General features: G+C 41.2%; 4 protein-coding genes across 7 annotated transcripts in view; 1 reads left to right on the plus strand and 3 right to left on the minus strand.

Annotated features, from left to right (window-relative positions):
• Positions 1–6,287, minus strand: part of LOC308310229 (uncharacterized protein) — a 20,569-nt gene extending 14,282 nt beyond the window's left edge. For 2 of the 4 annotated variants that reach the window (XM_080756450.1, XM_080756447.1), the window contains exon 1: positions 5,785–6,287. In XM_080756450.1, coding sequence (XP_080612576.1) covers positions 5,785–6,131 — 347 coding nt within the window. In that variant the 5' untranslated portion in view covers positions 6,132–6,287. Of the gene's footprint in view, positions 1–5,780 lie in introns of all 4 variants that reach the window. The other 2 variants (XM_080756448.1, XM_080756449.1) reach the window with 2 other exon arrangements.
• Positions 6,288–23,804: 17,517 nt separating this feature from the next.
• On the minus strand, positions 23,805–33,784 carry LOC308309747 (glycerol-3-phosphate acyltransferase 4-like; the record flags this gene model as incomplete). The annotated part of the gene is made up of 12 exons (XM_080755664.1): positions 23,805–23,955; positions 24,849–24,928; positions 25,255–25,383; positions 25,605–25,690; positions 25,842–25,897; positions 26,037–26,152; positions 27,149–27,242; positions 31,643–31,732; positions 31,966–32,040; positions 32,547–32,838; positions 32,970–33,039; positions 33,617–33,784. 12 exons carry the CDS (start codon positions 33,782–33,784, stop codon positions 23,805–23,807), a joined length of 1,407 nt encoding a protein of 468 aa, XP_080611790.1.
• Positions 27,738–30,869, plus strand: LOC308310419 (sarcoplasmic/endoplasmic reticulum calcium ATPase 2-like; the record flags this gene model as incomplete). The annotated part of the gene is made up of 1 exon (XM_080756762.1): positions 27,738–30,869. The coding sequence occupies one exon, from the start codon at positions 27,738–27,740 to the stop codon at positions 30,867–30,869; it is 3,132 nt and encodes a 1,043-aa protein (XP_080612888.1).
• Positions 33,785–37,414: 3,630 nt separating the features above from the next.
• LOC308309471 (uncharacterized protein) lies at positions 37,415–58,177 on the minus strand (the record flags this gene model as incomplete). Its single annotated transcript, XM_080755338.1, has 8 exons — positions 37,415–37,440; positions 38,454–38,526; positions 38,654–38,728; positions 40,040–40,149; positions 40,437–40,580; positions 41,674–41,704; positions 44,603–44,764; positions 57,488–58,177. The coding sequence occupies 8 exons, from the start codon at positions 58,175–58,177 to the stop codon at positions 37,415–37,417; spliced, it is 1,311 nt and encodes a 436-aa protein (XP_080611464.1).
• Positions 58,178–60,948: the final 2,771 nt, after the last annotated feature.

Raw genomic sequence — 60,948 nt, forward strand, 5'->3', positions numbered from 1 at the left:
GGTGTCTGTCTTATGTTTCAAGAGCTCTTGTGTTATTTGTTCTCTTATATGTGAATAATGTGGCGCCTGAAATGTTTTCATGTATTTGGAATAAGTCTAGTAAAACCATATATAATTGTGTAAATCAACTCATGGGCCGTAGTTTGCCTTATTTGAGTTAAGTGGTTACCAATTAGGTCTGTGTCTTGGTATGGTCTCACCCAGTATAAAAGGGAGGCTGCAGGTTCAGGTTCAGGTTCAGTAGTGGCTTGGGCAACAAGCAGGTAACACCCAGGGAGTGCTGCTAGGGGTCCCTTTTTGGAAGGGTTTATAGTCTAATACAGTTTCTTACGTTCTGGGTTTTTGTTTCCTAATTTGCTTTCAAGCTAAGTTTCATCTGTCTTTTTGTGAGTTTAGTCTTCAGTGTTTTTTTGTTTGTTAGGCCTTCCACTGTAAATACTGCTGCAGCGGGGGAAAATAAAACTCTAAATGGTATTGCTGGATTCTGTCACTTTTTGGAGCTTGGAGCCACTCCACACCAACTTTACGATCTACCTTTTGGGCACCCCTGCCTTGGTTTTTGCCAAGAGGTAAGTAATGAAAGAAAGGGATGTAAGTCACGTGACTGGATGCCAGGGATGCGCCATATACAGTACCAGTGCACTTCCGCTCTCAGTGCAATAATATTTCTATTTTGTTAACCATGGTTAAAATGCATTTCTGTTATAGTATTTTTTATTATAATATATACATATATATTATAATGCTTGATTATTTTATGTATGAAGTATTTGATTTGGAATATTCTGTTATTTCTATTTTCAGATATATCTTGTCTGCTTTGTTTTTGCTTTGCATCATTTGATTATGTTGGGTGGGTTCACTGGGTTGTGCTAGGAGATTGCACACTAACACACGTGTATATATATCAACACGAACCTTATGCAACATATTTCATTTTCCAGACATAATTTTACAAAATATTTCTAGGTATTCAGACTAAAGCCTACTGTTATTACCTCGGCTACTTTGAAAATGAGGGCTTGCCCTCAACTGTATTCCGAGTATAAATAAAGGTGAGAAAGAAAAAGAAAGTTCATAAAAACGTCACTATTTCATCCAGTTCCAGACTCTCCATAATCCATTTTCACACAGAGCTGCTTTGTGCTTTGGTTCAATGGAAGAATGTGGGGGTATTACATAACCGGATTTATTCATTTAATATGATATGGTATTTTTCATGTGAGTCAGTGTGCGTGGACACGTGTATGTATTCTTCAAGCCAATCATTTAATTTCTCAAAATACAGACTCGGCTGATATTAGCAAAATAACCGATCTACAGGCTCACAATGTGTCTCGTTGCGAGGTGAGCTTGTAGATCTGCTTTTTCCCCCCTCTGTGACGCAGGCATCCCATTGTGTAGTTCCACTCTAGCCTGGCTAATAAGCCAGACTAATATCACACTGTCGCGTGGGCAATTTTCTTTTAGCGTCTGGCTTATTAGCCAGGCTAGTTCCACTTCACCCCAATAAGGACATACAGTACTGTACATTCGTTGCAAACCTCCTGCAGTTCACAGAGAAGTGATTTAACTTAATAAAATCACAAATAAAACTAGAAATATAATTATTTCTGACATTACTAATTTCTACTGGTCTGTCTGCGATCTGCTTAATCTCCCTGTGTACAATGTTTTAAATGGGCAATCAAGCATTTTTGCACCAAATGCATTAGTAGCCAAACTGAGAGAGCAATAAGGAACATAGAATTTGAGTGCTTGCAAAAACAAAGAACAGTGGCAAAGAGAGAAGTAATCCAGTTCTGTTCCAATAAAAAGGAAGTTAACCATTAGGCGTTAGCGAGATGGAGCCGGAGGTACAGTTTCAACTAGCATTTGCAAGATGACGATTGCATTGAACTCAACACAGTATTATATCCGTGTGTGCAGAGTACACCATGTGCGTTCTGCTGATGTACACACAACATTAAACTGGGGGAAGAGAGAAGGAACACTGCATGACTCACATTTTGCACCATATACCGGGCCTTTCAGCAAATTATTTCCTGTTAAGAGCGTGAATGACTGATAAAACACAGCCCTGACGCAAGGTCGTCTTATCACAAAACACAGCTGAGAGAGGGAGAGCATAGTAAGCATACTATACAAACACTGTGTACACAGTATTGTGCTGCGTTCGCTTCCCGTGTTTGCGTGTCTTACTTGTGTGTTACTCTAAGCATGCCAAGGCCATGCCTGGGCATCCATAACCATCTTTTTTTTCATACATGAATGCTCTATTTTATACTTAGTTGGTATTATGTGCATGATGTGTTTATGTGTATGTTATGAACAATTTACAATTTAGGCATTTAATCCAGAGCGGTTTACAGTAAGCAAGAACAACACATGGTAATACATCAAGTACATAAAATCACAAGGAAGCTAAGAGTAGAATATCTGTCTACAATTAAACTATGAGTATGGATGGAGTGCTATGTCTACATAAAATGCTATCTAACATGACGCATACAAGCTGAACTCATCAACATTAACACTTATATCATATGCCGCTACAATGAATGAGTTGTTGTTGTCCTTCTACTACGACAATGCAGTACGCACATCCCAGAGGAGGAATGTAGACAACCCCCTTCAAGGAGAATGCACGTGAAACTGAAAGCTCGATACATTTTGTCGCTGTAGGACCGAAACCTTGTTCGTCCAAAAGTGTTACCGTTCAGGAAATGGACAAAGAAAAATAACCTGTATTCCAATGGATCTAACATCATTATTTAGTCACACATGCTCTTGTTAATATATTTTATTTAAATATTTATAATAAAACCCTTTCACCTTGCTTTGTATGCAGCTTTGAAATGTTAATAGCCCTGAAAAGTGACATTTCATTCACATTCAGCCTCTTCAATATTAATGAAGCGTGTATTATTATAAGTGTATGATATTATCTGCTTTTCCCCACTTAACTTTTCATGTTCATGTCCTAATGTCAGCCATAGATGTTTCGTGGGGTCGATCGTTCTTGACATAGTGGTATTGGATTTGACAGTGTGTGGCTGAGTACATAGTGACATGGAGTTATCTAGCATAACACTCATTCCGTCTGAGAGCTGGTAGAGCAGCAGTGGTCAGTTCTTGCTCAGGCATACTGAGCATGCCAGGATATCGACCACTGTTTGCTTTTCACAGATAAACAGCCAGGCAGGAATGTGAGGCCACAGCCAGATTTAAACCTTAGAAATGAGGTGCATTTCCACGCTCAATAGGGATGATGGAATAACACTGCTGGTGTTGTTGCACATTATGGTCCAGCCTATAATCTCCTGGCTGCAACAACATATTGGTGTGTGTGTGTGTGTGTGTGTGTGTGTGTGTGTGTGTGTGTGTGTGTGTGTGTGTGTGTGTGTGTGTGTGTGTGTGTGTGTGTGTGTGTGTGTGTGTGTGTGTGTGTGTGTGTGTGTGTGTGTGTGTGTGTGTGTGTGTGTGTGTGTGTGTGTGTGTGTGTGTGTGTGTGTGTGTGTGTGTGTGTGTGTGTGTGTGTGACTCAGAGACTCAGGCTTGTATGTTGAGTGGGCTGTGCTGTGCTATTTATGAATGTAAGTAATGTACCCTACTCTAAAGCAACTTAACCCATTTAGGCCTAAGGCCGATTCTAAAAACGCCTCTAAATCCTGACCTAAGGTTTCTGAAAAACTTCAAATATTTATATTTTTGAATACTGTACATACTGTACAGAACCCAAATATGGGTGCCCCGCCTGAGGGGGTAAGATACCAATAGGGGTTCCCGCCCAGAATGGGTTAATGTGCCTCGCCTCTACAGTATTTGGCAACAATACTAAAATACACACGCTGTATTATAATGTGTGTATGTGTATGAGATTACTTTTTACCTTAGTTTGATTGCCTCTGGTTGAATGCTAGATCTACGATAGCAATTTACATGCACAATCTGCCCCGGGGGACCTTGGAGGGATAGGACTTGAAATTGGCTCAGGGGTCCTCAGCTAAATTATTGACAGTTGCTTAGATCTACGATAGTCTGTAATTTGTATGCACAGTCATTTTTTACTTCTAGAGAGGTCTGGCAAAAACTGCGTCAACATATCTTTTTTCATGATTATTAGTGAGGACCTATTATATGAAGATAGGTTGAAAAGTGGTGAAGTGGATCTTAAGGCCCAGCTGCTTTCAGTTTCACCTGACCTTCCTATTTTTTTGGCAAAGCAAAATGATTCAACATAAAAAATGGTACAAACGTTGAGGAAGGGAGCGCTGCCGTGGTCCTTTGTTTGTTGAACTGAATACAGGTGCTCGTTGGCGAGGTTAAATCATAACCATAAAAGAAGCGGATCCAAGGCACTCTGTTCCAGTGAGGTTTATTTAAGAGGCATGGCAAAGAAAGACCAACGCGTTTCGGCATTCGTCGGGGTCCCATGGAAACGTGTTGGTCCTTTATGTAATGTTCTTTTCCAATTTCCATGCCACTTAAATAAAAAAGGCTTTTTTCACCTCACTGTTGGTCCTTTATGTAATGTTCTTTTCCATGCCACTTAAATAAAAAAGGCTTTTTTTCACCTCACTGGAACAGAGTGCTTTGGATCCTCTTCTTTTATTGTTATAAAAAGGTGTAGGTAAATAGCTAATCTACAAGATCAGCAGCGCGAACCGTTTTTCGGGGTGGTCTTTTTGTGGGGGTCCCTCGTGCCATTTCACACCAGAAATGTAGTATAGGCTACATTGGATGTCTTATGCTAATGGAGAAAGATGTTCCACAATAACTTGGCCCATATGTCATTGGACAGTAAAATTAATAAATAATCAATAAGTTATCATTACCATGTGAAAAAGGAAAGGGCCACACGGATATTGAGCAGGAAAAGGGCTCTTTGAGGCAAAAGGCCTGAAGGCCCTCCCCTCTGCACGTGCCTGGGCAGTATTACTGATTACTGCTACCGCACTCCCTGGTTTTACAGACTACAGTTCACATGACATGACACTAAACAATTTCACAGTTCCACCATGGAATCCATGCAGCCATGCCATGGATATATGACTTGCCACTACACTGGTTGGTTTATTCATTCATGTCAGATTCCAAATAGGAACATTCACCCTGACCCCGGGGTCATTGGAGGGTCTAAGAAGGCATGGACATTGAAATGGGATCATGGGTCCTCACTCCTCAGTCCTCAGCTAAATTATTGACTGTTACTTAGTTTGGAACCAAATTGACCTTCATGTCATGGGTCTGTCTTTATTTTCAATATCACCAAATGGGTAAATAAATAAAGAGTATCTGCGGTGGAGGAGGTCCGTGGTGTGGCTTATTTATTGTATATCAAAGTGGGGTCCTTGACTTTAGTCACAGATTAATAGCCGCTATGCCGTTGATAGAACGGTGAAGGTGCCCACATGGGCCCCGCAGGCCGCACCCGGCCGTTCCCGTAAACCCGTATCCGTCCAATTAATAGAACATGATCAATATGGTTCGGATTCGGGAGGAACAGGTTATACTACAGGTATGTCTGTATCAAGTTCAGTAATTATTTGGAAGAGAGAGGGATATGGATATGTAATATAATATGTTGCCTTTGATTTAAGCGTGTGCGTGCGTACCAGAGCCTTAGAACGCGCGCGCGCGCGCACACACACACACACACACACACACACACACACACACACACACACGGTAATTTACTTGTAATATAGGGGGAAATGCGTGTAAAGAAGGCGCGCTACTACAGGTCATCTATGATTCATTTATGAACGATGAAACACCTACTCGGTCTTGTTGCGGGAATTATCTTCATTGAGCTCCAGCAGGTTAATCACAGCTTGTCCCAGCAGCTTGTCTGGTCCGACCAGAGCGCGGTGCATGATGTGTACCTGCAGCGTGCCGCGCTCCGCGCTGCCGTGGTGGGACGGCGGCAGGTCGAAGCTGGCCTCCTCCTTCCACACCGGGGCCACGCTCTTCTCCGCCACCGAGGTGGAGTACTTCTCCTTCGCCACCTGCATGATGGCGTAGGCGTCGTTCGTGCCATTTTTCCCCTTCGTCCTGAGGCCTCTTGCCTGGAGCACCGTTACCTGAACGCTCGTAGGATACCACTGTTGGCTTTGATCAGCCAACATGGTGATTTAGCAGCAGCCTACTTAAGTACTAATACTAACTTAGTATTGGAGATAAGAAAGAAAAAATAAATCTCAATAACTTCTATTGTGTTTATTTCTAATCATGGAAACTGCGTCTAGTGTCAAAGAGGAAAAAGTTAAAGTCCTCTCTTTCACGGACACTTGAGGAAACAGCTGATCGGGCGCCGTGAAGGCATTTGCTGAGTTTAGGTCACTCCCCCAGAGTCCCAGACAGATTACCAGGTTACATGCGAGACAGACTGGGGTCAATTCACTCTGTAGTTTGCTGACCCGGTCTGCGTCTACAGCGGATACGGAAACAGTGCTTTCGTGCATGCTTATGGGGAGATTACCGGATACAGTAGGCGGCTTCTAGACCAGATCAGCTGAGCAATATAGATTAAAAACCGTGCTTTCCACAAATAAAGCGGACGTGAGGTTAGGTTACAGTTACACGACAAGGCGACATTCCACAGGTTTAGTTGGCAGTCTGCTGTGCAATTCACCCGTAGACAAATTCACCTGTGGGTGTGACAGAAAAACTACATAAAAGGGGGGGGGGGTAGATTCAAGATGACCTTTGCATCAATCACAAAACTGAAACCTATAGCTGCCAAGCCATGATTGTTTTAGTAGGATATTCTTGATTATTGACTACATGAATGACAAGTAAATTGTTGTTTCTTAGTGATGACCTGGACAATCAATTTGGTTCCCTCCTGGCTGGATTCTTAAATTTGTTGTTTTTAATTTGAGTGTCACTCGTAGTAATTTCCAAACCAAGTAGCCAAACAAAACAAAAACATTAAACCTGTGTATAGGGGGCCCCTCAAAAAATGTCATAGCAAGAGTATAGTAGAATAGAGTCTAACACAAGTTGTGTTATTTGATAGCCTATACAAGCATATAACTTATAAAGCATAAAATGATTGGCCTATTTTATTTTGAGTCGTTAGAGTGGCACAAAAGCAGTCCGAATGAGCACACAAAGCTGTTCTCCAGAGAGGTTCCCTGATACCTGACGACCGTGTGACAGTTGATATCTTGTGTCCTCGATCTGCATGGTTAACTGGCCAGATTCTGTTTCAGCAGCAGGTAATGGACAGAATCTTTTGGAAGCTGCAGTCTGACTCTGGCTAGGCTGCCCTGAGGTGGACTGTTTTTTCCAAAAATCCAATGTTATTTAGGCTAGTATTTACCTAGGTCTGGTTCATTAAGAAGTCCTTAACGCTATATGGACCAGTGCTAGTATTTACCCCAACTCTTTATGAATTGCTACACAAGGACTTTTCTGACGGAAGTAGGCCTAAGCAAAACATAAATATTCAAATAAGCTCTAATGCAAATATTGGGCATTCTGATAGGACCTGAGGATATCATTACCCCATTCATCTCGGATATGAAATATGAATCATTATCCCTTTAGCTTTAACCACTTTCATTCAACTTGGTGTCCCTATTTTGGACATCTCTTAATAGACCAAAAAACAAACCCTTCAGAAATGTAAACAAAAAACTGAAAATGTCTGAAGATGACAAAAACATAATAATAATTCAAAATATCACCACCCTTTTCTCCATTAGCCTATACCTCATGTGCACATAAACAAACAAGTGCAATAATCTATATTTATTTACTCATAATTACTCTTATATGTAAATATTTTATAGTCAAATTCTTTGTATGGGCAAACATACCAAGATAATAAAGATTCTGATAATGTTTGACCAATAATATTCTTTATGTAGATTCATTCATATGATACATGTACGTTTGATGTTACATTTCATGAGAAGAATTACAGAGTATTAATTTTCATAAACATCACATCCACGGATATTTTCACCAATAATGGAGATCATATTTATGCCTCTATTTATAGTTTTTCCTTTGTCATATAGCCTAATTGTCTTTGTGAACAAACAAACTATAAATTCTGATAAACCTCTGGTAACTAAGATTTCAAATGTGAACAATGTTGGCAGACTGACACCTACTGGTTAAACATGAGAATAACATTCCCACACACTGATGTTCAGAGAAAACTAAGACTAATAATGAGACATCAACAAAATACAAATACCGTAACCATAAAGAAAGCACACATCATCACTCATTGTTCTGCCTCTTTGGCTCTGTATCACACTATAGGTTGAATAAACCATAGACTTGTGTGAACATATTTTTGAGGTTTTTTTGAGAGTTTGTTTTTAGTTCAATGTTTGTTTCAAAAACGCCATTGACAATGAAGGGAAAATCACCTAATCAACATGACTTAGACTTTAATATATTAGCGCCCCTCACTTCACACGGGTGTGATTTTTTAAATTGAGATTACAATGATTTATAACACACAAAAACAACTGCCAGTGTATGAATTTTCAATATTTGTCTCATCTTGTCTTTTGATATCTCTGTTGCGCATGTTTACAACAGAAGAGTTCCTCTCCCACGCAAAAGTGTCCTCTCCTCAGCAGACTCAGACCACAGTCGTTACAGCAGTAGCACTCCTGGTGGCGTACGCGTCCCTCTCTGATCCTGACAGCTTGAGTGCTGCACACATAATAATAATAATAAATATAAAGACTCAATTACTATTGTACTTTTAGAGGTAGAATCATTGTTTTTCTCGACTATTGACAGGGTTGTACGCTACATTACACCCTCATTATTCAGAATATAAGTTATAACTATACCATAACTGCAAAAGGTAGGCAAAAGTCACAGTTTACTGCATGTCAAAGTATACACAAGTGCATATCAACAAGACTAAGGTAGAAACAAGAGTGCATATGGCTCCATGTCTGCTTGCATTATTTTACCATCACTGTAATTTCTCTTATGACAAAATCATATCATAAGCCCATTGTCATGTATGAAAGTCAATTATGTGATGTGAATATTGCCATACATCACAAAATGACCACAGGAATGCTTACACAATGTGTAGCCCCCTCCGGTAGATAGATACGTCACAAGGCGTTCTTTGTATGTACAGACATTTATTTAGCGTATGCTAAATGCCGTGAGAACTGAATAAAAACATAAAAGACAATATACATTCAGTACAATATTCTCATAGAGAACAATAATGAAGAACAACACAGGTTACAAATAAACAAACACAAATGTAACAAATATACCTCATTGGCCGCATCCACTTTGGGGGGAATAAACGGGGGAAATCTTTCAGTATCAGTACATTGGCTTTGACTGATATCAAGGGCTGGAAAACAGCAAATCTACATGTGGCAGCAGCAATGCATTTTAGCTGTTGCACGCTGAAGCTCTCTCTCAGAATGAACTGTCTCTGCCCTGCTCTGCTAATTATGAGGATCCAAAACACCCTTGCTCAATCAGCAGATCAGGCTTCCACTGCTCAGAGGTTTAAGTGACCTTAGTCAATCAATCAAACATAAATTACCTCAAAACACATTGAAAACAAAGTAGAAACACATAGAAACATGAAATTGACATGAAACAAAAAACATTATGAACTTTAACTTATGTACTTTTATAAATGAACTTTTAATTCTGTAGGCAGCTTTTAATCTTGATGACAGCTACACTCCCACCGAAATCACCTGGATTTCTTTAACAAACTTTCACATTTTATAATCATCCTTTTAATGTAGAGTGTCATGTAGTGTGCTATGAACACTAGTGTATGGAGTGCATGAGAGGTAGAGGTTGCTTAGTCTGCTTCGTCGGCTTCAAGCAGGGTAACCGTCTTATGGATAGGCCTCTCCAAGTAGATTGGCTTGTTGAGTCTCTTTCCTTGGCCATCCAGTGCTGAACTTCCAATCAGCAATTGCAGCTTCCTCACACATCCATCTTCACCAGGGTGCACATCCGTGACCTTGGCTAGTTTCCACTCATTTCGTGGTGCAGTGTCGTCTTTCACAATCACTATATCGTTGATCCTTGCATTTCTGCGGGTCTTATCCATGCTTATCTCCTTCTTGGGTTGAAGACTCTGGATTTCATCAGAGGTTGCTCTCTGGACAATACCTATGATGGTAAGTTCAGCATCCTTTCTCTCTTCGAGACTTGTGGCTTCATTGGTTCTTGACGTCAAACCTTTAAGCTCCTTGACACAACGCACGAGTCTTGCAATGGATTTGACTAAACTTGTCCAGCTGGAGAACTTCAGGAAACGATCAGGCAGTGAAACGTCTGTTGCCAAGGTCTTATGTACGATGGTCTTACGAACTTCTGGGTCTTCAACTGCTATGTCTCCCACCTTAACATCTCTGCTGGGAAGCTCGTCACACCAGAGGAAATCTGGACCAGTAAACCAGTTGGAGGCAATGAGGTCCTTCATTTCTTCAGCTGGAACCTTTTCAGCATCTCCACGAGTGATTGTTCCACTCATGAAGGCAATGTAGTCTTTATGGTACTGCTTGTCTTTCTCGAATCTCCTTTTCAGACACTTGAGGCGGTGATTTGCACACACTCTATTGTCTGGTAGACTCGGTCTGTCTTCCTTACACGGCAACGGCATTTCACAGTGACCGTTTGCCTTGATCTTGATTCCATCTTCCATCGTTGCGATGAAGCGCAGATCCTCTTGGGAGAAATGAGCATCCTCTGCCGTTCTCTCATTGAAGTCTGATTCAAGCACCCGTATCACGTCTGGTGGAGTGACAACTTCTCTGACTTGTGTTCGGCAGATGTATCGGACTTCACTTGTTTGATTAGCATGCGAGTGAAGATTTGGTGTCACTTCTTTGACAACAATCCTGTGGCTGCTTCCAATTACATCGCCATAGTCGACACAGGGATTGACACAGCCGACTATACTCCAGCCGAGGTCTGTTCTTTGGGCAAAAGGCTCATTGTCTTTGCCTGACACCACTTCTCTGGGTAGCAGGGCATGGGAACAATTATAGCCAATAAGCAGACCAATGTCGCAATCGATTAATGGTGCGATCTCTTCAGCAAGGTACTCCAGGTGAGACCATGCTCTGGCAGTCTTGGGTGTAGGAATATGACCGAGATTGGCAGGAATGAACTCTCTTGTATAAGTGACTGGGAGAGGGATTTTCTTAGATGAGTAAAACCCCCTGACTTGTAGCCCAGTTAACTTCTGACTTGGAATGATCGTGTTCTTGGATGACAATGTAGACAGCTTTAGCTGCACCGGAACCTTCTGTGTGTCCAGAGTGTCAGCTTTCTCTTGCAAGATGAAGGTGGTATCACTTTGGTTGTCCAGAAGTGCATATACAAGAACTTCATTCTCTGGTCTACTTGTGGTGGATAACCATACTGGAACAACTGTGGAAGTGCAAGCATTGCTCCTATCCTGCACTACACGGTGTGATGTTGCTTCACTTGCCGTTTCATCTGTATTGTCCTTTGACCTTTCTTTGTCCCTTGAGTGCTTCTCACTCTCCTTTTGTTCATCATCCTTCTGATATTTCCTTCCGTCGTCTTTGGTACGGTCTTCGTGTAAACAGGTAGGGTGCTTCCTTTTACATGTGTCACAGACACTCTTGTTGTCACAATTTTTAGACTGGTGACCTGATTTCATGCATCCAAAGCATAATCTGTTGGTCAGCACAAACTTGACTCGTTCTGCGACTGAATTGGCCATGAACTTTCGACATGTGTGAATGCCATGGTTTGACTTCTCACAAAAGACACACTCTTTAGCATCTGGTTTATCTTCAGATGTGCTTGTAGTTGCTAGTACCTTTGCACCAATACTTCGTGTCTTGGTGTCTTTGTCCTTTGGTGGTGTCCTTGACTTCTCGACATCACTCAACTTCAGAGCGTAAAGAGAGGTCACTGGATTACAGGCTATCTTGGCTTCCTTTGTGACAAATTTTACAAATTTCCCGAAGCTAGGGAATTCCTGCCACTCTTCCAGATTCTCAACGACCTTTCTGTTCCAACTGGCTGTCAGCCAATCAGGAAGCTTGGTAAGTATTCGTTGGTTTTCAGCGCAGTCATTTAAGACTTCTAGGCCTTTAATCTGTGACATCGCTGATTGACAGCCTTGCAGGAAGTCTGCGAACTCTCTCAGTTCCATGCTGTCTCTGGGTCCTATCTTCGGCCATGCGGTAAGTTTATCTCTGAAGGCTTTGGCTATCACAAATGAGCTTCCATATCTCTCTTCAAGTATGTCCCATGCTGAATGATAGGCTGCTTCTGTGCCTAACAGAAAATAACCTTCTATGGCTTTCTTTGCCGGTCCGCCGACGTACTTGCGAAGATAGTATACTTTTTCATTTACTGGAATGTTCTTTCTGCCTATCAACGTTTGAAATGACATCTTCCAGTCTTTGTACCTTAGTGGGTCTCCACTGAAAACTGACGGCTCTGGTACAGGGAGTCGGCTTGCATTGATGGACTCGGCAATTGCTCTGGCGATTGCTGTAGCGCTATCCTCTTGCTGAGCACTAGCAGCAGGTTGGCTTGTGACTGCTTGTGTCATCTGCTGGGCATTAGTAGCAGGCTGGCCCCTTGTGGTTGCTTGGGTTATCATAGCCGATTGTGCTTGTGAGACATGTTGTGGTGATGCCACATATTGCACAGGCAGACGCTTTGACTTAAGTGTGGGTTTCAGTTTCATAGATTTGCTGTCTTCAAGCAACTCCGATATGTCGTCATCTGAGCCCACTTCTTGTTCATACACTTGTAGTCGTGCCTTTGCAGCATTCATCTTTTTGACTGCATCTAAGCGCTCTAATTGCCTGCGCTTCTCTTCTAAAGCACTTTGCCTTGCAGCATTTTCCACTTCTTGCTGTGCAAGCCTTTGCCTGTTCTCAGCTTCAAGGGTTTCAAGCTGTTGCTTCTCATAGTCCATTACATTTAGGACATCTAAAGTGGCTTGATTTGCAGCTAGATCCGCTGCAGCTTCTTGTTTCTTTGCAGCGGACAGGTTTGAGTGCCTTGATCTTGTGGTTGGTCTACTTGTAGACACTGAAAGTTGGCTGGCACTGAATGTGAACTTCGAGCTAGACTCACTCAAAGCATCTTGATTTCTGTTCTTAAAAGCACGCGTCAGGATCTCTGACACCGCTACACAAGTGTCGACACGACGGCGGGTCTGGCTTTCAGGGGTAATGTGTCGGCGTAAGTCAACATAAGCTTGTGTTACATCTTTCTCAGCACAGCTGACCTTGGTCACAACGCTTTCCAATATGTCATTGGATAGAGCTCCATTGAATGCTTTCTTAGCCTCCTTGGCAAGAGCTTTCCAATTTTCATAGGAAGTTGTGAAGTGATGCTGCATATTTCTTATTCTGTCATCTTCGAGGTTTTGACCCTTTTCAGTAAGCTTTCGGGTTCTCCGGCTTCTTCGCGGTTTATCTGCATCATCTTCACTCTCTTCTGACACATTGTCGGCCCCTTTTAGTACCTCAATTCCCGATTGTGTGTTAGTGTCTAAAGGTGCATTATCAGTACTGCTAGACTGGTGCACTAACGCATCAACTGTAATGGTAACGTTTAAATCTGTTTTACTGGCTTCGTGCTCAGACATCTTTAGAATTGTTTAAAAATTGACTGTAAGCTATCCTAAATTAGTAGCCTGTAGCCTTTAAAGCTTAAACAAAACAAAAAACAACAGTTAAATTAACTGGCTTAACCTAAAATAATACTACGATTTTGGAATGTAACACTTGCAAATTAACTTGGATTTTAGTTTGACATAATTGTTTTAGAAAAACCTTAAATGTATCAAACACCCTTAATGAAATTGTTTCACTTGCAAATAATTACCATAAGTATTTTTAACCAAGTATATATTTTTAGACTGACTTAAGTATCATAAATTATGTATAATATACACATGAACTTTAAATTAAATTACCCAATGAAATGGATAACACTTGTTTTAACACTAGTAAACTTATATCACTCTTGGTTGCAATATAGTCACTTCAATTCTTTAGGAGTAAACCACTTAAGATTAAATCAGAAAATGTATAACACCAAAATATTTTCACCCTTAGACTTTAAGTGTCGTTTACACTTGAAACTTGCTTAAAATTAAATGACTGTAGTGAAATCAACAACAACTTGAACATAGAAAGACATGTGCAAAATACTAGAAATGTCCCTTTAAGCAATTTTATAGAGTCCCTTTAAAGCAGTGAGTAGGTTACTCCACTCAACATTTAACTTATTTTAAATGTGTTACTTCTTGTTGGCTTAACCACCCAAAGCTCTCGAACTCCACTTGCTGGGAACCCAAAGTAGTCACAGTCTTATCTGTTGCTGGAAGTCACTGCAGGTGAACCATGGAAACTTGCTTGCAGCACGGTCGACGGTAGGCACAGACAGGCCCCTTCACCTCGTGTCGAGCAGGCTGAGTTCTCACTGTAGCCCCCTCCGGTAGATAGATACGTCACAAGGCGTTCTTTGTATGTACAGACATTTATTTAGCGTATGCTAAATGCCGTGAGAACTGAATAAAAACATAAAAGACAATATACATTCAGTACAATATTCTCATAGAGAACAATAATGAAGAACAACACAGGTTACAAATAAACAAACACAAATGTAACAAATATACCTCATTGGCCGCATCCACTTTGGGGGGAATAAACGGGGGAAATCTTTCAGTATCAGTACATTGGCTTTGACTGATATCAAGGGCTGGAAAACAGCAAATCTACATGTGGCAGCAGCAATGCATTTTAGCTGTTGCACGCTGAAGCTCTCTCTCAGAATGAACTGTCTCTGCCCTGCTCTGCTAATTATGAGGATCCAAAACACCCTTGCTCAATCAGCAGATCAGGCTTCCACTGCTCAGAGGTTTAAGTGACCTTAGTCAATCAATCAAACATAAATTACCTCAAAACACATTGAAAACAAAGTAGAAACACATAGAAACATGAAATTGACATGAAACAAAAAACATTATGAACTTTAACTTATGTACTTTTATAAATGAACTTTTAATTCTGTAGGCAGCTTTTAATCTTGATGACAGCTACACAATGGGAGTACCGCAGGTTTCACAGGTACGGAATCTCTGCCCTCTAAACAAGGTGTTGAATTGTCTTTTAGGATTAAGCTGTAGTCTCCCACGAGCACCCAAGGCTGACTCTGCCATTGAAGGAGAAAATTGGGTCACCAAATAAAAAAACGCAGAAATAAAAGACAAGTGGAATGTCTTAAGAAGAAAATGGATCCGTAAAGTGGACCGGCTCCTGTTTGTTTTCCCATGCAGGAGAGCTACAGTATAGAAATATTGAAACCAACCAGGTGATTACTCAGAGGGTCTTTTTATGCTCAAGATAAGATGTAGTGCTAGCCCTGAGGTATAGCCTCAGTCCCAGGCTTACTCATCTGTGAAGAGAAATCAAGCCCTGAGGGGGGATCCAAGTCTCACTTGTGTAACCAGCTTCCAATGCCTCCTGTAACACATGGAATGTGTTGGACTGCCGTGGGGCTGTTGTCATGTCTCTGCTCCACGGAATTGTTTGGCAAACATCAAATGTAGGGAGTGGATACTTCTTCTTAGGGACATCATAACTGACCATTGGAAAATGACAGATCATGAAATATTCTGTGGTATTTTTTGCACAGTAGTTGAGTTTTCTATTATTAGTGACACTAAATTCAATTTATATGACAATGACAAGTTACCTGTTGCTCTTGACAAAGAAGGGCTCATTAGTTTTCCCAACTGGGGAGAAACTGGAAGAAGGCAGAAGCTTTTTTGTTGCCTTGTTAGGATAGTGGTATTCTTTAGAAGTCCCAGTTTCCATAGATCTAGTTTCTAAGAATTTTGTCAATGTTTTCAATGCAACCTGAAGAAAAAAATATTTGTTATTATTTATTTGTTTGTAACTTTCAACCTGGTGTCCCTATTTCGGTAGATGAACATTCAAAAACCAAGCAGCTATACAAAATGTGTTCTGAATCTGCGATGCAACACATGAGTTTGTAGATTGACTCTTTTTAACTATGGCTTAACTGGTAAATAAATAATTGAAACATTAACTGACATATATTGAAAATATTGTATTTTATTATTATTATTATAAATACCTGTTTTTGCTCTTGATAGGACTGGTTTTCACTCTTTACAGGACTGGCTCTTGACAGAATTGATCTTGGTCTAGAAAAATGCAAACTGCCAGTTATCCAACTCTAAGGAAAACTGATGTAGTATAGTATACAGTAAGTTCCATTCATTCCTTTGCCCCTACCTGTATATAAGAAGTGTAGGTTTATGGCTGCAGTATTTGATGGAGTCATGGGCTTCGATATGTAGCATCCCTGTAGCCTTTTCTCCATTGATCTCCAATATGACATCACCGGGTCGTAAATTAGCTTGCTCAGCACTACTGGACACATTCACCTACAAAATGAGAACGTTAGCATTCAAGAGGTTGAGTGTTTTTATACACTGCATATAGGTTGTTTTTTACCTTGGAAATAGTCAGAGGCCTCCTGAATTCCTTGCCACCAGACAGACGAAAGCCCCATGGTGGATGTCCATCAAGTGTCACCAGTGATGTCATCTGAATAAATGACATCACCTCCAGAAACAATGGTGCACTGTGCAGGACTGATCTTATAATTTCTACCTGTATGTTAGGCTTCCTTTTTTCCTCGATTATCCACTGCAAGTAGTAACAGCAACTGCACTGAATGAATGTAGTCGGGTCTTCATGCACTTGTAAGATATGGAACCTCCACCCAAAACGTCTGTACATCATGTTCTCTATGCTGTAGATTTTATCTGGAGATCTAAATTAGGTAGAGTAAGTGAATATGGGGTCACAGCAACTAAAATGTATACCCATTACAGTAAAAGGCAAGACTGTCTGTCTATTCCCAGAATCACATTTTAATTTTGCCCACTAAGTTCACAAGAAATGGGATCAACAGCAGGAACAATCATTTTATTAAAATAATCTCTATTCATATTTACACATTTGCACAGCAGATTTGACCAGAAACATGCAATTATTTAGATTTTTATTATTATTCTTACAAAGATATTAGGTGAGACTAAAATGTTATATTGTGGTAAAATATGGTACAAATTGTACAATAATAATACAGTCAATGGCCATTATTAACAAGTACAATATAATAATGATAGTTAAGTACTCTAATTTACATTTACATTTATGAACTTTGGATCATACGACAGTAGCTGCTATCTGCAGGCACTGTGCTCTTCACTGCATCTTAAACGTCAGCTTGCATATGTAATCGGACAGCGGCAAAGTGGGCAGTTTCCAAACTGGGCTGTGACGTGGCTGACACAATGAGAACAGAGACACCGATGGCCGCATGGAAGAGTCTCACACGCAGTTGCAGAGCGACATACCACACACTCCTCATGGGATTGTGTGCCTGGAGGAAGTGAAATCAGTACACTGTCAAATCTGAATGACACTAGCACAGATGTTCACATATTCTTTCCCATTGTTCTGTTGATATAGTAAGGTTGCCCTCTGTTTCCCATATTTCTTTAATATTCAGAGTATTATCTCCTTTCATGTTTTGCAGAACTTCATATGAATTTTAAACTATCTTTAGATAAGTAGAGTCTGCATATGCATTTTGGAAAATCTTAATGATCTCTACTCCTGTTGTATCTTCTCTTCTTAATAGTTTTCTATTTATAAAGTCTCTGATTTGTAGGTACCTAAAAAGGTCCCAATTCTGCAAATTAAATTTGTATTTCAGGTCCTGGAAGCTCACATTACCCTGTTTTAAAAGAGTACAGTATGCAGAGAGGCCATTCCCAATCCAACCTCTAAACCTCATGTCATGTGTACTAGGTCTGAAGTCTGGATCATATGCAAACCATTTGAGAATTCCAGTTTTGTCCTTCAGCTTATATCTCCTAATTATTTCACTCCACACCTTCAATGAACCCGTTATCATCACATTCTGAGGGTTGGTACCTTACAGTCTATGGTTGGTACACACATTCATTGGTATTCCTCAGTTCATGTTGTATACAACATACAATAGTATATACAATGTATACTAACCAGTGCAAGGAATGTGAGTTGAAGGGTCCTTGAAGTCTTGAGGGCTACAGCAGACATCACCTCTGTCCACACACATGCAACTGTCTCCATCGGATGCAGGTGGGGGTGGGGGAACTGGACAAGATCTTTGCTTCTTTTTCTTCAAAATCCCTTTCTTTTCTGTCCCTGTGGAACACAGAACAAACAATTAATTTAAGTGATATAGTCATATTTCTGTCACAATCTTTTTATTTGATACACCACTTAAACCTTATCCCTATTCATTGACCGTGGTCTCCCCAGTGGTCTAGACTTGGCCGTCTCCTTTTTGAGCGGTGCACACCACTCCAATACCGCTCCAATGACTAACTTTGTGTGTATGTATGAATACGAGGCCTTCACACATGAGCACCATAACTACTGCATAACAACAAACGTATATAGTCTTGAGTTTTCAGTATACAGTATCGGGTACAGATACTGTACAGGGTCGTTGTGATGTAGTTGTAGGACGTGAAGGCAGCTACACACGCACGCACCTCTGCACACGAAAGTTAACAAATAGCTCTACAAATGCAATGTAGAGCTGCTATTTAATGTTCACCCCAGAGTAGGGGTGCTTGCACTTAACAGAAAAAGTTCTCTTGATATTATTTACTTACTTAAAAGCAGTACTGCTCGTGTCTGTCCATAGACATCTATCATGGCCCAGAGAGGCTTCTTCACATCCACCCCCTGTAGAAGCCGATATTTTAGACCATCTGGACCTTTGTACATCATCACCCCTTGAGAAGTCACCCAGAAACACAGCTCTGCCCCTGGCCTTGTGTGGCTACTTGGCAGTGCACAAGCCCAGTAGCCTTGAGTCCCGATAAATGTAGGAATGCCTAGGACATAGGGAAGGTTAGGGAACGATGGGGGAGGTATTGAAGTAAAGCCCAACCGCAGGGCTCCATTCCAGTGCTGGTCACAGCGCTCCACACGCAAATGGACCCGCTCCTCAAGGATGACCGGACGGGTACTAAAGGCCAAGCCATTTCGGAAAGTCTCACGATTTCTCTCCACATATCGGTTATTAATTCTCAGAGCCAACTGATCTCCAAGGGCTTCTCTGTGGAAGCTCATTGGACCCAGGCAGTGCTGATGTCCACAGTTGAAGCTTGCATTGGACTCTTGTGGAAAAAAGGGAGAAGCTAATATTGGTTACATTTTCCAGCATAAATCAATACATTTTTATTGGTAAATGTAATGTGCAGTATACATTACTGTATAGTGTATACAAAGTAAGAATCCAAAATAAAGTCATATACTCACATCACATATAGGATGTCTAGCTGCAGTGACGTTTATAACCAAAATGATAATAATCGATTTACCGTATAATAATAGTTAAATCAATTTCTTTTACAGTACTTTTATGATTCTGTGTAGTGAAAACTATTCTGACATTTCTGTCTTCTTTAGTGCCATCTATTCATTGTTGTTTATTTAATTTTAATTATGGGCCTTACAGCATGTAGGCTGTTGTATTCGCCTCTGCCTTCGTGATATTTTTATTTTTTATTTTTTCTCTATTCTCTCATAACTTGAGCTCTCAAGTTAATAATTCAATTTTATTTTTTTCACTCTCAATGGCCACTCTCGGGGGCTCCTTAGAGAAGAAATGTAGTAGAAATAATTTCACCTCCTCTATTACAATCGTTAATCGTGTCTTGTAAGTTGATTCTGATTCATTGTTCAAGGTGGGGTTTTTTTATTTCCAGTTTCATCATGACATCCTCTGTCCGTCCTTCAGTTATATGGCTTAGAAGACAGTGAGTCTGATAGAAAAGTTGCGGGAAAGTTGCGGGCTATATTGCAAGTTTGCACTAATTACAGTATCGGCTTCAAATACATTTCAAGATTTCCAGTAAATGCACAATTAATATTTAGATTATTAATAATAATAATATTTATTGAATCTATTACACCCTCATAACACTCCTAGCAAATCCTCACCACTTAACAATGCCTCTATTTAGTTTAACCCTCTAGCACCCAGAGTTGCTTTTTAGCAACACATTTAATTTAATTAATTACTAAATTATTATATTTTTTTTCTGTTCTTTTTTCACCTAAACGTCATCAGTGATGTTCATTGCAATGCCATTTCAATGCCATTGGTCATGATATTTGCATATAAACACCCCCCACAGAGGCTGAAATTCACACAAATAAAAAATGTCTGGACTCTGTGCGATTTTGAACAAGACTTTTGACCTTTACCCTAATAAGAGTAGGTAAAATAATTGCAATATATGTTTTTTTGTGATCATTAGAATGTCTAGAACATGTTTTATTCATTATTGTGAAAGATATCCCCCAAATGTAAATTATTAATTTATTATATTATTATATAATTATTATAAAATTTTCATCAAACTTTTTTTATTTATTTATTTTAACATATTTTTTAGTGTCAGTCCTAGTAGTAGAAAGTAGTAGTAAGGTTGAAATCTATTTTTTGCAAGTAGAAATTAATGCGGGTGTAAGGCTATATTATTGACCTTTATTTACGTAATCAGGGAACACCATTGAGAGCATGCTCTCTTTTGCAAGGATGCCCCGAGTACAACATGATCACAACATTAAAAAAATAAAATAAACAAACAAATACAAACAGCAAAAAAACGTCAAGTAATTTTCAAACCACCTTTGTTAACTCTTCAGCTAAATGTGAAAAATGCGTACCTTTTCCGATTGCCGTCCCCATACTTTGCTTAGTCTCTTCTTCAGTTAGGCTATGCTCAAGGAATGTAAGCTGATGCTACTGTATTGTGCAGATAATGATAGCAATGATGTGCAACCACATGCAGTTTAGCCCAACCCCTTGCAGTCTGAAATTATTATCTCCTTGTGTATAGCCTAGTTTTGATTTAAAACAAGCAAATATAGAAATAGCCAAATAAATAGTATCTAGTTAAATAAGCTGTGAAATAATTCTCAAATTCAAACTTAAACTTGAAATGCACACCATACTTTAAGTACTTCCTAAAGCACCGTTATACGTGCATTTATCATTTATACGTGCATTTATCAACACACAGGTTTTAGGTCAAAACTGTACAAATGTCTTAAATTAGTGCTATTTTACATTAGGAGGGTTGGTAATTAATGACTACTTGACTATAGGATAAATTATTGTCTGACCCTTTTGGAATTAATTAAAAATGATCACTAAATACAAAATAATTAAGAGGTGGACCCTATATGTTTGTCACAATTTGTTTAAACTGAGATATTTTTACTCTCACAATTTGCTTTAATGTGTCACATTTCTCACCTTCTTTTTTTAAGTCATAAAAAGCACGCTGCATCAGCAAAGTTAATCTGTGCTGTTAATATGTAACTCGCATTACAAACACATAGGCAACAGCCGATTTGTACACGGGAATAGATTCTGAGTCGTTTCACAAGCTGTAATTCACCCAACTACTTATGTTACCACCATGAATATCATACCATATTGTCAGTCTGAACATAATGCTTAAAGGTGCTATAGTGATATTACTTTGTTAAAATGAGTGTTAGCTTTATAGTAAACATAGTTATAGCCTTCAGTAATAGATATATCCCTGCCTCTCCAGCTCAGATTGTATTTCTTTTAGGTAAGGATACATCCAGTAAGGAGAGATTGATTGAAGATACATACAGGATAAAAGTGAAATTAGAAGTGATGAAACAAATACACAAGCAGACAAAATTGGAACTTGAACACAAGCTGTTAAATGTTCTTGGGGTTCTCTCTCCTGATAGGATGCCAACTTGAAGATTTATCTAACTAGAAATGCACCAATCTCTATTCTCTGTGTGTACGTGTGTACGTACTGTACGTCTGAAATCCACTCGAGAACCGTTCGCCAGGCCCACCGACTTCAAATTCCCCACAGGGAGTGCAGTGCCCGTTGTCGTGTCAGTCTGACCCATGCACGGTTGTCCAGAACCTCCACAAAAGGCTGCCCGGGCTCTGGACAGGGCCCCTGCCCAGTGTCCATATATGGAGCTGGCCTGTTCTGACATCATTCTGACGTCTGCATAGACTCCATATTTGGACATGCCTGACAAAGAAGTCCATATGGGCATAAAAGGGACACAGACATAATATCTGGGTGGGGCGAACTAGAGACGTGGAGACCCTACAAACACTCTGTAGCAATGATGATCAGAATAGATCAAGCTTCAACCCTTTAACTATAATAATTTCATTTTAACCAAAGAATATCACTTACAGCTTTACGTTATCAACACTGCAGAGATAATCCTAATGCAATCATTTCTAATAACAAAGGAACCATAAGGTTCAATGTTTTTCTTTTTTCTACCTCAAACCCTAACCGCAAGCACAGGAGCAGCGCATGTTCGACCGTTGTTTGTTCATGTCAGCCCGTTGGTGTGTCTAATCTGCATGTGCATCCCTATTTTACTTCTACATTCCTTGAACTGGATTCATTAATGTGTTATTGTCCAACTATATTACAAGAATTATTGGGCCAAGAAAAACAGTAACAATAATGTTGACTGTTAATTATTAATTTTAATCACAAAAACACACATTAAACAGGTGGGATTCAGCAGTTTTGTTTATCAGTTCTCAAGTCCAGTAAAGGAAGGAAAAAAAAGTGCTACCAACAATTTCAGTTGATGACACTAACACAAAATGTTTTGCTCCTGTGAAGAAGTAATGACATGTCCATAATTATACATATTATTACCTAAAATGAAAATGTTGTGTTTAACCTATAGGGCTAGTCAGACCAGAAAGGATGGCAATGCTTGTCCGCTCATCAGTCTGTACATCTAACACTACTAAATGTAATATTTCAGTCATGGAAGGGGCGAGGGAGAGGCCTCAATATCAGTGCACAGGAATGACAAATTCAATTTTGATTCATGCCAAAGACACTGGAGTTTATCCAGGTGTGCAGGAACCAATACAAAGAGCCGAAAACACAAGCTTTGACAGTTCACAGGCTTGCTGTGTATGCAAGCAACACACCTCCACATCTTTGGGAAAAGCCCCATCATTCACCAGGGGAGTTCCATGTTAAGTTAATATTAACTTAAAGTGTTATAAATAAGGTTATGGGTATGGGATAAACAGATTATTAACCAGCATTATGTGCCCTCACATCCAACCCTTGGCAGGATTGCATCAAGTGCGTTGATGCACTTTGGCAACGATGAAGTATTCTATATACAGTATAAAGTAATCTATATTTATTCACACAAAATGCGTACAACTTTCACTTCACTTGCAGACTTGAGTCTGTGAACAAACAGAAATGTGCATAAACAATAAAAACATTTTAGTTTCATGTTTCCTGTTTCTCACAGTCACAGCATCAATGACCCTCCAGTGATTGTAACCAATGGCCCATGTTTACAATAACCACAAACAATGTTTGTATGAATGAATGTATAATTAGAAGTAATATTAATTTGATGTATCAAAACTGATGACATTCATTGTATGTGTGTGCATGGTGCTGCATGGCCTAAACAGCATTTTGGTCAGACCCTGTAAAACATTACATTATTTCATTCATAGTGCTTAGTAAAAACATGTAAGCATAATTCCTGAAGTCTGTAATATCTATTTGAATGACCAAAAATGACAGAACAAGAATATGTTGAGTAGTCACCATATTTTGTATTTGTCCATAGTTCTCTTTCCCTTCATTGAATCTGAGCTGCTTTCACATCCTCATCTTCTTCAAGCTTGTCTTCAATTTGGTCCTCCTGTTCACCTACTAGAACTTTGCTGTACAGCTTCTGCTGATCTTCCTTGAATGTTTCTTTCACCTTAGCCCGTTTCAACCCTCCATCCCTGAAATCACATGGGTGAAAAAGAACATGGCTATCATCATGACATGGAGAACAACAAGACAGCAGATGCAATGTGTCATGAGTTAGAGTTGTTATGAGAGAGAGAAAGCGATCCTTGTTCACCAGTTCATCATATCAAGGATGTAAAGAACTTGTCCACCAAATATGGTTATTGGTTACTGCGAATATTATATATTTTTCACTTATTTTTTATTGAGAAAAAAGACAATGACAGGAAAGAAAAATGGACAAGAAAAAAACAGTACAAAAAGAACAAACAAAAGCAAGAGACGAGAAAACAAAACAAAAAAGGCTGCATTTTTCATATATTACAGGTTACATTCATTGAATTCCTCCCATGAATGTTAGTTTTCCCATGACATACAATTTCTCAGTAATGTCCATCCAATGTTATTGTCTTGGTGGGTACCAGTGTTGTGTGATCGCTTTCTTACTTGTTGCTAAGAGGATCTTGATTAAATAGTGGACAACAGTGATGGTTCACAGAATGGCTGTGTGATGTGCAGCCAGACTGTTTTCAGCCAACTCCCTGTACCATTTGGTTTGCAGTGGCAGTTACTTGTTGACAGTATAGTTAATCTGGGTTTTTTAAGATATATTTTGGGGCTATTTGCCTTTATTGATAGATATATATAGGTTGACAAGAAACAGGGAGAGAGATGGGGGGGGGGGGAGACACGCAGCAAAGATCGTCGGGGGATTGGGAATCGAACCGGCAGTAATGTAGATTAAAACACATCTCATAGTGCACACATAATCCTTAACCCTAACCCAGCAGATCTATATATTAATTGTTAATGTGGGAAATATACTCCTTTTTTACATTTTACATTTACATTTACTCGATCTCTGTTATGACAGAGATCGACTCACCAAAGGAGGTCAACTAATCCTCCCTGTTCAGCAATGGCTGCCTTCACTCTGTTGGCAAACTGCACTGCATCCTCTCCTTCCTGTACAGGGAACAAAAAGAAAGAAATCCCACTTGTGTGAAGTGAGGCCGGGGCACTCTTATCATCATACTAACATACATCACATACATCCATCATCATACATCACATTACGTGCTCAGCCAATCAAATCATCACATTCCGTGCTACAAACACATTCCGTGCTCAAACAGACATACAGACAAAGCTGTGCATAGGAGGGGTTACTGCCCGGGTTAAGACACAAAGCTCTATCCTATCTGTGAGCAGTCTCATTGTCAACAACAGTCTATGCTTAACTTTACCCACACACAAATTCTGTGTATCTGAAGGGAGGGAGGGGGGTTCACCTTTCTGTTCATAGGTGGTAGGTACCAGACACTGCAGACAATGGCCCAGCTACTCATCATCCTCAACAGGTAGTTCACCATGCCAAACTTACTGCTGTTCCAGAATGCATCCCCAAACCGTGGGTCATACTGCAAGATGGAAACAACCTCAAACCAAAGAACAGAGGGTATAGAGGTTCCACAGAACCATAAATAGGAAACGTTTGCACACCATCATGTATGCCTGACAAAGGTTGAAACGGTAGGGCATTAAAGCTTTGAAAGTTTGCAAGCAACAACAGTGTGTGGTTATTCTAGCAGTTCGGTTTCCTCACGGGCCAAAATGCCAAAATGATAATTCCACGTCCTACCTTTATTGCCACTGGGTAGACAGTGCAGCCAATTTCAAAGCTCCCTTTTTTAAACATCATTACGGATGTATTATTGACGCAAGTACCTATTGACAATACAGAAAGTGTTACCCAATTAACAACAAACAAACAACCAGAGCGTTCAAACAAACATGCATCTCTATTGGCTGATTATATGGCTTTCAACCCTATTATGAATCACATGACATGGAAGGTACAATGCGTGTCATTACTAACCCTCAGGGAAAATGAGGATAGGCTTTTTGGTTTTGTCAGCTACATGATCACCAAGTCTAAAATGAGAAAGAAAGTCCAATATTAAATAAAGAATGGCTACTGTATGCTTTCACATTTGACGATCTGGCATAAAAGTCTAAATAAAGTGAGTATATGTAAAAGAAGGCAGCGGAAATGACAAAGACGCCATGTTACCTTTTCACCACAAGGTGTCTATCTTTGACTTCCGATCTTTCAAACCAGATGTGGGGAGAGGATTTGACCATGGCTCTCTGTAGAATGCCCATCAGCCCTCCATGAATTTGTCCAACCTGTTGGAAAGCAAAATTCACCTCAATAACAGGTTGAAGAAACATGTCTCAATTTATAATTCCAATCTAGGTGTATGGAGCTTAGATTGCTCTTATCAGAACATATGTTTCGAATAGGTTCCATAAGCATCAGCCAACCGTCAATGGGGAGTTAGGGAAGTGTGAAGAAGTACAGTACAGTATGTGCTACAGTGTAAGTCTAACAATAACAACAAACCTGGAATCTATTCAAATACCCTACATAATATCTAAATAACATAACTATGTACCTAAATAGTGAACCAGAAGGAAGACCCAAAGATTAAAAAACAATCACACTCGTGTAGGCATGTAACGATTCACTCAACTCACGATACGATTCGTATCACGATATGAGGTTCACGATACGATTTTTCACGATATAAAAAAATATATATATTATTATAAAGAAATATTACCGTTTTTTAAATTTTATATAATTTATCTTCCCCCCTGAGATTTCTTATTTAACTACATTGCAAAAGTTACTTTTGACAGTGCAGAAACATAATTGCCTTCCTTGTTGAGCATAAACGACCATCATCACCTGGGCACAGTCACAGACACACACAGCTCCCCTCTACAGTGCTCTACTACTGAAAGTGACTATAATTTCTCTCCAAAAGCGATATAGGATATATCGTTACATGCCTATACACTCGTGTGAAGTGAAGGACACCCACTGTATTTATATCGGCCACATGATGTCTGCATTAATTGCCCCTCCAAAAGACTGCTATAAAGGGTAAAGGGAGGGTAGAATGATACCCTAGCTACGGTGGAGGAGGATTCCAAACTGAGCTGCTCATATCATTAATCTTTCCAATCAAAGTGAAACAGCCCATCACTTAGCCTACTAACCCTCATAGCCACATAAATCACACCAGATGATTGGACAGAAATACAAACACACCCAATGTTACACATGCTGTACACCTAGGCATGCATATGCACATAAAGACCCTATACTGTACATACCATAGCGTAGCAGGAGTCATTGGCCAATATGATAATATCAATGGGAGTAGTATGATTGGCCACACAGATGCCTCCATTCTTTGGTTTGTTTTCTCTGGGAACAGAACAACAGGCTCATTAAAGACACATACTGTACACATTACAGTAGGTGGAGGTTGGTCCATAGCCATGTAGAACCATGGCTGACCCCTTTTGTGCCACATCATAAAAGAATGAAGGGTACCATGTTAGGATTTCATGTCATATATTGGTGACATCAGTCTTGCCCTAATATGGAGGGATGGGCCGCAGCCTGTAACTTAAAACACATGTTGTCTAAACTAAGATTCATTGTGACACTGCATTACTGATACGGTATTCTGCAGAATGGTACGATTTTTGTACGTGTGGTGATATCGGTTATTTGTCTCAGGTTTGCGGTGAAGCACAAGCCATATCAACACTGGTGAATGTCAGGGGAATAGCCGACGGCCGTAACCAAAATAGCTTGGTAGCTATTAGCCTTCAAACCACAACATCACCCACACTGCATCTTTGTCTCATAAAAAATAACCAACAGAGTGAGCGTGCTGTCATGTGGCCATTCACCATGTTCAACGCACACACAAAGACGGTAGCAGAAGTTTATGGCTTTTTTAACACGAATGAAACCGCTGGACTGAGGTTTGATCAAGTAATAAAACAACGAGAGAAATACGGACCTAACGAATTACCAGCTGAGGAGGGAAAATCTCTTTGGGAACTGATGATTGAACAGTTTGAAGATTTACTTGTGAGGATCCTTCTTCTTGCTGCTTGTATATCCTTTGTACTGGCCTGGTTTGAAGAAGGAGAGAAGACCATCACAGCATTCGTAGAACCTTTTGTCATCCTGCTGATTCTCATAGCGAATGCCATTGTGGGGGTTTGGCAGGAGAGAAATGCAGAAGACGCTATTGAAGCACTCAAGGAGTATGAGCCAGAGATTGCGAAGGTGTACCGCGAGGGCAGAAAGAGTGTCCAGAAGATCAAAGCAAGGGACATTGTGCCTGGGGACATCGTTGAGGTAGCTGTTGGTGATAAAGTGCCAGCAGACATCCGGCTTACATCTATCAAGTCTACTACACTGAGAGTTGACCAATCAATTCTTACAGGAGAGTCAGTGTCTGTGATCAAACACACAGACCCCGTACCAGACCCTCGAGCCGTCAACCAGGACAAGAAGAACATGCTCTTCTCTGGCACCAACATTGCGGCAGGCAAAGCTGTAGGCGTTGTGGTGGCCACAGGGGTCAACACAGAGATAGGAAAGATCCGTGAAGAGATTGCATCTACAGAACAAGAGCGCACACCCCTGCAGAAGAAACTGGATGAGTTTGGTAAGCAGCTTTCTACAGTTATTTCAATGATCTGCATTGCCGTATGGATCATCAACATCGGCCATTTCAACGATCCTGTCCATGGTGGCTCTTGGACACGTGGGGCCATCTACTACTTCAAGATTGCTGTGGCTCTGGCTGTGGCTGCCATCCCAGAGGGTCTGCCTGCTGTCATCACCACCTGCCTTGCTTTGGGAACACGCCGCATGGCAAAGAAGAATGCCGTCGTCCGCAGCTTGCCCTCTGTGGAGACCCTAGGCTGCACCTCTGTCATCTGCTCTGACAAGACTGGCACACTGACCACCAATCAGATGTCTGTCTCTAGGATGTTCATAATCCACCAGGTTACTGGTGATAGCTGCACTCTAAAGGGATTCACTGTAACTGGCTCTACATATGCCCCTGATGGACAAGTGTTCCATGAAGGTTACCCAGTGAAGTGTTCTCAATACGATGCCTTAGTGGAGCTGGCCTCTATCTGTGCTCTCTGCAATGACTCCTCACTGGACTACAATGAGACCAAAGGTGTGTATGAGAAAGTTGGTGAGGCCACAGAGACGGCACTCACCTGTCTGGTGGAGAAAATGAACGTCTTCGATACTGATGTTAAATACCTGTCCAGGATTGAGAGGGCCAATGCCTGTAATTCTGTAATCAAGCAGCAGATGAAAAAGGATTTTACTCTGGAATTTTCCAGAGAGAGGAAATCCATGTCTGTGTACTGTACACTAAACAACGATCACTACTCCATTGGCAAGATGTTTGTCAAGGGTGCCCCAGAGGGAGTTATTGACAGGTGCACTCACATCCGTGTGGGTGGGAACAAGGTACCAATGACCCCTGGCATTAGGGGAAAGGTGATGTCAATGATCAGGGAGTATGGAACAGGCACGGACAACCTACGCTGCCTGGCCCTGGCCACACAGGACAAACCCATGAGAAAAGAAGAAATGGTGTTGGAGGACTCGGCCCGCTTCATTGAATACGAGACTGATCTGACCTTTGTTGGCTGCGTGGGCATGCTGGATCCTCCTAGGGCAGAAGTGGCATCTTCTATCAAACTGTGTCAGCTAGCAGGCATCAGAGTGATCATGATCACTGGAGACAACAAGGGTATGGCTGTGGGGATATGCAGACGAACTGGCATCTTTGGAGAACACGATGATGTCTCAAGCATGGCCTTCACTGGCCGTGAGTTTGATGACCTGTCTCCCACTGCACAAAGAGAAGCTGTGCTTAAAGCCCGCTGCTTTGCCCGTGTTGAGCCCTCTCATAAGTCAAAGATTGTGGAGATCCTACAGTCCTATGGCGAGATAACTGCTATGACTGGTGACGGAGTTAACGATGCTCCTGCGTTGAAGAAAGCGGAGATAGGCATTGCTATGGGTTCAGGCACTGCTGTTGCCAAGTCTGCCTCTGAAATGGTGCTGGCAGATGATAATTTTGCCACCATTGTAGCTGCCGTGGAGGAAGGACGAGCCATCTACAACAACATGAAACAGTTCATCCGATACCTCATCTCCTCAAATATAGGAGAGGTTGTCTGTATCTTTCTGACTGCAGCACTGGGTTTCCCTGAGGCCTTGATCCCAGTTCAGCTGCTGTGGGTAAACCTGGTGACTGATGGTCTACCCGCCACAGCCCTGGGCTTCAACCCCCCTGATCTGGACATCATGAATAAGCCACCACGCAACGCCCGCGAGCCTCTCATCTCTGGATGGCTCTTTTTCAGATATCTGGTAATTGGATGCTATGTGGGTGCTGCTACTGTTGGTGCGGCTGCCTGGTGGTTTGTTGCTGCTAAGGATGGTCCCAGAGTCACCTTTTACCAACTGAGCCATTTCCTGCAGTGTGGCCCAGAGAATCCAGACTTTGAGGGTCTGGATTGTGCTGTGTTTCAGTCTCCATATCCAATGACCATAGCCCTGTCTGTCTTGGTTACTATTGAGATGTGTAATGCACTCAACAGTGTGTCAGAGAACCAGTCGCTGCTGCGAATGCCTCCGTGGAAGAACGTGTGGCTGCTAGGAGCCATCTGTCTCTCCATGTCCCTTCACTTCCTCATCCTCTACGTGGAGCCTCTGTCTGTCGTCTTCCAGATCACACCTCTGAACCTGACCCAGTGGCTGGTGGTGCTGAAGATCTCGCTGCCTGTCATTCTTCTGGATGAGATGCTGAAGTTTGCCGCCAGGAACTTCCTGGAGCGTGTAAAAGAGCCGGAGAAGAGTGCCAGAAACAAAAGCTGGTCCTTGTCTGCATGCACGGAGGGAGTCTCCTGGCCCTTTGTGGCCATTTCCGTCTCCCTGTTTCTCTGGCTCTACAGCATAGACACTAACATGGTCGACATGTTCTGGTCTTCTTGACTGACTGAAGTGCTGACTAATCCCCCGCCCCCTTTCTACTCAGGCTGCCTTCCTACGTGTACATACTGTAGCTATCGTGTGTGTGTATTAGTGTGCCTGCCAAGTGTGCACAAGTTTAACACATGAAATATAAAAATATAATTAACAATATATTTTTTTTTGTGACTTGAGGCTTTTTAGTGGTAGTTTAGCAGTGCATTGAACAGAGGTAACACTGTTTTGCAACTTTTTTTTTAAAGCCGAAGGTGTAGTTGCGATTTTATTTTTGTCCATACTGTATTATGTTTGTGTATGTGGCAAATCTTGCATATTGGGCTGAACTCGATCAACATGTTGAAGTGTGTTGATGCCTGACCCTGACCCTAACCGAAAAAAAGAAAAAAAAGAAAAACACTACGGTTATTGCAACATTTGCCAGATAAAGCTGCATGTGGGCGACCACTTAAATCATAGCACAACAGGGTGAGACTGCACAAAAGAGTCATAATGCTTATGGTTTGGTTGCATGTTGCACTCAATCAACTTCTTCATGCCAGATACTGCACTGGTGAGTTTATTTGTGACAGCAACTACAGTATATTACTGACACAAACATAGACTCAGACTCACTCAGAAAACAGACTCACTGTACGTCCAGGGACGTACAGTGCCTCTGTTCAGCATAATGAGATCTACTAGCGAGAGAGTGTGTGTAATCCGACACCACGGTTTTACAACACTAGCCTCTTTTTTGTAATGGGTGATAATGCATTTGTGCTCCAACTGTATCGTACCTGTTGTGATAGGTAATGATGGCTGAGAGTGCTCTAACAAAGATGCGGTAACACATGAGATGAACCTTCTCACTTAGGTGTGTCCTCAACCTGTTGATATAGAAGGCATCATCGATTAGCTATTTGTGCTGTTATAATGGTCACACAGCTAAATATTCTAAAGCCATTCAACAGCAACCTTATCACATCAGCAAAAATAAAATGAGTGTGCTTTGGCATTTGATCTAATTTCTACCCTGAGAAGCTAAATGTACTGTACAATATGTGTCAAATCGGGTTAAATCATAATTGTAATCCTAACTGTTATTTTGAGGGAAACTTACTCTCCACTTGGTAGAAATCCCACCACTGTAGTCAGGATTAGAAGCAGACCAATCCCAGTGACAGCAAGTGTTACTCTGCAGAAGATATAATGTGTCTCAGCTTGAAATTGTCCAAGCACAGTTCAAAAGTGCATCTCTATTCCACAAAGTAATACCAAACTGTCTGGAAATTCAGGCAGCGATTGCCGCAGCATCTAAAACTGGGTTTAACCGGATGAACCCTGCCGTCCCTATTCTGGGGGTGTGAACATTAGGGAAAGAATTCTAAAGGAGTTTGTGTGGAGGGGAATAAAATGCTGTGTGTGTGTGTGTGTCTGTGTGTGTGTGTGTGTGTGTGTGTGTGTGTGTGTGTGTGTGTGTGTGTGTGTGCGCGCCCCCCTGATACACTGTATTTTCTTTACATCTGGACGTTGAATAGGGTCGAGTTGTTACAGTATAACTCTGAAAAGTGTACAGTTTAATTAATTGGTTTATTGTGTATTTACTGTGCAGTGTGCACTACACGCGCCCTGTGATGATAATGTCTCCCCCTCCTCCATTCTGCTGACAGTCTGAGTCCCTGTGCTCAGCAGTGCTCTGACCTCAGAGGCAGCAGGAAGCCGTAGCGGATAAGGACGCCGAGGCCCCAAAGGACACTGAGCCTCAAGCTGATGTGGCGAAAGTTGTAGTTGCTGCGTGTCAGCAGGTTCCAGCTTTCCAGTTCCTGGGCAGAAAAGCGCTTTGTAACCTCGTCGTCCACGATGCTCTCCACGCCTCTCGTGCAGAAGTAGAGGCTGTCCGCCACCTCGAACTCTGGCTCTGAGCCCACGGTGCTGCCGGGGCCCCGTAGCTCCTGGATCTCTTGTTCCAAAGATGATGGCAGTTCTTTGATACCTTGCAGAGGATAAGGGGGAAGTATACTGTAGTAGATTAAATCACATAAAAAACAGACGTACTGTACACGCGAGAAAGAGGATAGAGAGACTTAATTTGATTACATACAACTTATACAAGTGTTAATTTACCATAACTATAAGGTTTATAGAGCTGTCGATTCTGCTCCTTTGCGCCCCTCTCCATTCTTACTGTTGCCCACTAAATAATAAATGAAAAAATTAATCAAGTATAAATTATAAGTATATGCCTTTGTATCCGTGTTTCAGCATGGGAGCTGTGCTAACTGATCATTGAAATAAGGTTGCATATGGTCCTATCAGCTGTAGAGTCTAGTGATATTAGCTGAATACCCCTGCAGTTAGTTACTAAGCTCAAACGTACAAAGAGGATACAGAGTAAAATCCTCAGTGTTCATTTACATTGTACCATTTGGTTCTGTAAGGGTCCAACAGTCCATTTGTAAATGGTTACAAATTAATACTGTACATTAACAACACCAAGGATATTATTTTATACCAACGTGCTGTACAGTGTGCACTGTATACCTGTAGCATCATCTCTGTAAAGGGGAATGGTTCGGAGAGTGTTTCCTCTATAAAAATAGAAGAATGGAACACACTACCTTGCCTTACAGAGTACAGAGTACAGACATACACAGATTTACTGGATCAGAGAGTACCTTGGATCTAAAATATCCTGATTTATTACCGCCAATTTCACTATTTCATTTGTGTTTTTGTACCGTCCTAGTGATGCGATGCATTAAAGAGCTCACCTCAAAGACCTTGAGAAGTGTCTTCATGTAGAGACTGCGGAAACCAAAAGACACCCCAAGAATGGCTGGTACGATGATGAATACCAGCAGAACAGTGAACCACACAGTGATGGAGATGCCAAGATATATGCATAGTTGGTTGTCAACAGGAAACATAAACCAAGGCATACTGACAGCAGTTGAACCACAGAAGAGTGGAGAAGACTGGGTATCTTAAACAAGCCAAGTCCAATTCCAGCACTTCAGAGCAGCTCCTCCTTCCTCCGCCCTTAAGGGGTTCTGTCTGTGCTGCATGAAACATTTACTCAGGTCTGTGTCCTCTTGAAACATTTACTTCACTGGAGAATCAAGTTTAACTCAGGTCTGTGTGTCTGCAGGGGACAAAGAAAAACGTGAAAAAGGCACAGCCACAACAAAGAAAACAGAGGCTTCATCTGTTAACCAGTAATTCTGGTTGATTTGGACATTTGTGACAGCCACTGATCAAAATTAGTTTACACACTACTGGTAAAAGAAGAGCTGTTAAAATGCTCTTTTTTCCTTTCTATTTATTTGTATACACACATCTCTATACAACAAAAAAATTAACATGATCAATATTTCCCACAACTAGTATAGGTAGTTTAGGTAGTCAGCTGACTACTAGTTACATAGGTATAGTCAGACAGAAATGCAGATTTTACCACATGAACTGCATGTAGGCCTAATGTTAATTGCAGCTATAATGGTGAACTTGCACTCATATGCTGTGTTAACGTTAGCCTATACTCTAACAGATAGAAACAGTCACTGAAATTAAATGTAGTGTACTGTTATAATCATGAGTTGCCCATGTACTAAGTCTATATACTTGAACTTGAGATACAGTGTACTTGATATGTATTGTGTGCTGCCTGTACTGTAGCCTACTTTATGGATAGGCTACGAGAGACATCTCAGAGCCAGCAAGGTCAGCCCTGTTGCATTATCATGTCACGTTTCTATGTCTCATATCTTATTGTCACGTCATTATGATCCAGCACTATATGTTCCCTGTGCCGAGAACGGTTCTTATAGTTGAACCAACCTTACAATGTTGAGGTCTGAGAGGGAATGCACCAATGCACAGTACGTTCATCATGTTAAAAATGTATATCCACATTTGTTGAATGTGCTAGCACATTGCATTCAATATTGTGTCCAATCACAAAAAAAATGCCTTTACATTAGCCTACACATGATTCCCAATCGGAGCTAGGTAATACATTGGTCAAGTTAGTTTACTCTTTTAACCGTGTAGCTACTCACCTCATCATACGATCGAAGCACCATCACCAGGAACCATGCAGTTTACTTTAGATTAGCCATTGCACAGACAGCCTGCTTACATTAAGTAGTAGAGAAGTTACCGTTAGAATTAGCTGTGAGGTTAATCCTCTGGAAAACATGTCACAGCAGACAGCTTCCCTGAGAGAGAGAAACCTAAGGAGGTTGACACTTGACACACACACACACACACACACACACACACACACACACACACACACACACACACACACACACACACACACACATTTTTCACAGTGTTTCCTTTCCACCTTTATTATTTATTCTGCTACAAATTGCTTTGTTTGTTGCATGCATAGTTCCACACAGTTAAGACAAGTACAATAGCAAAGTACCATATAACATTTCACTTTAGCAGAATATAATATAAGTATAGCTACCCCCAGATCTGTCAAATTCACCTCCGTTTTGTCAGGTCTCTAAAACATACACTTACTATACTAAGATTGTTTTTCTGTGTTCTTTTGTATCAAAGTTTTCAAAAGGTACAGTAGGCTGCGTAAGTATTGCCTTGTAATGTCTCATAAGAGAATGTAAAGCCTGAAGGCAAATGGTGATTTCACATTGTAGGGTTATGGAGGTGTGACTGTCTCTGAATTCAGTTTGAGTTATGTTTATTCAAACTAAAGTGAAAATATGAAAATTCTTATCTTTAGACAAAAATACAATACAAATATATTTAATTAAGTTCTCTCTCAAAATATTTCTTATGATACCTGTCCTAAGAGACCTCTCTCACACAGTCACATAATTTTAAAGGATATTAAATAACTTTTTTATGAAAACCAATTAAATAAAATGAAAAGAATACACCCACAGAGCTGTTAAAAAGGTGTGGAATAAAATTATTGCTTTCTCCCAAAAAAAAAAAAAGATTATAATGGTGAAATAATGATTTTAATATTTGTGACCAAATTTGACTGAGGGACTGCCATTGGATTTCTTTGAAAGCAGTGAATCATAGCTTCATATTGGTTGTTCAGTTTGACCCACCAGTTTTGGAGATATGGCTTATAGAGTAATGTCTTGCAGAAAACAGGCTTGAAATAAAAGGTTCACTTCTGTGGTCTCTAACATTACATCTAGCATGTTTAAGCCTTTATTATATATTTACATGCCGATTTCAGCCATGCTCTAGTATGAGAAGTCTGCCTGTGCTATTAACTCATTTTGGAGAAGAAAAAAAAAGTATTTGCGCGATGGCAGGCTCTCAGTCAAATCTGGTCACATTTGTGTCAGCCTGGCAAATCTGCAGAATAAATAAGCTGACCATTATCCGCATGTGTCAGCTATTGGGTAAGATATTTTCTTTCCCTAAATACTGTATATTCTTGGAAGGCAGCCATCACGTTGCTACAGTATGTTGCAAACCACATGATTGCTACCTTATTATAATGATGGAGAAATGGCAAGCCTTATGGAATAGAGTTGTTGTAAAAGTGCAACATCAAGTCACTGAATGTTTTCTGTTGCTCCTACAAATAAGGTAGTGCAATGTGGTGGAGATTACTATCTGATGAATACACTCAAATATACTATATATTTTCTCAGTGTTCATGCGGAATATAATATGAATCAGTAAATCATAAGTAAACACGCCTATTGCAATAAACAAAATGACCAACTTAAATACCAATGGAGGACCGTCTTCAAGAAGCTCCACATACAGCTTTTAGGTGTGCTTAAAATTACATAAATATAACTCTAAAGATTATCTCTGATTATAAATTAAGAGGTGCGTCAGTGCTACATTACACATACTTCAATAAACATATAGCCTTGCTCTTGTCAAATTGTAACACACATAATAGCTTAAGACATTAAAAAAAAATCTAAACAATTGTGTGCCCAAAACACAAATACACAATACATATTTGACATGATCACATGAGCTAATAACATATAACTATATTCTAAGGAGTCCTCAGCATAAGAAAGTTAATGCTGAATGAAGGAGATGCTGGCATACTACTATACATATAGTGACAAAGATAATGTCTTGCTATAGTCATTAACATAAAGGGCATTTACTTTATATGCCCTCTACCTAAACAGTCAACAACCACACCCACAGTATACATGTTATCATTCATCATCACTTAATGAAAAGGAACAATGAAAACATGAGGTGAGTTCTTTTATGTTGAACTCTAAAGACTGATTTATACGTTGTCGTACGACAATGTAACGCATCAACAATGGAGTATAAATTAAGTTCGAAAGACAGCAGCATATAATCATTAGTTGCTCTTGGCTGTGATTGTCAGCCTTTGTGTGTCAGTGTGGCAGTTGTAGGGCAAGGGTTTGATATGTTTTGTCCATTGTTCAAAGGTTCAAGATCAGCTGTCCATCCTTTTCTTTACTTGACTTTATTATGCCCTTTAGAACTTGCCTAAGCATGGCCAATCTTCCTGGGGTCCATTACCTCCTTCTCCGGGAAATAAACCAATGATCAGCTATGCTGTCAGGAACTCATCGAGACATCATCCTCACGAATTCTGTGAATTAAGAAAGAAAGAATAGATGTGTTGTTTTACATGGCCTAAAAAACTACAACTACTCGTTGTGAGCTTGTATCTGCTATTCTAGACAAATAGATTTGCTTTAGAGGGAAATAATGTGAAAGAATGTGTGTGTAATGTGAAACAGGCAGCTTTAATATTAAGATTTGCAACACTGGCTGCTCGGCAGGCAGTGTAGCAGTATTTTCCTTGTTCTGTTGGTGACATAATCCTTTGGTGTAGAGATAATCTGACAGACAGACCTAGCTATTCCCTTCATCGTTTCACCTCACTCAGTATGCTGTCAGGATATCAGCCAGCATCATGTCATGTTGGGCTTTTCCTTACACTTGTAATGTGCGTGCGTGCGTACGTACGTGTGTGTGTGCATGGATGCGCAGTCAGAGAGGTATTTAAAGCAGAATGAAGCCTGCCTAGGCAGATTTTGTGCTGTTTTCCTGTACAGGTTAAAAGCTACATACGGGTAAAAGCAGGACAGGCAGGCTATATACAGTAGTACACTGTGATGTAAACCAGTGTTTTCCACGCCAAGGACCCCCAAATTGACACTCATTAGCCCGCGGACCCCCATTTGAAAATATATGCCAAGGACCCCCAAGAGAAGATTTGTACGGCTCTAACAGTGATTTTCATTTCAAGGGCCCCTGTTTTGACCTGAATTAGGCTACGGTCCCCCATTTAATGGCATTTCTATCTCTGTGACCCCAATTTATATTGTAAAATCAATGTTAATTTAACTCTGAGAGTGTACAATTGGAACCAAATGGACCCGTTAGGGTCCCCTTTCAATTTGTTCCCCTCTCTGAGTTACAGAAACGTAATGGTCCATTTGGTTCCAAACTATCATTTACCCCCTGGAACTCCCTCAGGGACCCTCCAGCGAATATACTTATTATTATCATTAGCACACCTAATTATTTCATAATTAGGTGTGCTAATTGCAACCTTTAACAATACTGTCAACTAACTGTCAGTCAATGTTACCTCACCTTCAAAGTCTACATGCCCGTCACCATTAAGGTCAATGTCCCGTAATATGTCCTCCAGATCTCTGTGGCCAACCTACCGAAGAAAACATTGGACTGTTCACACATTTGTACTATTTACTACACCAGAGAGACAAAACACTAGACAGATTAGATTTTTGATGGGTAGACCGTAGGATAACGTCTTTTCGATATGACCTTACCTGTTGTCCTAACAGTTTTTTCATTGCCTCCCTGAGCTCTGCTGTGCTGATTTGACCATCACCATTTGTGTCAAACTGAGACAGAGGGAAGCGGAGAGAGAAATAACTGCAACAATATTACAGTACCTACAATGGTATACATCAGTGATTCTCAATGTTTTAATTTCAAGGACCCCCAGTTTTCTTTTATCCTCAATTGGGACCCCAATCTGCACGAGCCAAAAATAGCCGTTCTACAAACTCTTCTACAAACGAGCTTGTATATCTGCTATTTTTGGTGAGCGACACCGGCATCATAAGACACAAGTTAAGAATTACTCACACCTACGTATGTTGTTGATAATTACCACAGCAACCAAAGCTGATGTCTGAATACACACATTTATCTGATCACTTGCCAATAACAGTGTGGACAGTCAGTCCTAAAGGTCGTATTTGAGAAACAAAATGGATTTATCTGAAGAAACAAAAGCTAGTCTACCTCTGAGTAACTTGACCAAATTATGGTATGGCTATCCAATGATTATATGTAATGTATATAGAGCGTCGCAGTCCCGCCCCCTTTCATGACGACGACTAAGCCAACTCGAGTTGTGACAAATCATGACAATAAACACAATATTTTGGACCAAACGAATAATTACAAAGAAGAAAAACAAGAAAAAAAGTGTTGTAACCTGCCGTTTTCTTCTTCTTTCTAATTATTTGTTCGGCCCGAGAAATTGTGTTTGTTGTCATGATTTCTCACAACTCGAGTTGGCTTTGTACAAGGCTTAAAAGGTCTTTAAATAAATACTTTTTGAAATGTCTATGAGGAAAATGAACAATCATTTCCTGGGCCCTGGTAGGGGGCGGGACTGCGACGCTCAATTGTCAGCCTATGTCAGGAAGACCTGGCCCTTAATTGTGTTCACTCCTCCTTGCATTCCTAAATCATTAGTCATTAGTCAATAACTCACCTGCTGTCTGTTGCTCTAATTAGTTTGAGGGTGTATATTCGAGTTAGTTTCAACATCACCATTTGTCAGTTTGTCATAGTAATGCCGGTCTTCTGTTCCAGCCTGAACCACCACCCACTTACCTGTTTGCTCCTGGACTGAGAAGTTGACTGCCTCTGTTTTGGATTAACCTTTTGCCTTGCCCCTGCCTTGTTTTGCTGTTTGATGACATACTCTACGGTATGGTATTGACTTTTGTTCTGATTTTGGAATCTTAAGTAAAGACTGAGTTAACTTTCATTCTGCCTCTTGCCTGCTGTTTTCTGCATTTGAGTCCTTCTGATAATTCTGACATGTATTTAATGCAGGGGTACATAATATATCACAAAATCCATATAAGAAAAAAGAGAAAGAGAAGAGAAAAATATAATAATGCTAGAAAGATCACCTCCTTGAAAGCATCCCGCAGCTCCTTGACTCCAATCATGTCTGCCGTTTCAGCCAGAAGTTTTGGCCCCATCAACTCGACAAAGTCTTCAAAGTCAACATGCCCTCCCACTATGACGGAGAGAAGGAAAAGTTCACAGTAAGTTCAGTAATGTAAGGTCTATTAATTTGGTTGTGTACACTCCCTTGAATCCCATTTGGATGAGGTACTGAGATGTTTGTTATCCCATGCGGTAGGTTTGAGTCCAGATGGATATGTGCATCAATGCTATTGGCCTTGAGATTTCGGTTTTGTGTATTGATTATGTGCACGCTTGTTTGAGTTTGCCAATAAGAAGTGGAAGTGCAAATGGTCATGCTGACAAAGTAGCACTTAACACACAAACAAGATTACTCACAGTTCATGTTGATCTGCTGACTCAATTCTATGAGTTCCATCTCAGTCGGCATGTAGCCCATGGTTCTCATGCAGTTTCCGAGGTCTTTGCAGCCAATAAATCCATCCTTGTCTTTGTCAAACTCTCTAAATGCTTCACGTAGTTCTGAGGTGAGGAGAACAAAGGTGTGTATGAGAGAGTGGTTGCTCCATAACAAATATCTCTGTATTTAGCAATTTTGGGATTCTCTTATTTAAGATTGTGTGTGTGTGTGTGTGTGTGTGTGTGTGTGTGTGTGTGTGTGTGTGTGTGTGTGTGTGTGTGTGTGTGTGTGTGTGTGTGTGTGTGTGTGTGTGTGTGTGTGTGTGTGTGTGTGTGTGTGTCGGCAACAGCAGCAGAATTGATTAATCCCCATGTTTGTGCCGAATCTGGGGGGATTCGGGGAACGAGATCAGTGGAGCTCCCTCTGGTTTTGTGCCTGTGGGCGGTTCTCACTCTAGATAAATGGTATGACGGGTCCCTTGAGTATCTTGAAAACCAGGCCCATTTCAAGTTGCTGTATTCTGTCCTCCGTCCTGAGCCATCCCACCCTAGCATAATGAGTAGGGGCTAGGTGAGTCCTACGTGTGAGGTCTAGCAGTAGTCTGATTAGTTTGTTTTGCATTAATTGATACATTGTCCTTGTGCCAAATATCATACACTTAGTTTTACTTAAATGTGTCATTTGCCATTTTCCCCCCCTACATTTGCGAAGTATTTCTTAAAATAATTTGCAATTTTCATTGAATTATTTTAGTTATATTGTCTTTTATAAAGTAGTTTGGATAGTCTGCTTTTGAAGTAGCCTACTCTTTCTAATTATGTTATTTAATGCCCTCATATTCGTATATTAGTTTTCTTTCTGCGAGATACTGTCTGTTCATATACTAATCTCTCTATAACCTTCAAAATGGAACATAGAATGGAAACAGGGCGGTAGATCTCGGGGTGTAATTTGCGTCCCTTTCTGGCAAGTTTGAAATCTTGTGGGACGTGACACTGACTGATGGAGAGAAATTTGCTATGAGCAAGCGGTGGCTGTGTCTCTGAGAAATCTGGAGGGGATATTGTCGTGGCTTTGTTTGGTTGCAGGGCACTCAGCTTTTTAAACACGTCAGTTGTCACTGTGAAGTTTAAAGTCATCTTTGCAATCGTACACATAGGTCTTTGTAGAATGCTTGGATGTGCTTTACACCATATTACGCTTAATATAACATACCATCCATTTCTTCTGGCCTCAACTGTCGGTCCTGTGAAGGATCATAAGACACGGTTAGGATTCAAACAGCTGAAAGCAGCTCACAGACACCAATCTCCATGATACAGTAAAGCAACATAGAACATAACTAGAAAGGTGTGCTCAGGAGAGTGAAAATCTCCACCAGGAGGCATGTTTTCATCACAGAAAAAAACCCAAGTAAAGGCCTATTCATAGTCTGGATTTTCGGTGGTGAGGTGACCACCGCTCCGGTGGTGAGCTGACCACCGGAGCTGAAATAACGTTGAGCGGTGGTGAGTAAAAACAGAGAGAAGGGCTGGAGCGGTGGTTTGCTCTTCACCGCGGCTCGTGACATCATCTTGTAGTTCGGTGGTCACCTAACCACCGAAAATCCAGACTATGTATGAGCCTTTACAATGTAGCAGTGGTGGACGTTATTTTGTTCCACAAATCGAATGTCATGTTTTTCCCCACATAGAGATGTCTGTGACTGTATGTACAGTATATATACTGTATTCTGTGGACATGGTAAAATCATATATACTATATTTAATAAATACCTGTTTTACTGTTTTATTTACTTTATTAATATTGTTTCTTCAGAGAATCAAATGTTTTATGGTCATGAATGGGCTTTTGATCTGTGGAACCACAAAATGGCCACCACTGCTATGCCCACATTGCAATATGAGTGTATGATGCTCCCAGCTCCAATATAATCCAGTATATTCCGACACATAATTCTGAGCAGATGTACAAAGTCTTGAGTCAATTATGTTTGTATTCACTAGTCAATCAAAAGTTGTGATTCATTTATTTATTCACGCTACACAAATTCACAATTGATTGTACATAAAACCGAAAAGTAATTTACTGTAGGATGATATGAACACAGCTATATCTGAAGGCGAGGTGACAGACAATGACAGAATAGTCTCAGGAAAGAGACCAGTATGATGACAATCCCCATGAGAGGCAGAGTAAGAGAAAAGAGAGAGATTGGTCGCCATGACATATTTTATGTAGGGTTGTCTGGATCAAATGACCCAAATGTTATTTTCAGATACAGCATGATTAGATTTTGTGCCAGCTTTGCAGATCAACACTCTCACTCTGTGAAAGGGACTAAGACTTACTTAACTGAGTTGAATGTGCACACATTCATTATTCTCACTAATTCACATTAATATTCTCATGTGTCGGTGTGGGTTTTGTGGTACTGTATGTTGCCACGTTTATACAGTACATTTGACAGTACAGTGCATTTTGGTGTTAATCTAACATTGGCTTGCACCAGTGAACAGAATTTGTACTGCTCAACATATACAGTATGTCTGCGATTGGTTAGTTTTGATCCGTAGCCTGAACTTATACATTGGCTTGCCCTACAATTAAATATTAAACAGACGATTGTCGTTGATGTTGGAGAATTTAGGTCCTTTGCTCGCATTAATAGTACAGTATACAAATATACTGACCTGCCTAGTATTATGCAAGAGGGCCTACTGCAGACAAACACAGACGCACAGAGCCGGACCATCTCCTCTCCTGGAGGAGATGGTCATTAGATACTGGCATTTAGATGAAATAGTAGCAACAAATGAGATAAGACAAAAATACTGCCACGTTGTTGTTAAATAAAGTGTGTGTGTGTGTGTGTGTGTGTGTGTGTGTGTGTGTGTGTGTGTGTGTGTGTGTGCTTGCATTTAAAGTATTTTCACAGAAGTTTGATGCCATGGTTTAGGGTCCCGGGGAGGAAGGAATTCTAAGTAGTTTATGTACTTATTCAGTGTCATTGACTCAGACAAACTTCATTCTCCATCTCCACCCCCACATCCCTCAACAACAACCTTTTGAGAGCCCTTCATCGGAATGGGCAGCACAGTGGTGCATGGTGTCACAATGTCCTTTGTTTCTTCGGTTACGAGGTCCAGTCAGAGACATGAGAGACTAATTGCCAGAAGGACAGACGCATTTCTTGCCATCACCATAAAAGCCTATTTTATACTTTGTTGTGCAATGGTGTTGCTTGACATAAATAACAGATGTTCAATGCAATGCATTGTGTTTGCACTTGAAGATCAGTTATTTACGCAAATTACACATTTTAGTAGGGCAACTACATGCATGAATGCACATCATGCATGCATACACGCACACAAACTGACACACGCATCAGAGGAATTCTAGACAAATTAACAACAAATTCCCTATATACTGTACAGTACTGTATCATTTTCTCAGTATCAAGATATATCTTGTCATAGGACCCTATTGTCTGATCTTGTATCAGATGGGAGAAAGACAATTAATTGTGCACATACAGTAAGGAAAGGTACTATGTTTACCCAGGGTAACTGGACTAAGCTCAAGAACTTCACAGCTCTTACTTTTATTGCATGTACTGTATGCCTACCCTATAATCTCGGCCAGTGGTGGAAAGTATCTAAGTAGTATAAGTATAATTTTGAGGTATTTATACTTTATTTCCAATTTCCAATACTTTTACTTCTACTCCACTACATCTCGGATCCAAATATTGTACCACTACTTTATTTTTTTAAACTTTAGTTACTAGTTATTTTGTAGATTTTGACTATTGTTACAAAACATACATTAACCACTTCAACCCGTACATTTCGGCCATTTGAAAAGAGCACACAATGTGTCGCATCGCGACGCATTGTGAGCTTGTAGATTTTTCAGATGATTTTTATACATTTGAAAACTTAAAATGGGACATTCTGCATAATGAGTACATTTTGATGCCAATACTTTTGTACCTGTTCACTCAAGTACATTTTGAATTCCGGACTTTTACTTGTATTTCTATATTGCAGTATTGAATTATTTTACGTAAGTGAAAAATGGGAGTTTTCTTTCCACCACCGATCTTGGCATGCACATGTTATTGTCTGGACTTACGTACAGCCTGACCAGCGAGGCCCTTGCGTAGAAAGATGCATGCAGGCCCCAGTACGGTGAGCATGTCTGGTCCACTCTGGGCCAGGGCCACTAGAGGCTCAAGATAGGCCCCCCCAGAGCCCCCCTCCTCACAGGACTGCACTGCTTTGTAGCTCCTCTTCTGGTCCTTGAGCCACATCCGTGGTGGGGGGTGTCAGACACGGGTGCAGGAGCAGAGACAGGGGTATAGAGACCATGACTCAGTCAGTGTGTGGGTCAACAACAAAGGACCAAGCATGGAGTGTGTGGAGATCAGAGGTAAAGTCACTGTCAGGAACATGCCTGTCAGTCACAGTGCGTAGTGGAGAGGTGTCGGGGTCGGGATGTGTGAGTCACAATGAAATTATTCACCCTCGCATTCAGGCGGGGGTACGGTAGATTTTGTGGTGAGTAGTCTCTCGAGTGGTTAGAAATTGATGCCATTGCTGCAACTGTCTCCGTAGAGTACATTACTATCACGCAGAGTGGAAACACAGAACTCTGCCACACTTTTATATTATCTTGCTTACATAAAGAAAAAATATTTATATATTTTTACATTTTTACATCGAAGTATGTAAGCAGTTTTTCTTGTTTGAATCTATAGAAGACAGTGGCTATGGTTATGGCAATATTGGGGCAGCAGTGTCTCAGGAGGTAAAGTGTATACATTCATATAAATACACCATTTAACCTAGATCAGAAAGCACAAAGCATGGTGAGTTTTGCTTTTGTTTGATACTTATGTTATGATGTAGATCATCCAGAGACCACTGCTATTGAATATCAAAAAGCCTTTCTGGTTTTCAAAAGGTAACGATTTGCCTACAGTGTATAGTCTACAGCAGCTGGTTGTTAGTGGGCAAAAGGACAGTTAATAGGAATTGTCCAGATGATATAGGACCAGAATGATTCAGCCAGCCATTACATTATAACTGACAATGAACAGCCTTCATTATACAGAGAGCTACAGGTTAATTAAAAAAGGAGGGAGATGTCATTGCCATTGGACTCATCTATAAAGTCAAATGAGGTCATCATAATTATTGCTCTCTCAAATACCACAAATGTTTTCATTGTCAGGAAAGGTATAATCAGAGGCTGAAACAGACCTCAGTCTCTACCAGACCGTCATTCTGCTTGTGGACAGCTAATCTCCGGCACTGTTGGGCCGATCGCAGCAAAACTGTGCACGCACGCACACACTCCCTGGATGCATGCCAGAGCATTTTTCATATTCCATTCTGATTGTCTCGATAGCCTCGGTACGCATGCTTTTATTTTCGTTCACATTCGGCTAGGCTGAGGATGAAATGGCACATGAAAATGTTCAAATCAGCCTCATGGTGGAGTTATTATAACAGGCCGATTCATGTTTTTACCTACAGTATAACTGCACCGAATTGTGTAAAACTTTGTATGTCCACTCCCTCCAGGCCAAGGAAAACCTTGACTGACTTTTATAGCGCCTCCAGGAGACCGACTTATGTAAAAGAAAAATATTACTTTTAGCCAAAATTCACTCAAATCGGTACACATGATCTCTATAGTCATGTGATCGAGACAGATCGGTTTGATTTTTCATATTCCATCCTTATTGGTGCATTCCGAACATTGCTGGCACACAGTACTTTTTCTAGTTTAAATTTATTTTAGATGGAAAACAATCCGTAGAAAAACTACGAGCCCAAATTGCCCAATAGACGTTTTTAGCCCAATCTCGGGGACATACACACACACACACACACACACACACACACACACACACACACACACACACACACACACACACACACACACACACACAGGCTAATCTGACCAAGTGAGGCATGGACCATTGCTTTCTGGGGATACAGCAAATCATCATGCCAGCTAAATACTATGAGGCTACGCACGCACTACAACTTATATAACAAGACAAATATATATCAAGCCGGGGTGGATTCAAGCAAGAACCTCTCAAACATTAAATATACTCCATGGCATCAACCATCAAGAGTTTCACGTCATATTTTACTTACATATTACGGGATGTGGATGCAGCTGCTTACAGCCTCTTTGCTCCTGTACAAGAGCGCGTTCAAGCATGCACTGATATGCTCAAATTTGTGAGCTACCTTGTGAGCTACCATAAACACATAATAATCCTCTGTTAGCAAATTGTGAATTGGATGCAACAGCAAAATGTGGCAAAAGACTTCTCTCCTCCATGGTAAAATTGCTATAATTCCTAAAAAATCAAGACAAGGATATAGACTGTAGCGAGGTAAATTCCAATTCAGATATTTCGCAAGCCATGGTTGGAAAAGACCAGTCAAATAGTTGGGACAGATAGTGATTAGACAAACATGCACAAACATCCAAGTGAGTCAGGATGACCACAACCAGAACGAAGAACCTTACCTTCTTGGAGAAATGTTTAACAGAGTTTCCCATAGTAAAGTCCTTCTTGTATTATCTGTTTTCTCTAACCCTGTCTGTATTAGTATGCCTGTGTGTGAGTGCACGTGTATGCATGTGTATTTGCATATGCATACAGTATGTTTCCAGGCATGCATGGGGTAAAGAGTGAGTAGATGGGAAAGGAAAAGACAGTTCAGTGGGTCACTGACTAAAATAAGAGGACATTTGAAGACAGATAGGGAGGGGAAATGACATAGAGGAGAGATTAGGTGAGGGAATGAGTAAAGGCAGTACAGGAATTATAGAAATCATAGGGAGAAGGGTACTGACTACTGAGAGTGAGGGAAGGACACTCAAAGTCAAGGGTATACAAGGAAAGAAAAAATTAAGGTAAGAAAAAGTAAAGAGAATGGGAATACAATTAGGTAAACAAAGAGTGAAGGGACGATCAGCAAAAAACGATAACAGAGGAACATAAGAGAGGAAACATGCATGTGGTCAAAGCAATACGCAGCAAGACGCAAGTGCCCCAAGTAGAAATGGTAAGATTGCTTATTCATTCGCTCTCCATCCTCTCTGCTTCAATTCTCTCTCTCTCTCTCCCCCCCTAGTTTCCTCTGTGAGGCTGTCAAATCCACTCTTTCCTTCTCTCTCTCTCTCTCTCTCTCTCTCTCTCTCTCTCTCTCTCTCTCTCTCGCACATTTTAGACCATCTATGAAGGGAGAATGTGACAAAGAGGCTCGTTTGGTCAAGCATATTACCTTCCCCTGAGCAAGAGACACAGTGGAGACACTAATCCAAACACGCACACACACACACACACACACACACACACACACACACACACACACACACACACACACACACACACACACACACACACACACACACACACACACACATATACACTTGATTAAACATACACGGATGTGAGGCTCTAGAGCTAAAAATATAACTCTCTCTCTCTCTCCCTCTCCAATACTCCCCACAAACCCCCCTGGCACTGTAAAATCCTGAGTGTTCATTTGAAGCTACTTATTTTAATGGATAAATGTTTTAATAATTCGAATGGTATAGTTAGTATATGCATAGCATTGCAATACAATCTTATAAAACTAACTAGCACGTCTGCAGTGGTTAGAGGTGTGGTCCTCTTAATTCCATTGATCAATGGTGTCGGGTAGGGTAGGACACCAGGACAGGTTGTTAATAAAGATATTAGAAGCAGCTTGGATTGGAATGGACTCTAGATAGATAGTTACCACATACGCTGTTATCTTTATTGTAAATCAGTTGCGATTACCTCTCTCTGTCGGGAGAGTGAGACAGCTGATATAAAACTTACAAACGGTAGCTAAACTGTTAAATTAAGCACTAAGGATCTTGCTGGGAGGCATCTCTCTGTGCCCGTATGCCATTACTGGAGCTTTCAAACATGGATAGAAAAGTAAGTGCATGTCAAATGTGGAACTTCAACGGCTTGAATTCAGATGATCAAAGTCAAAATATGCAAAGGCTGAATAAGAAGTGGGTTATGCACTGCATCACTAATGCTTAATTCATGCTCAGATGTGCTGCCACTCGCCGAAAATAGCAGATCTACAAGCCCACAACATGTCACAGGTTCAACACGTTGTGAGTTTGCAGATCAGCACTTTATTTTTTGGTGCACGACACCTTTGTGCAGCAAAGTGTAAATTGGGTTTAAGATTACAAAAATGTACATGGATGGAGTCACACACGTGCACGCACACACACACGCGCACACACACACACACACACACACACACACACACACACACACACACACACACACACACACAACAAGGTGTGAGGTCAGTGTCTTTCTGTAAATACAGCAGTCGTGTAATAACTAGAATTTCGCGCCCGTAATAATAATGCAATTTATACCATATACTGTACATACATAATTCTTCCGTCTATCACCACATAGTCAAATTGGCAGTATTAATTCAACTCCTTTATTTTATATTTTTTATGGAGGGACAGACCGTATGCTGACAGGAAATGAGGAGAGAGATGGGGGGGGGGGTGACATGCAGTAAAGGCTGTCGGGATCGGGAGTCGAACCCGCGGCACACTGCCAGACTTGGATTACCAGCCAAGGTGCCTGGACCGCTGAGCCATGGCCCAGGCCAATTCAACTCTGAGTGTGACAATTTACCCAAATGGATCCTTACGGGTTAAAATAACACTGATGATTTAGCTTGTGCTTTCATGTTCCACACGTTCTATGTTCCCCGCTTTCACTAACCCCAACCCTAAGGTAAGGAACATAGAACCCGGCGAACAAAGGGACGACCCCGTCCAAACATCTCACACCTCCCGTCATTCTCCATCCTCTAAATCCACATCATCATTTCCTTTCCCTGCTTGACCTCGTTTGTCTGTTCTGTCTCGTTTTAACATGCACTCCCTAACATCCATTACACCAAAGCCGTCTTCTGTGGCACTTTAATTCAAATTGTCTTTGTTTTTTGTCTTTGCTGAATCATTCAGACCTCTCACCAGAGGCTCATTGTGAACTTCACAACACATCAGACATCAGACTCGGGAGCAGTCAGCTCTCATAATGTCAGCCCAGGGAGGATGCTGGCATGCAATCTCCCCCCCCCCCCCCCCCCCTTCTCTCTCGCCTTGCTCTGCCTCATGCACGCACTACATAAATAAATAGTTTATACTACAGTACACAGGATATGTATCACTTTTTTGAATGAAATTGAGATTATTGAGGTTATTGTATGAGAGTATCATTCCAATGGTCATACATATGTGTGTATTGTATTATTATAACTGTATGCGTATTTATGGCATTGCTACTGACACATGCTGGCAGAAATGCAAAACAGTCACAGTTGAATATGCAAGGAAGGCAGCTAATTCTACGAGGAAATATTAATAATTGCTTTCGCTGTTTAATGAAGATTTTGAGGTCAAAGATAATCCTGTGTGATCCTCTTCCATCAAGTGCGTTAAATGAGCTGTGAGATGTGGGAGGGGTACACGCAGGATCATTATAGTAACAGCTCGGATGCCGCTATCATGCTTTCTCTTCTCCAACCACTCAAACATGCAAGGATTCTTCATCGCAGGGCTGCAACTTCCTATAATTCTTTGTAGAGATTATTCTATTGATAGCTTTTTAGATTAATCTAATAATCCAAAAGAGTGTTACTGCAGCCTCACTCCCAATCTTCCGCCGTAGTCTTTAACCCACCGTATCAGACTCCATCATGGCCCGTAGCACCTACCCTATACCCCCTTAGATAGCACTTTGTGTAGACTTGGATAGCATTTGATACAGACGTATACAGTAGCATGTTATGTAGACAGCACTAGAATTGCATTGTATGTAGTCACAGCACTTTATTGCGAACGCAGTGAGCACTTACTATGAGACCTAGCAGATCATGTCTGTCCGTGTGTCCGTGTGTCTGTCCCGCTTTTGTGCCCATATATGGAGCTGAGTGATTTGACTCAGCCATAACCATATAAGGAGTCCCCAAAGCAGCTATACGTCCAAATATGGAGTGTGTTGCATCAATCACAAACAAATCACTCCATATATGGGCACAAAAGCGGGACAGACAGTTGCGTTCGCTTCCCGCGTTTGCGCGTCTTACTGGTATTATATATACAAGCATAGTATAGTATATATGTATAGTTTATATATATATAGTTTCATTATATAGATATTCCACTGTTACGTTCTTAGCTTACACATTTTTCATGATAACTACTTTTTATGTATGTGATGTATTGCCATTGCTTTTTGTTCTTGCTTAATGCAAGTCGCTTTGGATTAAGAGTTTTCAGAAAATGGAGAAAAAATGTGAAACATGGCATGTGAAAAAATACTGCCTCGTCAAAGTTGGTGGTACGGTGATTTTATACATTGTCAGATACTTGAATGTATCCTTATATTATCATCACTTTACCCCAAAACAGCTCAAGTGGAGTTAGGAGGTTTTTGACCAATGTGGAGATGAAAAGTCTCCGAAGTTGGAGTTAGGAGGTTTAGTCAGAAGTGCTTTTTAATACTTTTCATTGGTTTAATTTTGTAAAACCCATTCTGGTACTGCGCCTTAGCTGGGGACCAGATACATGAACAAGCGAAAGGTAAACGGTTTCGAGTCGACCAATGGGCTCGACTGACGAGCTTACGCACAAGCTTGTGCACAGGGTTGCACACCAAGGTGACATTACTGCGCAATGTGCACATGCGAGTCGCCGCGGACGAGCCCCGCGACGTCACCGTTAAGAAACACTGAAGAAGTGGTAACAAGCAGTAAAAAGGGAGCATGCCCTGGCATGATCAACTACATAGTGAATAGGCAGGAATTTCCGCTTACCACTCAAGTTATTTTTATACCTCTATGAAGTAGGTCGTGAGTGGCTTATATTGTCGGTATCAGCGGGAGTCTGTCCCCGTTACAATTCTCTAGACCCCTGGTCTAGAGAATTGGTCTGATGGCCACACCTACCATCAGCTTCCAGTACGACTTGCCACACGCAAGCCGTGCTAATCATACGCTGAGTTGGCGGTGCCCGCGATTGAACCCATGTACTATGAGCTACCCGGTCATCTAGTACCTGTAGTCTGTGTGCCTTTTATTCCCATATATGGAGATCTGTGTCAGGTATGTCCAAATATGGAGTCCAGGCCAGTCTATGGCATCAGTATTATGATGTCATATTGATGATATCAGGTTACTCCATATGGGGATTATCTATATTTTCAGGAGATACACTGATCTGACCGGCTTAGTCCCACAACGCCACTCCCTCGGGTCCCCTGTGATGCGCACGTCAACAGGTCGACAGGTCCCCTGTGAAATGCACGTCAACAGGTCGACAGGTCCCCTGTGAAATGCACGTCAACAGGTCGACGGGTCCCCTGTGAAATGCACGTCAACAGGTCGACAGGTCCCCTGTGAAATGCACGTCAACAGGTCGACGGGTCCCCTGTGAAATGCACGTCAACAGGTCGACAGGTCCCCTGTGAAATGCACGTCAACAGGTCGACAGGTCCCCTGTGAAATGCACGTCAACAGGTCGACAGGTCCCCTGTGAAATGCACGTCAACAGGTCGACGGGTCCCCTGTGAAATGCACGTCAATGGGTCGGGCGGTTCTTGAGATATGCGTGGCATTTAGTGCGACGGAAGGTCGCAAAACAATTCCTATAAGATACTTGAATGTATCCTTAACTATGGTTAACTATGGAATCGCACATTTCCTGTCAGTTGGTGTGTCGGGCACACCTGATGGTGTCACATCATGTGACATCATCAGGGATGGAGATGTGGAGACCCTGATGTCATAGTAAATGCGATCTGCTGTCATCAATATTGGCCAGCAAATGCAGCAACTCTACATCTAACCATTTTGAGTGTTTGTGTAAACACAAACATTGCGTAACACAAACATCGAAAACGAAGGTGAGGACGTAAATTCTGATTGGCCGGAATGAGATGATGTATGATGATGTACGTACGATGATAAGAGCGCCCCTCACTTCACACGGGTGTGATTTTCTTTTTAGTTCCCGTGAGATTTCCCCATTTAAAGATTATGATAATTGATAATATAGGATATATGATAATATAGGATGTATCTAATCTTTGTAATCTCTCTCTTTCTTACACTGCCCTTTATTCTGGGGCCGTGCGAGTACTAACACGGTCTTTTTCCGGTCACCCTTACTGATTAAAAGGCGTCCATGCATTGACATTAGCTACTGTACGTCATGAATGATGTATGAGATAAGTACACCTGCACCCGTTTATGTGGTCTGATGCCAATGGTGTGCGAGGGGCAGGTGCCATGCCAATTGGGATTCTATATTTCAATGCTTTACAGTCATCAGCTGTGTTGTGTTGTCAGTTAACCCAGAAAGAAAAGAAAAAAAAACCTTTGTAAATACTTTGAGATCTCTCTCTCTCTCTCTCTCTTAGGTACATTTTTTTTTGTTTATAACCCACCCTGTAATTTCATTATTATTGTTTCATTTCATTCACCAGTTTTTTAGTTTTTCTAAAGATACGTTTTTTAGATACCAGATACGGACCTCTGAGCGGTTTCGTGGTCAAGAACAAATCCTCAGAGAATATCACTCACTCTCTTTAATGATGGCTCTGTCCTACAGTATCTCCTCTATCCTCCTCACTACAAGGTTATATAAAGACGCAAAGGACATCTACAGTGTGTACAGTACACACGCACTCACATTGAAGTCATAAAGAATGAACAATTATTGTTGCGCAACTGTCAATCTACATTGTGTGTGAGACTGTGAGTATCCTTTCTGTGACTTCACTTCAGATTACGTGTGTGTGTGTGTGTGTGTGTGTGTGTGTGTGGATTACAGGTTAAAATTAGAGTTCAAACAAAATCTACAAGCTCTCGAATTTTGGAGCATACTTTTCTCATTTCTACCATCATAAACTTACTATAGATGTCCTTTCCTTCTTTAGGCTAATTTGTAGGAGTAAGGATAGAGGAGTTAGGATAGAGGAGTTAGGAGTTAGGACAGTCACAGAGCATATTAAGGACCTGAGATGCAGCCACGTGCACGTTGTGCAGGCACGCACGTGCACACGCATCACTGTAATCAGATTTTCCCTTCCAGTGATGTATCAGTTTTCATGTTAAAGGCATAGAATGTGTTGTCTACAACAACAAAACCCTCTCCTTGCTCCTTTTTCACACAGATCTATTTTTGCCATCCATACATTGTGCTGTGCCATCTGACATCAGGTCAGTCTGAGAAAGGGAGAGTGGATGGTTGAGAGTTTTAGAGAAAAAGGTGAGGTGAGTTAGCACAAATCTCAGCTGCCTGCTTAGAGCTTACAAACTGTAAAAGTACATAATACGGGTGAGAGTAGAGACTAAAGAGTTGATGGATGTGTTTTGGGTCTGAAGGGTCTCTCTCTCTCTCTCTCTCTCTCTCTCTCTCTCTCTCTCTCTCTCTCTCTCTCTCTGCCTCTGTGTTAGAATTCCCATGGCTACTAAATAGTGCTTGCTCCCTCTGCTGGTTAATGCATAATTCCAATCCTTTTATCTACAGGAGGCTGATTAAATCCTTCTGAATCCTAACAGTTTTCTGAAAAACCTATGTTTCAGTGGTGCTCAACCTTCTCATGTCAAGGACCCCCAGAATTATCTGTATTTGGCCGTGGACCCCCATCTGAAAATATGTTGTTCCAGGGACCTCCCAAGTTCAACCTGAAACAATATATATTCAAAGATTTGCGCCACATTGTCACAATTTTTCAAAAATAGCAGATGTACAAACTCATAGCGTGGCACTCGGTACCGCACTATGAGCTTGTAGATCTGCTATTTTTCAATATATGATTTGTTTTTCTAGCCCAAGGGCCCCTACTACTGTAAATCCGGCGCTGACAAAGACACATGGGTGTGAAGATCTTTCACTAGAGGCATATGTCTAAATTCTGGCAATTATCAGGCCTCACTCATGCCTTTTAAATTGGTGCCGGGGAGATGTTTGCACCGGAATCTGTGCTTTTCACGAATTGTCCAACTTGCTTTGTCAGTTACAGTACTACATCCAAAGGATTCAAAACTATGCATTCTCTATTCTTCAAGGTGTTTGCCATTAACTCAGGCCTCACTCATGCCTTTTAAATTGGTGCCGGGGAGATGTTTGCACCGGAATCTGTGCTTTTCACCAATTTTCCAACTTGCTTTGTCGGCTACAGTACTATATCCAAAGGATTTGAATATTTTTACCAACACAAAAAAAAAACGTCTCCTCTCCTCCAGCCTCTTATAATCAGGTCTTTGGGCAAGCTATTTTTAGACCTCCCTGGCAGCCAATGAATTCTGTAGGGATTGCATACAGCAGACCTTGAAGTTATATAAGAAAATATGAAAAAAAAATTGTGTGAGTATTATCTCACTCTGCAGTCAGCACTGTACAGTTAGGATATCTTTTCAAAGACGACTTATGGCTTCTCAGTCTGAGTATGTGGGCACATCATCTAAAATGAAGTGCAGCTCCTTAATATGACAGCTAGCAGACCTGTGCATTAAACTCAGTCTCTTTCTCCTTTCTTTCACCCATCTGTCTCATTTTCTCTCTTTCTCACATGCACGGCGCACAGTGCGCACACACACACACACACACACACACACACACACACACACACACACACACACACACACACACACACACACACACACACACCCTCTAATTCACATGCCCTTCATAATCCATCTGTTACCTTGCCAGTCCAATAGCCATGAGTGCATTCAAATACATTTATTTCAAATTCATACCTCTCATAAAAACATTTGTACAGTCTTATGACATCACAGAAAATAGGAAGCAGTCACAGTAGCCTACTTGAATTTAACTATACAGTGCCCGGTTCATACCTTGTTGCGTGCCGTTTTAGGCGTGCAACACCGTGGCGTGCAACTATAAATCAGGCCTAACTAAGGCGCAGTTGTGACACATTTTCTGCTTCAGTTTCACACCGCTGACCATTTACCAACCACGCTATGCTTAAACTAGAGATTATACTCTGTCATATAGTTGGTATGGAAGAAATGGCACATCTGCCATTTTTCATTATGCGACATCGTCGTCGTAAAAATCTGGCGTAGCTGCTGTAGAAGGTGATTAGAAGAGCACTCAGTACAATCACCAATTTACTCTATGGCCACTTCCGCCAATAGTTCATTATCAACCTTTCAGTTCACTGTTGCTCCTGCTTCTGCCCCATTATTATCTCCGCCAGGCCGGGTGGCCATGCAGTGTCACCCTGAAAATAGCGCATAGTAGCACGACCGTAACAAAGCATAAATCAGGGTTAAAAAAACTTGAGTGATGATCTGGCCTGAATTGAGTCTAGTTATTCCTGGGCCCTGGCACATATTATTAGCACATGGGGAGCAGTAATTGTCTTCTCCTGGGCTTTTACACATCCTCACCAACACTGAGGAAGAATTTCAGTGACACAGAAGAAACACAGAGGAAATATACAGTAGGTAGTCTACTGGTAGTCTAATACAAAAGACAAAACTATAGTGCTTGCCTTGAGGTGAATTGTTAGTACAGGTCGTGAAGGTGATTGATGCAGGAAGGAAGAGACGGGAACCATGGACCCTCACTCACCACAGTACCCTTTCACCTGCAGTCTGTTCTCCAATAGTCAGAGTGCTCATTTCATTTCATTCTTTCTACTGTGTGTGTGTGTGTGTGTGTGTGTGTGTGTGTGTGTGTGTGTGTGTGTGTGTGTGTGTGTGTGTGTGTGTGTGTGTGTGTGTGTGTGTGTGTGTGTGTGTGTGTGTGTGTGTGTGTGTGTGTGTGTGTGTGTGTGTGTGTGTGTGTGTGTGTGTGTGTGCGTGCGCACATCTGTGCGTGTGTTATGATGTGATGTTTTATGCCTGCAAAGTTTTCCACTGAGCTGAAAGATGATATCCCTGCCATTACTCAGGTTACAGGGATGAGGACGGTGGCCTTCTTCATATCGATGCACATGACCCATCCTGTAGCCCCCCTCCATCAAACTAATGGTTATCAGATAGGCTACTACATATTTGGTCTGAAAACATACATTCATTTTTAATCTGCTCAGTAGGGTGAATGGGTGTGTGTCATCACGCTTGGCCTAAGCCATTTATACTTTGTCGTACAATGGAGCTTAAATTCAGCATTCCCTCTCCTCTCACTTTTCCTTTCCACGACCACTTGTCTCTCATGTATTATGTATAAACGCCAGTGATATGGATCATTTGCCTCTGAACTTTTGAGTATTCACAATCACCATAGGCAATAGGCAACGCATCTTTAACAAACAAATTAAACAAGTGCCATTCCAGAGCACTTGGATTTCATATGAGCTTGTGGAAAAACCAATGCCACATTCTCACTGATCAAAGATATTGATTCTTTAAAAAGTACAGGCGATTGGACTACATTTTCCATGCAAAGGTGTCATGATAACCAAACTCATCCCTTTGTAAGCTAGACTTGTATGTCAAAAACTATTTTGTGAAAGAGGTAGCTATACCTGCTTTCTAAATGGGATACATTTATATAAATGGGTTTATCTCTAGACTGAAGCCACTTTAATTTTAACTAGTTCTTGCGATAACTCAATTGACTTGTTTATTTGTTATTAACAATGCATAGTTATTTTTGGCATATAATCTGTAGACACTGCACTACAAAACACCCACACTTGTAGCCTATTCATGTAGCATGATGCATCAATGAACCTATGAAATGCTAGAGTTTGAGTTTTGTTGGATGTTATTCATGAAATGGTTCAAGGCTAATTTGTCTAAACATTTTCTACTCTAAATAATTCTTTAGACCTACAACTTAACTTGAATTTTTAATCTTAATTTGGAAACATTTAAATATTGTATTCTTAACTAGTTTATTTTTAGTCAGCAACTCATATGTATCTTACCTGCCCATAAACTGACTTGACTATTGGGTGAAGGCTGGAGTCATTTTCAGCCGAGGTTGTTTTGCTCAGTCTTTTGGAGCTGCGGGTGGATGTGGACTGGACGACGGGACTGCTTCTCGAAGGTGCATCAGAATTTAGACTCGAAGATGACCCGACATATATTTTCTCCTTGGATTCAAAGAAGAAAGCAGTGTCGTCGTCGTCCACGTGTTTTGGATACGAAGGAGTTGGTGATGGTGAGGTGTCCTGGAAAGAGATGCATCGATGCGGTGCTGGCACCCGCTCACCTCTGGAGGAATCGTGATGGTGATGCCTGGGCTTGGAGGCTTTGCTGCGCTGGCTCCGATCCATCCTGTATCTCGCGTCCTCTTGGCCATAAGTATAACCATCATCGACGACAGGGCTTGTCTGTCGGTGGGACTGGTTCTTGTGTGCCCGATTCTCACCTCCATTTCGAGAGCCGCTGTGCCTTGGCTGACAAAGAGGTCTGCGGGCACTTGCCTCGCAGTCATCGGTCCAGCACGTGTCCTCGGTTAAACTACCTTCAGCACGGGTGGAATGATGATGATGGTGACTCCGGTGACTGCGGTGACTGGTACGCGAGTCCTGTTCCGAGTGCGCAGACCTGCGGCTTACCGAGGATCTCAGCAGGGAAGTGGTAGATTCGCTTTTTGGGAGAGAAGAGCTCATTGTGGCTCTCGGACGCGGTTCTCTGCAGTTGTCAAGCCTGCAGCTGTCTGGAGGTCGTCTAAGGAAAGTAGCCTAGCTATAGTTCACCACACGTGTATAAGGTGTTCTGCAGCAGGGTGCAAACTGCAAAGGCAGCCTCCTTCCTCCTTGATCAGAGGCAGAGCACAGATGAGATGACCAACACTCTGCAGCGTATTCTAACACCCAGTGATAACTAACACTAGAACAGAAGTACCCACCTAGCCAATCAGCGTGAAGATAATGAAGTTCGCACCCACCTGCCCGTCATTATAGCAAACGAGAGATTGTTTAATGAGCAAATGATTTGTATTTTGTACAAATCATATTATATATAGGTTTGGACTTATTCCTATTTCCTGCAGGTCCAAAAATGAAGTGGACAATCCGACACTTTTAATACACATAATACATATTGACTACAACGCTGCAGCGTATATAAGTTAACTTATAGCCTTTTGTCCGACGTCACTGGAGAAGATTTGTCAGAGTCAGACACAGGCCGTCAGGCCCTGTTTGTGTTACGGTTGTTAGACAAATGTGCTGACGCTATTTTAAAGAAAAGGGAGAGAGGCAAGGGTTGATTTAACCTTTGTTCTACTCCTGAATAGGATTTCTGATGCAGATCCTTTCCATACTCAAGAATATCAGAAAGAAATAGCAGAATATCTGTTGCAACATGTACTGTATGAAGATAGAAATTAATAAGTGATATGGTTCGTTGTGTCCTCAGGTCCTTGAGTCACTTTCCTAATGACTTCCCTACTTTTTCCTTTTCTTAACTTGAACGATCAATATTTAGTAATAGTAGGCTACTACTGTTGGTAGGCCCTATACCTACATACTACCCGCACATTTAAGGCCCCTCCACGTGTCATGTCGCGTGCATGCGTGCGTCACGTGAACTTAACTTTCAGTAACATCAGCACCCTCCCTGCAGCCACTCCCAGTGGATGAGGCACGTGCCCCCTCTTTCAACACTGTGTGTGTGTGTGTGTGTGTGTGTGTGTGTGTGTGTGTGTGTCTGTGTGTGTGTGTGTGAGAGAGGTGAACTGAACCCATGTGTCCACTGTAAGGCACTAAGGCTGCATGGGAGGTCGAGCGCTGTCCATGGTGCTGAAGGTTAAGTAAACGCACACACACCTTGTTTAATTGAAAATGTTCCGTTAAATTACCACTCAGGATTATACTCTGGACTGTGCTGTATACGTCCGGCCTTCATTCCATCTGCAAGGCAAGCCCACAGTGTTGAATCTGAGAGCAGATGCCCCATGAGATGTGAGGCACACGCGTGTAATTTGAATACATACTAACACAAACTGATCTGAAAAGTGAACAGCTTTTCTTTCCATTCTCAGGGGAGTTTGTGTTCTCTGACATCTGTGTCTCTCTCTCTCCTCTGCTCCAGGGGCGGCCAAGTACAGTATACCCCCCACCCCCACCACCATCCACATACACACTCACAGTCTTAGCAGACTATACTTTAAAAGTTATTTTTATACCGTATGATGTTCAGACCTCTTTCATGTTCCATTATTTATGTAACCATACCCTACAGCCCTCTCGCTATTTGGGCATAAAGGTTTTCCTCTTTCATAGCGAGGGGGCTTCGAACCACTTTAACCATGGAGTCCCTGTTTTGGGCATGTCATTATAGGCAGAGATTGTCAGAAATTGATGAAAGATTTTCATTTTCATTTTCATGAAGCATTGTGAGCAGTAATTGGTCCAACAACAACACATCTCAACCTCCCTATATACTGACTTTAGTGACGCTATATGGTCTTTCGTGTGTGTGTGTGTGTGTGTGTGTGTGTGTGTGTGTACATTTCCACTTGCACACAAGATATCTCAAAATCAAACTGGCATATTGCCATGAAACATTGATTGCCCCCATGATGCTGCCTCTGGTAAAATAATAAAACTCATAATCAGATGGAACACCTGCACATCAAACACAACATTGATTAGATCTCCCTATTCTTGTGTTCTCTTTCCAACTTTAACATTTACACATGGTCAATAAACTATAATACAATGTGCTATTTGTAAAATATGCATTTTAAAACACGGTTTCCTTCTGCATGGTGTTGTTGTACAGCATGCCTGTGTTCACGTGTCTTCTGATGTCTCCTCACCCCACCCCCAAACACACATCTCTCCATCTGTACACATTGGGCTACAGCAGGGGACGAAATGAGCCCCAGGGTCCAATGTGGCCCATTTGAAATCCACTGAGATAGAGAGAATAAAACAGCAGGATGTTAAGTAATCGGCCTACAATTAAACGGCATGTATTTTAAAGACATGATCATCCCGGAGCTTGACCTACATGGAGTATAAATTATTTACGGGTAACTTAATTGCCGGTATGTGTTATTCAGGGGACACTGAGTTTCAACACGGGTCAATCTGTTAAAATGTAAAAATGTATAATGGGTTATTCATTCTCAAAGGCGTTGATAAAATTGCATTTCATCAACACTTGAAAGCTGCAATGTTGTTTTATGTCTTAACCGAGATATAGACGCAGGTTTCCTGCATGGGAGACCAAACATCTAAAGCTCAGCCAAGAGCTGAAGTAGATAATGTTAGTGCTATTGGGAGAGAGGTGCTAGTTGTAGAAGTGGAGACACGAGACGAGAGAGCCACACACCTCATCCCTCAACCCTGCTTGCACTGGGAGACTGGGAGCTAGAGCGCTGTCCATGGGTGCTTAAAGTTAGTGTCAGCCACAAAGTATTGACCAAAAC

Source organism: Protomyctophum bolini, assembly GCF_963924005.1.
Source record: "Protomyctophum bolini genome assembly, chromosome: 22".
NCBI lineage: Eukaryota > Metazoa > Chordata > Actinopteri > Myctophiformes > Myctophidae > Protomyctophum > Protomyctophum bolini.